This window comes from Pteronotus mesoamericanus, unplaced genomic scaffold (assembly GCF_021234165.1).
Source record: "Pteronotus mesoamericanus isolate MK-2021 breed Mesoamerican mustached bat unplaced genomic scaffold, CSHL_Meso_final scaffold_651, whole genome shotgun sequence".
In the NCBI taxonomy this organism is placed as follows: Eukaryota; Metazoa; Chordata; class Mammalia; order Chiroptera; family Mormoopidae; genus Pteronotus; species Pteronotus mesoamericanus.
Genome location: NW_026555325.1, coordinates 15,173,291 through 15,245,379, shown reverse-complemented (window position 1 = coordinate 15,245,379; position 72,089 = coordinate 15,173,291). Strand labels below are relative to the sequence as shown.

General features: G+C 39.1%; 2 protein-coding genes and 1 pseudogene across 5 annotated transcripts; all 3 read left to right on the top strand.

Moving 5' to 3' along the window:
* The first annotated feature begins 12,323 nt into the window (after positions 1-12,323).
* LOC129061690 (ragulator complex protein LAMTOR3-like) lies at positions 12,324-12,697 on the top strand (annotated as a pseudogene).
* Positions 12,698-27,171: 14,474 nt separating this feature from the next.
* Positions 27,172-40,324, top strand: NMI (N-myc and STAT interactor). 4 transcript variants are annotated; one of them, XM_054562388.1, is made up of 9 exons: positions 27,172-27,225; positions 28,216-28,379; positions 30,188-30,277; positions 31,048-31,143; positions 33,473-33,635; positions 36,068-36,174; positions 36,262-36,448; positions 38,219-38,325; positions 39,084-40,324. In XM_054562388.1, the coding sequence occupies exons 3-9, from the start codon at positions 30,194-30,196 to the stop codon at positions 39,267-39,269; spliced, it is 930 nt and encodes a 309-aa protein (XP_054418363.1). In that variant the 5' UTR covers positions 27,172-27,225; positions 28,216-28,379; positions 30,188-30,193; the 3' UTR covers positions 39,270-40,324. The 4 variants fall into 4 exon arrangements, with proteins under 4 accessions (XP_054418363.1, XP_054418362.1, XP_054418361.1 ...); XM_054562387.1 differs by having other exon boundaries at positions 28,216-28,389; XM_054562386.1 differs by having other exon boundaries at positions 28,216-29,029.
* A 9,741-nt stretch (positions 40,325-50,065) lies between these two features.
* On the top strand, positions 50,066-59,728 carry RBM43 (RNA binding motif protein 43). Its single transcript, XM_054562712.1, has 4 exons — positions 50,066-50,119; positions 54,368-54,569; positions 57,773-57,861; positions 58,651-59,728. Exons 1-4 carry the CDS (start codon positions 50,117-50,119, stop codon positions 59,407-59,409), a joined length of 1,053 nt encoding a protein of 350 aa, XP_054418687.1. The 5' UTR covers positions 50,066-50,116; the 3' UTR covers positions 59,410-59,728.
* The last annotated feature ends 12,361 nt before the right edge of the window (positions 59,729-72,089 follow it).

The following is a 72,089-nucleotide window of genomic DNA, read 5'->3' as shown; positions in this document are numbered from 1 at the left end:
GGGGAGTTGGGGAGAATGTTTCGTGGCCTCCTTCTCACCAACTCTACTAAAGGACACAGGTCTTGTCTTGTGGCACTCTCAAGCAGGTCCCATCTGGGTGTGGGTAACTCGTTTCTCCCTTTGTGCCTCAGTGGTAATGATGCTCTACTGAAACCTTTACAACCAGCCCCTTTATTAAAAGACCTCCATTACTCCCTTCGCCCCCAGAGCACACCATCTTTTTCCTGCCAGTATTCTGGCTGATGCGCTGGATTGATAATTTATAGAATTCTCAGTTATAAATGTCCTCAGAATTTTAATGACATTTCTTCATTGCTTCAAGTTTCCAGTGTTGCTGTTGAAAAGTCTGATGATATTTCGATTCCTGAATTTCTGTCTCTCCATCTGCAGAATCTTGTTAAATTTTCTTTTTGTCCCTGGTGTTGTGAAGCTTCACAAAGCTGCTTATTTTTGAAAGACTTTTTCCACCATTGTGTTGCACAGTGGGTTCTTAGAATCTGGAAGTTTATGTCCTGGGGAACTGGGAATTTTTCTTGATTATTTTGCTTTTGATTTTCTTCTCCATGTTTCCCAAGTTCTCTCTATTTCTAGCATTCATATTACTGTATATTAGATATTAGAACTTCTTGTCTTACTCTCTAGTTTTTCTGCTCTTGTCTCTTGTCTGTTTCACTTCTGTGGTTTTTTTTGTTTACTTTCTGAGAAACTTACTTAACACCTCTGCTGAGTTTTTCCATTTCTGCCATCTTTTTTTTTTTTTTTTTTTTTTTTACTTCCAAAATCACTTTTCTTCTCTTGGAATGAACCATTTAGAAGTAGATATTTATATTTCATGGATCTACCTATCTTCTTTTGATTGTATGAGGACACTGGTTATATTGGATTTTGATGTTTTTCTTTTCCCTGCTCGGTCTTTTTATACCAAGTTTCTTTTGTTCATTGGTTTTCATCACTGTTTTTCGTGTTAAATGCTTTTGCAATTTCTGGTAACCCTTGAGAGTTTGCTCATATTTAAGAACTGGAAGTGAAAATTTGAATGGAAATCCTGAGCGCATGGGTGAGTCCTGTTGGCTGTGGTCTCCATTCCTGGGGGATCTGACTGGGCGTTGTTGTTGGGGAATCCTCAGTGCCAGTGTCATGAGGTCTGAGCTCTTCAGCTGGACCTGTTCCCTTGGGAAGTACAGCTTGGCTGCCCTACTGGAAGTTGTGTGGGGGAAGAACGCCAAGTCCTTATCATTCTTTGTGAAAATGTCCACTATTCCCCCTGTTTGTGGCACACCACCTCCGCTCTCTACTGTAAGCGATTTTGTCCTGTCCAGAGGTCCTCTATTTTGCCCCTTCAAAGGAGGAAACCCTTCAGTCTTCCATAGAGGGAGGAGAAGACCCGTGGCTAAACTGACCAGAGTGCAACATGGACCTGAGAATTATGGTGATTCCTCTGCACACTTTCAACCCACCCTTACATTTTTACCACTTCTACAAGTATATGGCACTGTCAATTCCTGAGCTTTTCCCCCCTTTTTTTCTACACTGCAGCAGTTAGTTCTCAGATTCCCTCACTCATAGGATAGGACTTAGGCTTCTTGTCCTGCTAATGTAGCTGCCACCCTCACATCTGCTCTCTAGCTTACAAAATCTTCATGTTAGTTAAAGATCTTTTAAAATTCACGCGTCCCCCTTTATCTGAGGGGTATATGTTCCAAGACCCAGTGGATAGTACTGAACCTTATATATACTATGTTTTTTTTCCCTATACATACATAACTGTAATAAAATTTAATTTATAAATTAAATACTGTAAGTGATTAACAACAATAACAAATAATAAGATAAAACAGTTACAAGAACATACTCTAATAGAAGTTATGTGAGTGGCTTCAGGGCCGTTATTAAATAAAAGAAGGGCTACTTGAATACAAACACTGTAATGCCGCAACAGTCACTCTGGCTGCTAAGGGACTAAGGGGCAGGTGGGTACACAGCATGAGCACAGTAGACAAAGGGAAGATTCATGTCTCACACGGAACTGAGTGGAACGGCACAAGATTTTATCATGCTACGCAGAATGGCACATGATCTAAAACGAATAAATTGTTCATTTCTGAAATATTCCACTTAATATTTTCAGACCACCACTTACCATGGGTATCTGGAGGCACAGAAAGCAAAACCGTGGATAAGAGGAGAATACTATATAGCCATTTAGTATCATTGTACTGTGATTTCAGGCAGCATAGAACATTAATGCATTTGTTACATCCATCATCTTTACCTATTTAAAGCCGATTATAACTTCTTGTAGCTAAAAAAAAGATCGATAACAGCCCGCTCTTTGCCTTCTATATACTTTAAAGCATTCTTTTCTCCAATATTCTATTGTTTATTGGTTGCTAATGAAACAAGAATGCTTTATAATTGTTGAGACTGGTAAGATATATTATTTTTACAGAAAACAGAGTGATCTTGTGAAAAAGCGAGAATGACTTAAATACTGTGCTCTGATATCACTGTTAGAGCACCATATTAACAAGTTAATGATAAATTCATCATCGGGTTGCATAATTTTGTCCTAGGTCATGGCCACCCTGCAAACTATGACTTTTTTTTGGTACTCTCACTGAGAAGATTTGAGAAATCTCCTAACACATGTATTTTTAGTGTGAGATAGTAGCCACTTTGGCCTTGACAGATTCAAGGGACATATGAGTTGGGACCCTCCTGTGGGACAGTCTGGCCTGTACTTTATCTCGCGAGGTTGTGGTAACAGATGGGAGACAGATTTAACACAGTGTCAGAGGCCTTGTTGTCTTGTGGGGTGATTGTTGCTGGGGTTTCTGTTGCTCAGCCTGGTCCTACGGGCCTCCCTGAGATCACTCTGATTTCTTAAGCCTGGCCATCTGGCCTCTCATCAATTCAGTCAGCTCTCATGACCTTTGAACACATTTCTCTTTTGCTTAAGTTAGCCACTTGCAAACAGGAGCTTTGACTGATTAACATGCCAACCATAGGAAGGCAATTTGTTAAGTGCCACAGGACGCTGGGAGGCTTGGATGAATGGACACAAATTCAAGGCACCAGAAAATAAATTCAAAATACTTGCCCCATTAGGAATTGATTACCAGTATCACCGACGTATGAAAACATAGGTGGACTTTTCAATTTCTGCTGTGTGCAGTCTGAGAGTAGGTCAACGTTCCCTTCATTGTCTCTGAAACCTCATTCTTGTTTTATTGGGAGCCAAAGGGAATGACTCCCTAATTAGCACCAGATCTGTCTTTGTCTAAAACACCAAGGGAAATTTTTAGTAATACTTGGAAGCAATCCCTGAAAACAGTACAAATCTAAGAATATGATAAATTAGATGAGAGATTAAATTGATTTTTGGCTGTCAGTATTGTATCACTCCTTTACACTCAGTTAAATCAGATAGGTTTGGTTTGACTTACGGTGAGAGTTACTTGATGTTGGCAGCAATTTCATCTAACACACATGCAAAATAGTATATCTTAAAATATTATGAGTATTAAATCCCGGGGGGAAATGGGGACAACTATAACTGAACAATAAAAATATTATAAGTACTAAAGAAATACATAAAACCAGTTGATAGTAAAAATAATTTCAAACAATAAAAAATATATAAAGTGAAACCTGAAAGGCCGATTCTCTAATCATCATTATCTCCCATCTACCCCAATCCCATTCCCTCCCCATAAACAACCTCTGTTAATAGTTAGATGTATGTGTTCTTCCTGTTTATTCCTACATATCTCTACACACATTCACAGATCTGTATTTTTACATATTTATAGCTTTGTTATACATGTTACTCCATGACGTACATTTTCATTTACCCAACATATCTTCGAAATCTTTTCATTTTATACATAGAGATTGTCTTCATTTTTTTAAACCTACATAGTATTATATAATATGGTTAAACACAACTTGGTGAGTCCCATTTTTATCTTCTTAGCCTGTCTGGATTTTTTTGTATTACAAAAAATGTTAACATGATATCTTGTATTCTCTATTCCTATATACATTTAAGTATTCTGCATGATAAATTATTCCTAGAAGCAGTATTGTCAATGGCTATGCGTGTTTAACATTTTGACAGATCTTGCCCCCAAAAGTCTCCTATGACTTCAATTTGTATTTCTATACTTACTAGAAAGTTTGAGCATCTTTTATGTCTTTGTTGTGAAGTTACTTATTTATACTATTTGTTCACTTCCCTAATGGGTTGGGTATCTCTTTCTTATTGGTTTGATTGAATGATGCATTCATAGTAAACCACTTTTATGCTATGTAGCAGAGGTCTATAAATAGTATCGGCTCTTTGCCCCCTTTTGCCTTACTTGAAGCAATATAAAAGCCTAGTGGCTTACCAAACTTTTTCAACCTTAGTGCCAAGGAATCAATCAGTGTCAGCCATACACATCACTTGTAGTTGTGGGCCAGGTCCCCAGCAGGGGCACATGTGGGAAGCAACTGGTTGATGTTTCTCTCACACATTGGTGTTTCTAGCCCTCTCTTTCTCCCTCCCTTCCCCCGTCTCTTAAAATAAATACATAAAACATTTTTTTAAAAAGTCAAATAATAACAAGTGCTGATAAGCATGTGGAGATATTGGAAACTTCATGCACTGCTGGTAGGAGTGTCAAATGGTACTCCGCTTCAGAAAAGAGTCTGGAAGTTCCTCAAACAACGAAACATGTTTACTACATATATGACCCATCAATTTCACTCCCAGATGTTTCTAAATGAACACATATGCTCACACAAAAACTTATACATGAATATTCATAATAACAAACAACCCAAATGTCCATCGGCTGATGAATGGATCAACAAAATATGGAATATTTTAATAGAATATTCTAATATTCTAATATGCTAATAGAATATTATTCAGCCATAAAAAGGAATAAACTACTGGCACATGTTAGCACATTAATAAACTCTGAAAACATTATGCTCAGTGAAAAAAGCTAGTTACAAAGAGCATCTATTATATGATTACGTTTACATAAAATGTCCAGAATGGGCAAATATATAAAGACAGAAATTAGATACATTAGATTAGTGGTTGTTTAGAATTGGAGGGTTGAGGGGAGTGAGGAGTGATATCTCTGGGTATGGGATATCTTCCTGAGGTGATGAAAATGTTTTAAAATTAATTGTAATGATGATTGCACATCTTTGTGAATATACTGAAAACAATTGAATCGTACACTTTATTTTTTTTAAAGATTTATTTATCTTTAGAGAGAGGTAAAGGAAGGGAGAAAGAGAGGGAGAGAAACATCAGTGTGTGGTTGCCTCTCACGCGCCCCCCATCCCAACCGGGGACCTGGCCTGCAACCCGGACCTGTGCCCTGACTGGGAATTGAACCGACCAGCAACCCTTTGGTTCACAGGCCAGCACTCAATCCACTGAGCCACACCATCTAGGACTGATGAATGAACTTCAAATGGATGAATTATAGTTCAGTAAAACTATCACAAAATATACCTAAACATGCAACCACTGTTTGACTTCCAAATTGTACTCTGGTATTGATCTTAAAAACTTGTACACAAATATTTGTTGCAGCTTTATTTGTAATATTCAAAAATCAGAAACACCCCTGATGTTCTTCACAGTGTGCATCATTAAATAAACAATAGCCACACTTTGGAATATAAATAAGAATGAAAAAGAATGAATTATTGATACATGAATCTCGAGGGAATTATGCTGAGTGAATAAAGCTAATCCCAAAGTTCACATAATATATTATTTCAATTATAAAATATTCTATAAGGACAACATTATAGAAGTGGGGAACAGATCCCTGGTTGCCAGGCATCCCGAATGGAGTTGGGGGAAGCAGAGGGAGGTGGGTATGAGTGTAAAAGGGCAGCAAGAGGGATCTTCATGGTGAAGGAACTGTATCCATGTCAGTATCCTGGCTGCAATACTGAACTACAGTTTTACAAGATGTTACCACTGAAAGGAACTGGATACAGGTCACATGGGATCTTTCTGTATTGTGTGAATTTATAATTGTATCAAAATTAAAAGTTTAAGTTAAGAAACACACTGGGCACAATGAGGGCAGAAATTTTGTTCAAAATTTAATAGGAAAATAAATTAATGAAACAATTATGGTAGATATCTTCAAGTCAACTTTATATTCAGAAATGTTCCTTCTCAGAAAAAAGAAAATTCGTCTCAACACCCTTTACTTTTTCAGTTTAATTTTTTACTTTTATACGAGTTTTTAAAGTCAGACTGTCCCATTAAGACTTAAAATATAGCAACGTCACGTCTAACCTCTCTTTAATCTGTCCCCATTGCCTACTTCCAGAGTCAATTATTCAGTAGTTTCTTAGATATTTACCTCTGTATTTCTTAAGTTTTCACTTACAATTATTCATTGATTTTCTACTAAGAAAGATAAAGATTTTGCTCTTATCTCTTTTCTACCATCTCTACACTTCCTTGTCCCCATTCCCTCAATAAAGTTATATCAGAGTCACTGATATAAAGTTAAGTTAAGTAAGTTAACATAAAGTTAAGTTAAGTTAAGTAAGTTAACATAAAGTTAAGTTAAGTTAAGTTAACATAAAGTTAAGTAAGTCACTTAAATACTTAAGTGCTTACATTATTTAGAGTATGCACATACTTCTCTTAGCTGAGCCAGGTAGTACGCTGTGGTTAAATATCCATTCTTGTACAAGTCTTTGGTTTTCTCTCACAACAATAGCCTCTTTTTTTTTTTTTTAGTTGCTTAAGTGTTCTCTGTATCTATTGTTAGTTCATTTCTAAACTTCCCACAGAATTATGAAACTGCTTTCAATATAAGCAAACAATTCAACTAAACTACCCCTTTAAACTTGCTGGGAGATATCCCTCCCAAAGGCCTTGCAGAGGAGGGAGGGACAGACACCTGGCTGTGGAGGGCGGGGAGGAGATGCCGGGGTTGAGCTGTTTTCTTGAAGGCCATCAACCAGTCCTCTTGTTTTTTGCCTCATCTGCTTCCCACATGCAGAGACAGCTTGCTGCTCTAATTCTAGCCTTTCCGCGGTTTGGCAGTCTAATCAATATGTTTCTTGGCATCCTCCACCCTCGCCCCTATTATAAACATTTTATTTTAATTTCTTTTAGTCTGCTAAATCAGTTATTGTAAGTCTGTTTTATTGACTCTCGTAGTTGCTATTATCTCTTCTCCCATTCTTTCTGTGCTTGTGAATTTTTGAGTTTTTCTTTTAAAAAGTTCTTTGCCATGATTTCAGTGAGATTTGGGGTAATGACAATGCGGGTAAATAGGTGTGTTACCTTGCCATCCTTGAATGGCAGGCCAAATTTTGTGCATTCTAATATAAATACAAGTGGTGAGTACTTCCAAATGATCAAGCTTATGGAGCATCTATATTCTTAGGGCATTAAAAGATAACTGTGGTACTTATTGTCTGCTAAGTGTTTTCCACTGATATCTGGTGATAAAATATAAAGAACTGATGTACGCTAATTCTGCTATCTGGACAATGGGGATGAAGAATGTACCGAAGAGATGGCAGAGCAGTGAGATAAAAATTTTGGACCCTTGAACACTGTGGAGCTGCTGCATCCTTCTGCTTGGAAAACTATGTGGGAGAGAAATTAACTTCAACTTCTATTTTGCACAAACTTCTCTTACTACTTTTTTATTTACTTGGTTGGTTTATTGCGACTAAACGAGTCTATTACATAATAAACAATATTTTTTGTTAAGGAAGTCAAGGATGTGAGAACAGTCATAAACGCTACGGGTGAAAAACAAAAAAGAAAGAGATGAACACTTTTTTCCTATGAGTGCTTTTATATTTCATTAAAACAAAACATCATTCCTTTAAGATTTCGAGTACAAAAATTCACATTACCTTTTGGAACCCTTTCTAAAAAGGTCTTCTGTGTACTATGTAACTTCAATTTTTTTAAAATATGAAAAATTTGCAGAAAAATAGTATCACATTCTGCTTGGTTATGAGGGACTTGGCCTGTGAAGGCCCCTGATTCACCGCGGATGAAGAAAGCTGTTCCAGACACCGTTTGCTTGTCAAGGAAAGGGGAAGGCAATTCTCTCTCACGGAGAATGTCCTGAGCCACTGTGCTCAATGGCTTTTATTGAGAGGGTTACAAGAGGGGGACAGGTAGCAGGAATGACCAGGTAATCTAATCACATCAGTAATTTAAGCATACAGAGAATAGGTGATGTTTAAAGAAGACAATGGCAGGAACACACTGAATTACTCGGGTCCAAGATGAGTAAACATTATGGCGCCAGCTGCCATTTGGGTCAGGGTCCAGGAACTTTATAAATTTCCTTCCCAGCCTTGAGCTTGTTACCTGGTATAAGATTAACAGAGCTTGAGGGAGAAACGAAGCATGCCTCAAGGAGTGTAATTTACTTCTAGGCCTGATTTTCCCCTGGGGGCCCTCAGAGTTGTTATCAGGTCCTGCTTATCAATTGCATTACCAGTGTCTGGCCAAGTTTTATGGGTCTCAGCTTGTGTGGGACTACAGTCCCCAGTACCACTCAAAGCAACCCCCTACACTTGGTAGTTGGCTAATCTTAGGTTTATTTTATTTCATTATTTTAGGAAACATTAATGATGTTTTTATTAAATATCTTATTTATTTATTTGTAGAGATGGAGAAGGGAGGGAGAGAGAAAAGGAGAGACACATTGGTTGCCTCTTGCACACCCCCAACTGGGGACCTGGCCCTGACTGGGAAGCAAACTGGCAACCTTTTGGTTCACAGGCTGGCACTCAATCCACTGAGCCACACCAGCCTGAGGGGTTTATTTTTATTATTAGTGACAAATAGAACTCTTTCTTCTATTTCTACATTTTAGTCAGACATGATATAATGCAAACTGATTATATTTTAAAGTAGCTTTTCTCTGGTGATTCAGCATCTTTGTCACTTATTGCTCCCATGTCTAGGTTCTTGGGTTGGAATAAGATGATGTTAAACTGATATGTTCTATTTAACATTGACTAAAAGAGTTCTTCTGAATGTTGGTATTACAACTTTTGTTTTTAAGAAATAGGACTGAGTTCCTTTTGAATGGTTTATTTGTATTTTTTTAAAGCAGGTATAATTTACATAAAATGTACAGACTTTACAATATGTGTTCTAGTCAATGAGTTTAAAAATTTTTTAAATTTATTGATGTTAGAGAGAGAGGAAGGGAATGTGTGTGTAAGAAAGAGAGAGACATCAATTTGTTGTTCTACTGATTTCTTCACTTGTTGGTTGACTCTTACATGTGCCTTGACTGGGACTTGAACCTGAATGCACAAAGCAAGCCCCATTTGCTACCGTGACCCCATTTGCCTAGCAGGCCTATGACCTTGTTAAACATGACTGCCATTTTTACTCTTCTGAGTTCCTGTCCCTAGGACGGGAAGTTACTGGAAAGCAAGAACAGAACTAACCACTCCCTATAGCCACAGGCAGAAGATAACACTGGAACAAACTACAGCCTCCTGTTACAACCCCCAACAGTCTGGGGCCATACAACAGCAAGCCCTCTACCCTTTTAAATCTGATTACAATCCGATAAAAGCTCCCAGCCCGGACCCTTCAGTGCTGGTGTATCTCTCCACACCAAGCCCCTCTCCCTTCTTGGAGAGTGAATAAAAAGTTTACTCTCTACACTGTCTTCTCTTCGTGAATTCTTTTACAGCCTCTGTCACCAACCACCCTATCAGAACCTGCAACCTTAACTTATCCAGATGATACTCAAAACCAACTGAGCTACCTGGCCAGGGCTTCCTTTTTTTCTTTTTTTTTAACCTGATTTGAGAAAGAGAGAAAGGGAAAGGCAGAGAGAGAGAGAGAGACAGAGAGAGAGAGAGAGAGAGAGAGAGAACATTTAATGAGTTTTTACAAAATAAGACATAGAAGACTTCCAGCATCTGCGAACTTTTCTTCATGGGCCTTTCTATGCAATACACTTCAAACATTCATAGCTAAGCATTTTTCTGACCCCTGTCATCACGGATTTTTTTTCACCTGCTTTGGACTTCATATAAATAGAATCATACAGTGTGTATTCTTTTGCAGCTACTTTCCTTTGTTCAACATAATTGAGTAAAATAGGCCATTGCTACATCTTGTTATGATGCATAATTTTGTGCCAGGAAAATGGATGCTCTGTAACTAATTTCTGTGTCAGTCTCATGTGATGCTTCTTCTCATTAACTAATTTCTGTGTCAGCCTCTTGTGGTGCATCCGATTGGCATAGTTTACCCACATATCGACATCTAGCAGCAAGGAAACTGGGAATTATGTCTTTGGATTCTTCATTAAGATGAAAGATTTCTACCATGGGTAACTATCAAAACATGAAGAATTTATTCAAAAGATCCTGATTAGTCGCACATGGCAGATGTCTGCTACCTACCAAATCTTTCAGTATATCCTAAAAACATTTTATAATGGTTAGTTGTGGTGTTGTGGAGAATAAAGAGAAAGTGGGAGTGAGGCTCATCACACATTTACCTGATGCTCAAGCAGAGGGAATCACATACTACTGAAAGCCTATATCTAAGAAGCCCAGAAACTAGCAGCAGCAAAGTGACTAGTCTCTACAGCGTTGACCTGTGTGCAACCTTGAGCAGCAGAGATTGCATGTGATTCCACTGTCAATGTAAGAAACATTCAAACCTGTAGAGAATTTTGGGTGAGTTTATTTCAGCCAAACTGACAACTGCTAGGAAGCAATGTCTCAAAGAATTGAGAAATGCTCTGAAGAATGACAGTTTAACACCTTATTTTATACACTAGAATCTAAGCAGGAGCCATAAGGGGGTCACATGAAGTCCATTGGTGGTTGATTAGGGGAGACAGAAGAAAACAAAGCTGGGGGACCTCTGGGACTGGACAAAAGGTAAAATGATAGACATACACTTCTTTTACATAGGTGGGTAAGGAATAGTTAACAATCAACGATTAACATAACAATAAGAGTGAGGGGATTTGTGCTCTCAGCTTATGCCCAAGGGGTTTGGGGAAAAGGGAAATTACCTTGACATTGGAAAGGCATGTTATCATAGATGCAAAACAACAATGAACAGGTTCAATTAAAGTAAAGGTTGACCTTTGTTGGGGAAAAACACTGGCCTAGGATCTGACTACCCCATTAACTGCTTTTAGTTAATAAGTTTTAATTTCAGACCATGCTATGTGGTTACTTTAGGTCTCTGAGTTTGTAAGGCTGCTTTCAGGCCTCCCCTGAGCTTGCCAGGTTAATATGTGGCCCCTTTTCTTCCACACCATTCTAGAGAAAAGTCATCAGTGTTAAAATAATTTCCATAAAGAACACAGTCATAACTTTCAATGAGCACATATCAAAGAAATTATTCAACACATTCATTTATTGAAGAAATATTGAATAGTAATATTTAATTAAGTAATAATTAGAAAATACAGACAGAGGTAGAAAATACACAACACCCATGACTACTTTAAAAAAACTTATATATTTAGATAGGGACTTTTTTCTATGTATATTGTGGGGTTCCAGAATGAATCAGTGTTACGCAGATTATTTTGAGGAAAGGCAGCTTTAGCCTTAGGCTCAAGAGATATTTCTGCCCACCCCCTCCCAACTACCTAGAAGAGTTTGCATTAGGGGCCTTGAACAGAGTAAGCAATTATCAGAGATAACCTCTTTGACCTATCTACAGGGTGGGGCAAACTTATTTACTAAGCCTATGTTCTTCTTAACATCCGGCAAGGACCCTTTGATGCCCCCAAGGCACCTTATACCTCAACCCCTGGCCCACGATGTCATACATATCTCAGTCCCCTTTTCTTTCTCTGAACCTCTCCCGCCTGTAGGGGTCTCTGACTCTTATGCATCTGGGGTTCCATTCATATGCATTATATTTGGTTATTTTCTCTTGCTATTCTGTCCCGTTTCTATCTAATTGTCACAGAAGCCAGAAGAACCTTGAGGGCAGAGAAAAGTTTGTTCTTCCCCTACAATATATGTACACATATATACATATACATATATTTATATTTAGGAAGGAACAAAAATGGGTTCAATGTAGACCTAATGTTTTGCAATTGGATTTAAATATTGTTTTAAAATATAATTAATACAATTCATGTGATGGCAGCTTTCCAAGAGACCTGTCTTTGAAGCTGTGCCTGAAGTGAGAGCAGACAATCACAAACACTGCTATCCAGAGAACCAGGCAGCCCAGAAAGCCAGGCAACTGGAGTTACTTTGCCACATATGGATAGCGAACCTGCGGGACAATGGAGTTCATCATGGTGGATGACCTAAAGCAATTCCTGTATAAAAAGTTACCAAGTGTTGAAGAGCTCTCCATGCTATTATTGTGTTAGACAGAGATGGAGAACCAGTTATGAAAGTGGCCTGTGATAATCCGCTCCAGACCATGCTTTGAGACCTCTTTTCTTATCTACTTTTGCCCTTGCAACAGACCAAGGGAGCAAACTTGGACTTCCAAAAAATAAAAGTATCATCTGTTACTATAATACCTATCAGGTGGTTCAATTTAATTGTTTGCCTTTGGTGGTGAGTTTTATAGCCAGCAGCAATGCCTATACAGGACATCAGCCTAGAAAAGAAACTAGCTCCATTGTTCTAAGAATTGAGACAAGTTGTAGAAGTTTCTTAATCTGACAGTGGTTCTGATGTCTACCTTATCTTCATTATAACAAACACAATAACAATCTAGCAGTCTTGAGACCACAACAATACTCATATCCATGTACTCAAGAAATGGCCCTTTTTTAACCTTACACTAAAGAAAGAATTTATTGATACAATTTATGGACAGATGGATTGTTATCTCTTGTGTAGGTCTTATTTACTTAGATCTGGGGATACCACAGAAAGGCCTCAGTCTATCGCAGCTCCCATGGAGCTAGACCAGCTACCAAACCTGCATGAGGTTCTATTCGGTGGGTCAGAATCAAAGTGTTACTTTAATCCGCCTGAATCATGCAGTAATCCTCTTGTACATTCTGCCAGGCTTGCAGAATGAAGCAGATCCTTCTTATTGTGAATAACAATGAGGGCATATTTTATCATATTGTTTTGTTTCTTTGCATTGAGTGTGGGGAAGAAAAAATGAATTAGTAAAAGTAATAAAAATCCATACAATCACTAACTTTCTTCTGTGTATATTATTTGCAGTATAGGTGAGTATCACTAGTTGATTTGATTCTCTTCAGAGAGTGCTGCTAAAAATGAAAATGAGGGTTTTCCCCCACTCTGCTTTCTATAACCAATCAGTGCTTTAATATTCATGCATTCTTTACAAAATTTAAATGTAGTTCATTATTGAACTCTGTTTCCAATATTGATATGTATATAAACAGGATGCTATGACCATGTTTTCGATAAATGCATATAAATAAAATAGTATTTAAAAATATATATAATTAATAATTGAGAAGAACTTAACTTTTAAATTAGAATGTGCTTCTTTTTCTTTTCTTTTCCTCTTTTCCCCGAGGGTAGTTTTTATGTAAAATTATTCTATGGGCCAAATTGAAAAAAAATGAGTGAAAGATCAACTAAGATGCTGGAACAACTTAAGGCCCAACTGTGTAGAGAGGATTCAGCTGACAGCTGGACTAGATGAACTCTGAATTTTCCAAAACCTCTAATGTAAGTGACTAATGTAAGGGGTTTTGGGAAATTATATTGGAAAGTCAGGTCTCACCCTTGCATTTATGTCTTGGGCCAAAGCCACATGTGTGTAAGTGTGTCAGAGGAAGCCCACAGGAGCAGGTTTGCGTAAAGAAGTGTACCAGGGTTACGAATCTTTTCTTCCTCTTTTTCTTTTTCTTCCTCTTCTCTCTTTTCCTCTTCCTCTTTACTTTCATGTTAAATGATAAGTTCTCTCAACTTTCTAATGTGACTCTTCCTTAAATGCCCATGTAAAATAATTTGGGTTCACTTCCCAGATGATAAGGGGAAGTTCAATCTCTCTCACACACACATCCATCTTCTCTTTTCCTATCAACCTAAAAAGAGTAAATCTTCGTTAAACAGTGACTAATTTTATGTTCATCATTTTACAATGTTATACAAAGATTCACATGCAAATAGGACTCATCCACATTGTTGCCTATGTCAGAATTTATTTCTGCTTTCAAGTTAAATATAATAATATTCTATTGTATACAAATTCTGCATTTGGTTTATCCATTCATCTCACTAAGATTTTTTTGAATGACATTCCTGTAACCCTGTTAAGGCTTCATCCTGCTTTTTGGGCCTGGACAGTTACCAATGTTCTCCTTGAATATTTCCTAACATTTCCAGATTTTATTTGACAGCCTAGAATTCTTTGAGGGTTTTTTTAAAATCCATTTTTTAAAATTCTCAGTCATAGCTACTGTTCCCCCAGGGAGCAAGGTATCTAGGACCAAGGCTTTGGTGTAAATGGAAAAAGAATGAGGGCAAAGCCATAAGTTGGTTCATAGTGACTTATTCAACAAATACAAGGGTGGCAAAAGTAGGCTAACCATTGTATTGTCTTAACAATACAATAATTAATAAATATAAGAAGAAAGTTTTGCATGCTCACAACTGTAAACCTACTTTTGCCCTCCCCTGTAGTCACAGGCTACTCCTGTAGAGAATGTACCGCCTTCGTTGTTATGGTAGCCACTCTTCCCACAATGGCCAGATGTCCATTTGGTGGAGAGAGTAGACATAACTGCCAAAACAGTGGGCTTGATACTGCTTAAGCTCTTTGCCCAATAACCAAGGTAGATACATTATTGGAGGGAAGTTGTGCTTTTCACTCACACACAGGGGTTGCCACAAATCAAGAAATAGCAGAAGATAGCCACCCACCATCCAACCCTTCTAACCCAACTCCCTGCTTCTGGCGGCTTGGTTGTGAGACTACGTTGTAAGTCAGTTGCATAAGAGGACCAGGGGACTGGCTTCTCCTAATGTTCTTTCCCTGCACCGTGTGAGCTCCCCTGAATCTCACATTATTGTCATGTTATTTTCCACTAGGATCTATCCATGTAGGGGACAGAATGACAGAGAGAATGAATATTTTCCTTTCAGGCACTTTCATTCGTTATCACACTTCTCAAAGCAGATGAAATAAATAAGGCTGCTGCTAAGTCACAGACTCCTCAGTTGCATAACCTCTCTCCTACATGTTCCAGAGAACTGATGTAATTTCTCCAAATATTTCTTGGAAACAGTGACTTTTTTGTGTCTCTCAGTAATATTGTTTTGGTCTAAGGCCAAAAATAAAATAAAATAAAATAAAATAAAATAAAATAAAATAAAATAAAATAAAATAAAATAATAGGTTGGCACTAATTTCAATTAGCATTATTTAACTACATTTTTCCTTATTATTTTCTCCTGGGATTCTCTTCATGTCCATTTCTAATGTCTTTGTCCTAGTAGTGTGCTCCAAGAAGTAGTTTCAGACAATAGAAACCAATCCAAAAGTTAGTAGCATATAAAAGATTTTTGCTTTTCTTAAGAAGTGAAGCAAATCAGTATGACGTATGAAAAAGTGCTATTTTTCTCAACTTTTATGTCTCCACCATAGTAAGGAGCTTCCATTGTAATTAAGTTCTCCTCTATCTCCCAGAAAGAAGTTTATTACAGGAATGCAGGTTAACTGCCTCAGGGAGTTGATGGAAGTCCCATCTCTTTGAGTCATGGTGCTAGACTCCGTGAGAGCCAATTCCACACTGAGTTTTAGTGACGATAATCTCACTATTTTATATGTCATGTCTACATTTTGATTACACATGAAGGTTGCTTTCCCTGATGAACAAAATTCCCTCTGAGACAATATTGATCTTGCATTTTCATATGCCTGTCCACTCCCAGTTAGACGTGAATCATACTCTTCACAATTAGGTATATGGTTCTTGTTAAATAGATCAACCAGTCAGTGATGGTCCTACTCCAGATAGTAACTGGTCCTTGTTATTTGACATCTATGAGTACGGCCAGTAATGAATGGACTTTCACTGAATCCTTTACTCAGCAGTACAACATTTCCAGAGGAGACTGGACCATTACCTTAAGCATATGGGTTCTACAGTTCTTTTGTCTTCCAGATAGAGGCAAGGAGATAGGTACTTAGATATTATAATTCAAGGGATGAAAAGGAATGAGCCCTCCTAAAGTACCTTACTCAGTGGAATACCTAGGTAACATCAAAATTTGTCTTTAGTAGTTGGCTGTGGGGTTCTCGTGTGGCCTAAACCACTTGTCCTTTACTGAGATGCTACAAAGTCTTATTAAAAATGTTTGTATCTCCCATAAAGTCCTACTATACTCAGGCTTACCTGGAGATTTGGGTTGATGGGCTTCTTATTGTTTATCAGATCAAGAGTGTTGCCTTGGCTGTAGCTCAGTGGATTGAACACTGGCCTGTGGATTGAAGCATTGCTGGTTTTTCATGGTCAGGGCACATGTTCAGATTGTGGGCCAAGTTCCCAGTTGCGGGTGTGTGTGAGAGGCAACTGATGTTTCACACATCAATGTTTCTCTCCTCTTCTTCCTTCTTTCCTCTCTCTCTAAAAATAAATAAATAAAATCTTGAGGGGAACAAAGAGAGTGCTGTTAAAAAAGAGAGTGCTGATAAAAAAAAGAGTGCTGAAGCTTTGAAAGCTTCAAGTTCTAGGCCCGCTCATGGTCATCATCAACCAACTTTACTTGGATTGCACATCACACAAAATGTGCTGTAAATTTAAGCAAGTGATGTTAGATGGGAACATTGAATTTCACTATCTGCTGTTTCCTTTGTGTCATTAATAAATGTACCCATAAGATGCAACAATGTAAAACTTAATTCTTTAGATTAGTGTTCTAGTTTGATAAAATTTCATTTAAATAATGGTACTTAACTGAGGTTCTTTTAGACCCCCAGATATCTATGAATGGCTTAGGGATAAGTGAAATGCCTGAATTGATATGCACAATTTTGTGTAGCTATGTTTATTTCTGGGAAGGAGATTCCAAGCTCTTAACAGAGTCTAAAAGAGAGATGTCACTCCTTCACTCTCTGAGTGATTTGAAATGACTATATTATGGTGTATATAGTTTCCAGTTATTTGATCAACCAATTTCCATTAATTTATTCATTAATAAATATAGGATGCATTTATTCATTAACAAATACAAGGGAAATGACTGCCTAAGAAAGACACTATATTTGACATTTAGGGAGAGACAAAGATACAATACAACTCTTGTTTTGGAAAAGATTACCATCTTCTTGGGATGGATTCCACAATCGTCCTTCAGAAAAAATAATTAACAATGCAAGGCTGTAAATGTGCCTAGGAAGTGGTGTGGGCACTGGTTCTTAGGTTATTGGATAAGGAGTTCAAGTTGAATGTGGAGCTGCATCAGCAAAGCCTGCTGTTGGTGTTCAGCCCGTATGCCCTGGGTGTTCATATTGAATGTTAAATAATGAAATACTTTTGTACCAATTGGTTGCAGTCTTTCCCTACACCTATTCTGGAGCCTCCACTGCTCTGGCCATGCCTGTATCTCCACCAGGAATTTCCAGCACTCACTGATACCCTCCCTCCACCACCTTCCTAGGATCCAGTAACTGTGGGTTAATGCCTGGCCCAGAAAGGATTCTCTAGGATACCGCTCCAGCATTGTGGCTGGAACCTTCCTGATGATTCATATTTTGAATATCACTACTGCATTTAAAGTGCAATATGTGTTTGTTGGAAGTTCACTTGTACAACTGTATGATAGAAATAATAGAAAGGAGAGGAAAGGAAAATGATGAGAGTCAGAAGAAGCCCATTTCATTGATAAGACTTCTGGTGTGGGATAGCTGACTAACTTAGTTGGATACAAAGAAGGGGTGTAATGGATAATAAAATTTAAAAGATAAGTTGTAGCCAGCCTGTTGTAGAAATAGTTGAGGATTGGGAGCATGGTAAGGGTAGGCCTTGCAGTTTGAAGTTTGGGCTGTATATAATCTTAGATGTCTTCCTTAAGTACTTAAGATGTGAAATGATGTGATGGATGTGGCACTTTTATAAAAATAATCTGGCAAAGGTGTGTAGGATGAAAGGACAGAGGGAATCATTAGCAGGGTAAATTCTAGATGTTAATTAGCCATCATGAAAAGTCCAGAGGAAAGGTGTGGAGAATAGGACCAATAAAATGGTATTGGCCTGGTCAAGATAGCATAAAGAATATAAGACAAAGTGGTGGGGGTTACTCATGCCAACCTGTAGGGGGCCACTTTGAATGGTATCGGGAACTGTAGCCCCTGCATACCCTGAGACCTGGGAAAGGACCCATAAGCCCTGGCCAGAATGCCGGTAAAGCTGGAGGCATGCAAGACCTGATGGTGACTCCAAGGGCCTCTGGGGAAATAAGATGTAAAAGTAAATTACACTCCTTGGAGCATATATTGTTTCTCCCTCAAGCTCTGTTAATAATATACTAGATAACGAGCTCAAGGCTGGGAAAGAAACTTACAAAACTCCTGGACACTGACTCAGAACCCATCTGGTGCCATAATGTTTGCTCAGTCCTGACCTGAAGCAGTTTGATGTGTTCCTGCCATTTTTATCTTTAAACAATATGTATTCTCTGTAAACTTAACCTGCTGATGCAAATAGATTACCTATACATTCCTGCTGCTTATCCCTGCCTGTAACCCTCTCAATAAAAGCCATTGAGCTCAGGGGCTCGGGGCATTCTCTATGAGAGAGAATCTTCTTCCCCTTTTCTTGACAGTACTTGGTGCCTGGAATGACTCGTTAGTTTGTCTGCAGTGAATTGGAGGACTCTGTAGGACAGAGTTCCCCACACCAACCAAGATGGCTGCCAACCAGCCATTACCTTTGTTTCAAGAGGGAAACTACCTTGTTGGGAACAGTCTTGCCTGGTTTCAGGGACTGTAGTCTCACCAACAGGTGAGAGGGCCCCAAGGCTGGAGCTGAGTAAGGAGGCCTTGGGAAAATAAGCCACTGAGGAGACAAAACCTGTCCCCCTGGCAGAGGCACAGCCCCTGCTTGGTCCTGGAGGATGGCTGGTTAGTCAATGACGGTTAAGACCCCTAGATGACAGGGGCAACCTAAGACAGGCACATTCACATAGGGTCCATCAGGGAAGGACTTGGGGGACAAGGAGAAGGGGCAAAAGACTCTCATCCCTTGGCTTTGTCATTGCTGGAGTCCTCATTCTATCTGAAAGAAGTATCCTTATCTCTTGGCTACTCTGTTCCGCCCACCTGGCTCAAGCTTGAAATAATACTAAAGGCAGGTACAGCCCTAAACTGGATCAGGTGGTTCCCGGAGACAATTAGACCTGGAGAAGGAATGCATTAAATCCTATGAAATTTATTTTGCTAAGAATGCCCTGGAGTTAATGAGTACTGATGTTTGGGTTGAGCATAGAATGTGATCAGTTTCCCAGGTTTCGGGCTGAATGGGTACCACCCTCTCTACCAGACCCTGACCTGAGGCAAATCTCTTCTTCCTTCAATTGTTATCTATGATCTCTATTTGTTTTCAATAAACATAGCCTTTTGACATTGATTGATGAGCTTTGCATTCAGGCTGTACACCCTTGCACATACCATTCTTAATAAAAGCCACTTCAAGAGAAGGCCTCAGGGCATTCTCCACTAGAGGGAATAGCCATGTTCTTTTCCTGGCAGACCAAGAAGTGTCTGGAACGATTTGTTTTATTTTCCTCCATCCATGACAACCTGGGAGGACTCTGTGCGGGACACGGTAGCCCCCTCATTACCTAAGTCAGATTAGAAACATCTCGCAAGTAATACAACTAAGGTATCAGCACATGTGGTCAAAACAGCCATATCTGCAGAGCAGGACCACCCATAGATTAGGCTCCTGGGCAAATTTTCCACTTGCCAATAGGGATGCCAAGACACTAATCAAGGGACCTAAGAGGGTGGAGTATACCATCCTCAAGGGTATAATGGAAGCAGGCTCCAGACTACTGCTAGGACAGCTGGGCTCACACACCAGAGTGCTTCTCCATGCCACACTGATCTCCTTTGGCATTGGCCACTGGAGGTTGCCCTGCTGGACTGAGTACTTCGTCTGCTCTGCTGGCCACCTGGCTCCAGACATCCTTCCTTGCAAGACGCTGATGCTCCCTTGCTCACCATGCTGTCTTCTGGACCTACAGACTAAGACTCTGGACTCAGGTTCTTTATCCCCAAATTCTGTTGTGTGATGTTATTACTGATTGTTTCTGAGTGATTAGTGTTGTTATTAGGTTAGTATAGATTGAATTAAATCTGCATTAATAAAAGTTGAGTGAAGCTGCATTAATAAAGTCTGAGGGAATAGCATAGTCATCTGTGTTGGCTCCCTGTTATGTCTCAGTGCTGGTGTCATCTGTAAGACTGGTGGTTGTACAGGCAGCTTAGCACTTTTGGTTCTTCAGGTCCAGATCAAACATCTGAGTGGGGACTAAAGGACTTATAGGAAAGCCTATTAGGTCTGTCTAGAAGATATCCAGGCATGTAATATGAAAAATAGAGACATTTATTAAAGAAGATACAAGATACAAGAAACATTGTACATAGGACAACGACACCTCAGTCCCCTTCAAAGTAGGCACCTTGGGACCTCACACAGTTCTCCCAATCACGATCAGCTGCCCTGTAGTATTTTCCTGAATCTCATTGATGGTCCAAAACCTTCTCTTCCCTTTCAAAGGTGATTTTAGTTTTAGGAAGAGCCAAAACTCACAGGGCACCAAATCTGGGCTGTAGGGGGTGTTGAGTCACCTGGGAGATTTGATGTTTTACCAAAGATCCTGCATGAGACATGATGCCTGAGCAGGCATGTTGTAATGAAGCTGCCAATCACCAGTTGCCCATAGCTGTGGCCTTCTGAATCACCCCAATAGTTTCTGCAGAGGAATGTTCAAGCATAATGCAAAATTGGATGCAGATTCATTACTTCCTCAGTCATTTTGAATGTGATGGCTACACAATATACATGTTCACTCAACAGCATCTACTGCCCCCAATGACTAGTACAGTGAAGTCGTCATTGTTCACACATGTGCATTCCAGTCTACTCTCCTTGATGTCAGGTTACAGTAATGTCATGCAAACCACTCTTGTTGTATTAACAATGGCTGAACTTTTTCCAGACAGACCTTGTATATTGTGAACATATACTTGTGACAAAAGGAAACCATCAACTATGAATTTTAATGCAAGAGGGTGGGGAGGAAAAGAGACACTGACTATGACACATGAATAAAACTGGGGAGAATGCTTGAAATGGAGCCTTAAGAAAGTTGGGCCATCTGGTCACATTGTCCATAGGAGGGAAGCAGAATATGTCAGTGGCCACAGGAGCAAGCTTTATGGAAAGCAGGGAAAATTGTGTTATTGCTTGGGACAACTTCAGAGTAGTATGATGGAGACTAGATCACAAAAATGCCACTAAACTGACCTGTCCCTTTTATGTAAAGCTCATAAAATAATATGACAAAAATAGTTGATAGAGAGACTATGAATGAATCTTGGACTTATTGTTTGACTGGCTTATTCTTACTTGTTCTGTCTAATACTAGACTAGTGACCAAGCAAGTCTTGGCAACCCAGAACCACCCCCTAACAGGCACTGAACAGTTCCAGGGCATACCAGAAGGCATTGTACAGTGCATATCCAGTGTGGTTATAAGAAATTGCTTTGGTGATTTCCATGACATTTTTAACTTCTATTTAAATTATCTAGTTATTTTCTCCTATCTTAAGTTACCTCTGAAAATCAGCTCATCTAATTGGAGCTTAAAACCAGAAGACAATATTCACATTAGTAATATTATTTCATTTTGCATTTACTGTTCAAAAAGCATTTTTATGTACATTAGTTCATTCTCACAAAACAACTTATTGTTATTAAGTAAACATTATCATCTTCATTTTACATTTGAGGAAACTGAGCTTCAGAAAGTTAAAGGGAAGTATGATCAGAACTCACCTTTTTTGTGCACCTATTATGTGCCAGAAGTGTTCCATATTCCCAAGTTCACATTGCTAGTATGGGTCAGAGCAGACTTAGCTCAGATATCATGATTATTTTAAGGTATTGTAGTTTCCAAGACAAGCCAACCTACCAGCCATTGTTCACCCACTTGAGAAAACTTTGCTTTGAGTATTGGTACCAAGATTAGAGTTTTTATTCTTCAAGGGGTTGAAAAACAGCTGAGGTCATCCTCTCAAAAGGCAATAATGTGTCCAGTCCAATTCATAAAGTCGCCAAGTAATAAGATCTGAAGGACATTTTTTTGTTTTATTTTTATTGGGGACAAAGCCTATTTTTATTTATAATTTCTTTGGAGGAGTTTAAGCACTGAGAGGGATAAATTACCTTTGGCTTTATGTATCCAACATCATCAAACTGCCCCATGCAGATATTATGTTTATTAAAATGAGCACTGTGTGTGAGATCATCCTAATCTGGTTACATTGTACACTAGGGCAAACTATTTAAAATAAACTGAAATGAATAATTAATGAAAGAGAAAAGAATATTCCTTTCAAGCTTCCCAGATATACTAGTCTTGTTTTTTCTTTTTCTGGCTTTGCCTTACTCCCCCTTTCTACTTTGTTTTACGTCATTTTGACCTATTCTCACCCTCACGTTTTATTCCTTCCTTTCCATTTCAGAGTTGCTGTAATAGTAGCCTAGCTGCACACAAGGGACAATTGTTCTCTGTTGGAGATGGCATGGAGGACAGCAACAACGGTTGCTCTTTCTACCGTGGCATCTAGACAGGCCTTGCCTTCTATCCTGGGACACATCCACTAAATTGGTGAAGAGGAAAAGGGCCCCATGCTCCCTGATTGATCCAGGACACAGAGAGCCATGCAGTGCACAGTACTTTTCCATTGGAATGACCATTTCTGGTCACTCTCTACTCTTTTAGTGAACTGGTCAGTCTATAGCCTTGCTACTAAAAGTTTAGTCAAGGACCAGCACCCTAAGCATCGTTTAGCTATGTTTGAAATGCAGAAGCTCCACCCTAACCCTGTGGAATCAGGATCTGCATGTTTAGAAGACCCCTATCTGATTCATGGGGACTTCAACGTCTGACAAGTACTGGTCTACAGGCTGTCTTTTGTCCACAAACACATTTTCTCTCTTTTTAACTGTGGCACACGGTGTGAGGGAAAAGAGAAGTCGTGTACTATACTGAGATAAATCTTAGAAGAAATTATGTCCCTACATAGAACTAGGTTCCCTAAGACTAATTAGTAAACAAACTTGATTTCGAAAAACAGGTGGAGCTTTTTTGCCTGATATGTTTTTAATCTTCTGAGATCAGTGAACTTCCTTGTTGCAATGATTTGACACCACTTGCAGAGTATTATTCAAACCAGGGAAATAATTAGAAACAACTTACTCAAGCACCAACCCAAATCTTTCTTCTTGGCAATTTCTGGAACTCCTTAAGCAGTCCCTTAGGTAAAGATAAATCACAAATTTTCAAATAAAAAAACAGAGATAGTCAAGTAAATACATTTCTTCTAGGGTTGGCCAAAAAGTTTGTTTGTTTGTTTTCCCCATAAGATGGCTCTAGGAGAGCTTAGTTGTCATTAACTTCATTTGAAACAATTTTGTTTGATTGTGACAGCTGTCAGTCACGTCGATGTGCATTAAAAAAATTATCAAAATTGGTGAATTTTTGTAGGCCATTTAAATATTGAAGATGGAAGAAATATGCAACATTTTTTGACATATTATGCTTTATTATTTCAGGAGAGGTAAAAATGCAAATGAATGCATAAAAAGATTTGTGCAGTGTATGGAGAAGTTTCGGTGACTGATCGAACGTATCAAAAGTGGTTTGCAAAATTTTGTGCTGGAGATTTCTCCCTGGATGATGCTCCATGGTCAGGTAGACCAGTTGAAGTTGAGAGTGATCAAATCGAGACATTAATTGAGAACAACAACGTTATGCTACACAAGAGATAGCTGACAAACTCAAAATATCCAAATCAATAAAGTTATTGGTGAAGATGAAAAATGTGTTTTTTATTTTATGGAAAAACTGAACAGGCTTCTTGGCCAACCCAACAATATTTCTTTAGTTGTTTTGAGTATGTTTATGCATGCTCTCTTAAGAGCTGAGTTCCCTGGAAGTTACATTGATTTTTTTGGATTCTTTGACTGATTTTTTCTTATTTGGGATTTTGACGATAATACAATCAGAATTTAATATTTTGATTTTTCCAACATCCCAAGACCACATTCTCTTTAAGCATTCCAAGAAAAGAATTTCAAGGTTCTTTGAGGTTTTTCCCTCCTGTGATTTTAAGTTCAAACCAAACAATTGGGTTTATCCTATCATCACTTTATCTAAGAAAGCTCTACCAGAAGCAGTATTTGGTTCACTTTTTTTTTTTTTTAGCCCATCTCCTCTAACTTTGAGTCAGCTCAATCTTCACCTTTTCTGTGGAATCTTTTCCTGATTTCCTGAGGAGGGGGTGGACAACTCTTCCCTTTGCGTTTTGCTCCTACTGGTATCCCACCTCTTCACAGCATATGTATGTAACACTGATGTGTATGCGGGCATGTGAATTTATAGGGAGCTCACTGCCATCTGGTGGAGGAGATGAAGATGTAGCATAGATCCATTTCATATAATGGCACTGTATATTTACATGAAATGTCCACAGCATTTCACGTGCAACATAATATTTATTGAGTGTGTGATAAACATTTCTTAAATAATGACTTTTATATTAGGAAACAGTACAATATAGTGTAGGGTAGGAAAAAGTTTTCTTCTATATCCTTAGGGCCCTGGCTGGGTCTGAAAATTAAACTGAAAATTAAACTGACAGACAGATTAATAGGAGAAAAGTGTACAAATTTATTTAATATAGGTTTTATGTGACATAGGAGCCTTCATGAGGAAATGAAGAGCCAAAGAGACAGTTAGACCTGAGTATTTTCTGCTAGGTTTGATGAAGAGTGGACAGGTGTGGAGAAATATACAGTAAGGAGTATGAGCTGAGTGTAGCAAAGTGGAGAAACTTAGCAAGGTCTGTTTCTTCGCATTCTTCTCCGTGTCCATTTGTCTTTGGAGGTGAAACTGCTCCTTTCCTTCCGGTGGAGGGAGGGCACCTCTTGCAGAAGGGTTTTATGACATATATCATAGGAGAAGGGTAGAGGTTGGGGGAAAGGTCAGAATGGCATTCTTCTCCTGTTTTCTCAAACTCCTTAAGCTTAACATATTCAAGATGCTAAGGTGCCATATTTTGGGGTAATATGCCCTGAACTCCATCATTAGTAAGGATTACTCAAATGCCCCGTGAGAAACTCTTCAATATTTTAATAGCTGCTCTATGGAAAAAGGATTTAATGGTCAAATTAATTTGCATAAAGTTAATATTACAATGTATTTTAAGTTCTTCCTGCAATACTTCTCAAAACTCGTAATGGGCTGATGAGCATTTGTGAACTCTCCAGAAGTGAATCCAGTGTGCAGCATTTCCTAATTTTACTGGCTGTACAATTCCTTCCTCTCTACGCACCACCCGACACAATCTGGAGACACTGATTTCATGGTTGAGGGTAAAGTCTGATATCAATGTCATTACATGTTAATTGCCTGATTTAGGGTCATCTCTTTAAACCTCAGTGTCCTCTTATGCAAAATGTGGATAAACTCGTATCTCTTATAGTTGTTGGCACAATAAAAGGTTTATAGAATTCCCAGGAGTTCAGTAGATGCTAGCAATTAGGATTGTTAATGATAGTATGTCCAGGAGCTGACTACTCATCTTTAGATTTCCAGCGCTTTGACGTATACTGGATCTGAAGCTGAGTTGATCTTAGGCTGTTACACACAGCTCAGCTTTAGCATGCAGGTGGGCAAATGGCTTCCCTACTACCTTTATCCTTTGCCCTTTAACAGGTTATGAGTCAGAATTAGATCAGTCCTGTTCTGGGCATGGTCCTGCTGCTTACAATCTTCAAAAATGAGACAAAAAAAAGAAATGAGGTCGAACTAGATAAACTCGAGCTCATGCTCTCTGAAATTCTAAGGTAGAATGGAAGTAATTCTCGACATGTGTTGTGTGTGTGTGTGTGTGTGTGTGTGTGTGTGTGTGTGTGTTTCCTAACTGGGTGGATAAGCATGAAAGTCCTTATCACACACCCGTTAATTTTTTTTCCACTTAGAAAACCCACTTTAATTCCCATCAACTTTTTTGATATGAAGGAATTTGACTTCTGTTAATCTGTTATTTTAGGTCACTATATTGGTTATTATATATGATTACATAGCATTATATACTGGAATTTATGCCTGAAAATCATTTTGATACATTCTCCCCCTCCACAGCGCCACCCACCCATCTGTTTATGAGCAAGGGCAGCCGTGGGGTGGTTCCCTATGTAGGATTAAGAAACACTGAAGTTCTTGAAATAAGCCAGCTGTTTTTATTTTCAAAAAGGAAAATCACACCTAGAGAAGAATTTATTTACAAGCTTCACAACAAAACAAAAGATTAAGACTTCCCAGGAACACTGGTCAGGGAAAACATCCAAACTCCACAGCTTTCCCAACTCCTGTGCCTAGAGGACATTACAGAAGACGCAGAAAAACTGATCTTGTGCTGGTTGTAAAACTTTGTAGATTAAGATGATAATGATCAACGATTTACAATAATTACAATAAAAGTTGCAATATGAAGAGAGACTCCTGCCTTGACTTGGTGTGTCAATCGACTAATACACAAGAGTGTTTTAAAAAAGGTATTCTTTAATTAGTGTTAATGGAGACTTCAGGAATATTTTTGGGAGCGATTTCTTCAAAACAGAAACAAAACAACGACGTTTCTAAAACCGAAAGTGAAAACTGTTATAACTTGCTAGTGATCACGCCTTAGACACAGTAAATTCGGTGTTCCGGACAGCCTTAGAGGAAAACCACCATTTGAGCAGACTCGTTCTTTTTTTAAGAAGCCAAACCGTTAATCTGAGCGACACGCACTCGCGGTCTAAGGCAGCGCCAACCTCGGGGACGCGGGCCCCTCCGCCCTGCGCCCCGCGGTTCTGCAGACTCCCGTGCCGGCTTCCGTCGCGCGGCGCCGCACGAGGTTTCCGGGAAGGGGGGGCTCTTTGGACCTAGGGCGCGACGCTCGGCCGGCGGAGGCAGGTGAGTGGGCGCCCCGTTCCCCGACTGCCATCCCTGCGCCTAGTAGTCTCGGGCTGGAGGCTCTGATTGCGGAGGGAGGCGAGTGCCGCGAGGCCGGGGACAGCAGGCGCGAGGAGCGACGGTCCGAGGGCGCCCCCGCGGGGACTCTGCGGCCCCCGCCCTCCTGCGCCCCGCCGCGCCCCCGTGTCCTCTTCCCCTGCTGCCCTGAGCTGCCCGCTTCCGGGGCCTCTGCGGCGCGGTGCCATCGAGGGGGCGCCCCTGCCCCCGGGCCCACTTTGCCTTCTCTTTGCCTTCCTGGTCGCTGACCCCGTCTCCTTAGTTTGTTTTGCTTCTTTCCGGAAATTGAAACTTAAAATGGTTTGTGTTTCCCCACTGTTCCTGTGGTGTTTCTCCGGATAGTTCTTAGAAAAACTGATTCCTTAGGGAGGTTTACTCTGGCAGGCGCAGGGTTTGGCAGTCGTGCCTCCCTTTTCAGAATATGCAGGGGTGTTCCTGAGAGAGTTCTATCTAAAGGAGGATATGATGTTTCCCTGTTTGCATAACACACATAAGTATTTCTAAAATTGTATTTTATTTCCATTAGCAGGTATCCCTCTTATACCTTTTCCCACCATACACATGTTTTTAAAAAGCTATTTATATGTATCACCACTTTACTAACCCCCACTTTCTTCCTTTCCTGCCCTCATTCTTTTTGCTACCGGGCATGCATTTGGGAACATTCGATTCCCTCTGGCCGCCACTCCACTGATACGAGGGTATTAGGGGAACAGGGAGTAGGGGGGAGAAGGCGATTTGTGTTGCTTTTTCATTTGCCTGAGTAACAAATTACCAAGGATTTAGCATCTTAAAAGCCACACATTTATGATCTGTCGGTTCGAAGCCCAAACTGGCCTCACTGGGCTAAGATCAGTGTGTCTGTAGGGCTGCCTTCCTTTCTGTAGGCTGCGGGGATAAACCTGTTTTCTTGCCTTTTTCTTCTTTTTCCAGTTTCCCATCTTCCTTGGCTCAGTGGTGCCCTGTCTCCATCTTCAGAGCTAAGTCACCTGTCCCTGACGGTCCTGCTGTTGTCACATCTCATCCTGACTCCGCTCCACCGAAAATTCAGGACGATATCCATAGTTTAAAGACAGCCGACCAGCAACCTTACTTCGGTCTACAACCGTAATTCTCCTTAGCAATAACCTAACGTAGTCACAGATTCTGGGGATTAGGAGGTGGACACCTTGAAGGGGGCAATCCATCTGAATGCACAAAAGGAAGGCTGTACAGTACGTCTGCTCATGCAAAGACAGCATTCAGATACTAAATATGCCATAAGAAGCTCTGGGGATAGAATGTAGTGGACCATTTATATGAGTTAAATATATTGATAGCCTTTGATTACAAGTTTTTAAGAATATTGATTTTAAAAGGCATTTCAATAATGTTACAGTTTCTGCTTTCTGGAAGTGTAATAAGAGAATTTCATATGCCTGGGATTCCTGGGCAGAACAAATATGTGGATCAAGATCCTGCATAATTCTATAAATTTTGAGTGTTTTCAGTGTGTAAACTTGCATTGCGCGTTGGTGGGTACAAGAAGGAGTGGACATGGTCCCTGGTCTCAAGGTCATGACCATCTATCTATCTAGTCAGGTACACAAATGACACAGGTACACAAACAATTAAAACTCCCCAAAAGAGGGAGACACACCATCCTTTTGGAGGATCAGAAAAGGCCTCAAGAACTTGTGGGGAAATTTGGGATAGACGTTGAAGAACAGTTTGAACTCATTTCAGACTTACAGACGACAAGTGGCAAGTACAGTACAATTTTTTGTCTGAATTATTTGAGAATGTTTCCAACTTCATTACCCATTACTCTGGAATTCTTGAATATGTCTTTCCTACAAAAAGGTGTTCTCTACATAACCACAATACAATGATCACAATCAGGGCATTAATGTTGAACATTACAGCCATCTAATTCTTGGATCCATTTCTCAGGTGGCCAGTTGTCCCATTAATATCCTGTATAGCAAAGAGACTCAGTTCAGAATAATATGTAGCATTTAGTTGTGATGCCTTTTTAGTTTCCTTCTGTCTGGCACAATTTCTCAGTCTTTCCTTGGCTTTTATGAGCTTGACACTTTTGAATTTATGTAATGATCCTTCATGCTTAGATTCAGATCGAGTGTCTTTGGCAGCAGTATCAAAGAGGCTGTGCTGTGTTCTCGGTGCGCCCATTCAGACGGCACACGATTTGACTTATCTCATTACTGACTTTGATTATTTCATTATGGCGGTGTCTGCCTGGCTTCGCCACTGTCAAGTCACTCTTTTCCCCTTTGAAGTTAATAAGTATTTTGTGGGGAAGTATTTTGCAACTTACAAAATGGTCATTTGCTCCCCCCAATTTTAATTTATTTACTTACATGAGTATGGATGCATAGTTTTTTTGTTTGTTTGTTTTTTTACTGTATTCTGGATTTAATCATTACTGTCATTATTTACTTTTTACGCTTAATTTTCTCACACATTTGGTCAGTGAGAACTTCCTCAGGCAGGATCCTTTGTCCTCATCGTTTGCTGAGCACTTCCTTGCTTTCAGTCACCAAAAGCTGCTCTCTTGTGCTTCTCCTGTCTCCATCCTAGAAATGGCGAAAAGACCACAACAGTCTTTTAAAATGGAACATGACATTATGATTGAGCTGTTAACTGCAGAGGAATGTTAATACATATTCTATTGCTGCGTTGAAAAGCAAAGGATTTGTAGAACCTTTTTATCTATTGATAGCTGTAAAGTTATTTGAAATATAGACTTTATTCAGATGGCTATAAGCCACATGATAATACAGACTTTGATGATAGGAGAAAAAGTATAGATAAGAACAGATGTGTCTTCTGTAAAAGTGTCAAAGTTTTCTTATTGAGTTTGTGTGTATACTCTTTATAAAATATTAAAAATTTCTCATATTAGGGAATCATGGCAGCTGATGAAAACAACAAAAAACAAGTTCTCAAGGAGGATTTGCTAGATGAAGAACTTGTGAAAGACAAACAAACTCAGGTAAAAAGGAAAAGTTACTGGGTATTATTAAAAATTAATTTATATACATTAGTTTTGCGGTGAAGCATGTTTCATATGTCTTTACTTACCATTACCTTGACTTTGGGAGTATATTAAGGTTTTCAAAATATCTTTACTTTCATTATTCAAACCTTACAAGAAAAATCATATTTCTATTTTTCCTTTTACAGAGCCTACAACATTACTGCTTTTTCACTCTCTCCCTTAGTTCTTCGATTTACGCCTAAAAGTTATGAGCTTAGTTAACAATGATCTGATCAGACTCAAGAGGGAAGGGAAGGCTCAGGTAGCTTAAACTATTTACCCGAGGCCTTATGTCTGACATGTGAAGGCAGCAAAAAAATCAGCGTATTTAAGAAATTGCCCAGAGTAACATATGTGCAATTTAAAAATCATATCGTAGTCACCAATAGCTAGGAAAGGAGTTGATAGAGCACTTGACTTAGACTCAGATCTGGGTCTCGATCCTTGCTCTACTATGAACATTTCTGAGTGAAAATTTCTATGTGAAAGGCAGTTTCCTTGTTTGTAAAATGGATATATGAATATTTGGGAGTGGTATGAGATGATGTAAAATATTTAACAAATTTATTGATTCACGTGATTGTGTTTATTCTGAAACTGTCTAATGTTTTTCTTCACTTTGTTCAGGGTGAGAGAAGTTTAGCTTCTTTAATTCCTTTAGAAAAATGAGGTCAGTAGCTGTTTAAATTTTTGATGCTATTTGATTTTTAAAAATTTCTTTTTAGGAATTAATTGATGAGATGTTAAAGGAGAATAATTACTTAAAGACAGAGATCCAAAAGCTTAAAGATGAGTTACAGGAGACCATCGGAAACTCTCAGGTACCTTTTTTTTATTTTATGTATCACATTTTTTAATGACCTCATTTTTCAGAAAAGTTTATTATATAAAGTTATCTTTTAAAACATTATGGTCATCCATGGCACCACTCTTTGTAATAGTCCCAAAGTGAAAACAACCCAGTGTCCCTCCGTAATAGAGTGAATGAATAAGTTGGGGTGTACTCACACAATGATATACTACACAGCAATGAGAATGAACAGATTACAGCTACACATGGATGAACTTCATGAACACACAAAAAGATAAAAGAGGGCATACCGTATGCTCCCATTTAAATATAGCACAAAAACAGGATATTAGAAGTTAGCATGGTAGGAACTACCAGGTAAGAACTAGAAGGGAACCCAAGAGGCCTGTGGGATGTTGGTTGTGCTTGTTTTTGATCTGGGTGCTGGTCACACTTGTGTGAGCACTTTGTGAAATTTCATCTGGCTGTACACTTATGATGATGCACTTTTTGTATTTATGTATACATTAATGAAATTTTCAAAAACAAAAAAGCAATAGTCATTATCAATCACTTTTGGACCAAATTCTTGGTTTTGGTATTTGATTTTTTCGCTCTCCTCATCCAGGGTGCTACAGTATTTTAAATGAGCTGTACAGTTAAAAAAAAAAAAAAGGATGTATGTCTTCACCATTAGTCTCTCCTAAATTTTCCTGTATTTGAATTAGACATAAATTTCGCCCCTTTTTCCCATCACAGCAACTCATAATTGTTTCTTTATATGATTTAAATGGTTAAAACATTGTCACTTTTTGTTCCTGAAAGGGAGTATAGGATATTGAATATCAGGAAGTGAGGCTTCCTGTGTTTATGGGACTTAGAGAAGACTGTTAAGATTCTGGTTACCTCAGACTGGAGCCAGAATCATTTACTCTTAGACCTCAAAGGGCCTTGAGAAAACAGCCAGCTCAGTTGATCCACTTTACAGAAGACTGAAGTGGACCAGAGGGCATAAGTGAATTGCTTTCTGCCACACTGTGCTCAGGACTAGAATCACTCTTACTCTCACTCCAAAAACTCCAGACTTTTCTGGGTATAGACACACCTCAGAGATACTGCGAGTTCAGTTCCAGAGCACCGCAGTAAAGCGAATATTGCAATATACATGAATCATGCGAATTTTTTGTTTCTCAGTGCATATAATAGTTATGTTTACACTATACTGTAGTCTGTTATTAAGTGTGCAATAGCATTATGCCTAAAAAACAATGTAATACCTTAATTAAAGAATACGTTATTGCTGAAAAATGTTAACCATCATCTGAGTCATCGCGAATCATAATCTTTTCGCTGGTGGAGGGTCTTACCTGCAGTTTGTAAAGTACACAGTACCTGTGAACTGCAATAAAGCAATGCACAATAAAACAAGGTCTGTCGGTATACTGCATTATCTCCATATTAATGAGAAACACCGTGCCTTTTCTCAGACATTACCGATTGTTTTGAAATTGAAATTATGGTAATCAGAAATTCTACTCAAGTCACACGTAGATATATAATGAAGATAAGATTAGATCAAATGACTCAATGAATATTACTACTTTCTTCATGATAACAACTTTTATTTCAGCGTGTAAATAACCATTGGAAATAGACGTCAAACTCATTTGTGCATTTATGTGTAGCTGTATAGGTCTGTTGATTCCAATCATTTTGAGCAGCTAAGTATAACCACTTAACTTTATCCTCCAGATTATCTTGGTGATAGGGTCCCTTCACATTTTTATAAACCCAAGTTGTGGTAATTGTTCAAAAGTTGATAGGCAGATGTAGGAAAGAGAGGAATTCAATTTGATAAATTTTAAATTATGTAATTCAGGAGTCTATCTTTTTGTATGAAATTGTCTGGGTTTGCTATCAGATTAACTGTAGTGTACTCCTGACTCCATTTCATATCTCTTTGCAGTAAGAGTAAACGTTCTGTCTAATGACTCCTTGTAAGCTAGCCTATTATTGGCACAGTTGTTTAAAAGGTATTTATCTATAGGAATGATGTAGTCTTTAGAATCAAACACCATACTATGTCGACCCGTTTAAATATTGATCAGGAAAAGTGAGTGATTATATTCTTATAATTCCATCTATGAAATAAGACTAAAAGATCAGTACCCGATTACATTACTAAGAACTTACCAGGGCAGGAGCAATTACTAAAGTTATTAAATAAGACCACACTCAGTATTTTGTGGGGCTCTGAGTCAGTGGAGAATGAATGATGGGATGATCAGGTCACATTATCACTGGAAGGATTTCAGTTTTTTCTTGTCTTGATTTTAATCAAACATTTCTGTTTGGATTAGATCAAAGAGGACATTCCAGAAACAAAGATGAAATTCACATCTTTAGAGAATCCTGAGAATGAGAGCCAGTTTTTAAATATCTCCTGTTCATTTCAAGTGAGCTCACCAATTCCTTATGAGCTACACAAAGGAGAAGCGCTCATCACCTTCGAAGAAGAAGAGGGTATGACGTGTTCAACAATATGACCTAGTTAACTTTGGAAAGCACCTGCGCTTACAAAGAGCTTTCATAGATCTTTGGCTTTTGTTTTACAATTTTTATACATACTATTTCATCTCATCCTCATAGTGAAACTCTGAGGCGGGTATGATTATCCCCATTTCACAGATGAGAAAACTGAGATGGTAAGTGACTTGAATAGGATCACTCATTCAGAAAGCAGTGCCTCAGAGACTCAAGCCCAAGGGTCGTGATGTACAATACCAGCATATTTCTATTCTACCCGCTATCTCCAAATGATCATACTAGAAATAATATTTTAAGGATGCACAGCTCAGCACAGTTCTCACAGACATTATCTCATTTTATACTCTTGTGAGTCTCTGAAAGCAATAATATAGGAGAGTTACTGTTTATATTTTCTAGCCAAGAAGACAGATTCTCAGGTGTTTAAGAGATTTACCAAAGGGCACAGGACCAATGGGTGGACAGGGCCCAGGAGTCAGAGATGTGGGATGGGACCCGACGTTTGCTAAGTCTGCCATGCTGGGGGCGCCTTACTGAGGAGAATCTGGCTTTGAGTTCTATCTTTGCCCCTTTCTACAAGTGTGATTTGAGTTGGGTTCTTTATAAATCTCAGATTTTTATGACAGGCTTTCTGGTCATACCTGCCTCATGGGATTGCTTTGAATGTTAAATGAGAAATGCTGATAACATACCCAGCACAGTGTCTGACACATTATAAACAGTAGATGTTAGCTGTCATTATTGCCCCGTTAGGAATTTTCCGAGTAAGGAAAGATCAAAGAAGACAAGGAACTTGCTCAAGGTCCATACAAGCTAACAAATTGCAGAGCTGAGATGCAAACCCTGGGTACCCATCTACTTTCTCCTGAACCAACATTTTTCTGAGCAGCCACCTTATGTCAAGTTTTGGGTCTCCACAAGCCCTTCAAGTACTCAGATGCTGAGAATGTATTACTGTAACTCATGTCTTTTGATTCCTGGTCCATCACTATAGCCTGAAAATAAGTGTTAGAAGGAAAGGGATTCAAGGGGTCAAAAGGTACAACCTTACAGATATAAAAGAAAGAACTCATGAAAAGGAAGAATACACAGCGTGACAACTATGGTCAGCAATATTCTATTGCATATTTGAAAGTTTCCAAGAGAGTAAATATTAAAAGTTCTCACCAGCAAAAAATTTTTTTGTAACTTTTTATGGTGGCGATGGTAACTAGACTTAGGGTGATCAATTTGCAGTATGAACAAATAGAGAATACAATGTTGTACACTTGGAACTAATATAATGTTCTATGTCAGTTTTACCGCAGCTGAAAAAAATCAATGGCTCCCTAGCAGGTCTGTGCCTATCCGTAGGGTTGATTCACCCTGGGTCACCCCATACAGCTGAGGGTGGAGGCGGAGGCCTAGAGCCATGCTGGCAGTTAGACATGGTTATTGGGATTAACGGGGAAGACTGAAGTGAGGATTTGGGAGGCAAGGGATTCTACACGGGAATTTCCTGGGAATGCTGCAAATCTTCCACTGTAGGCTTGGCTCTCCGGTCCTGCTCTCCTGGGACAGCTTTGGGTTTATACAATTATTAGGATTTGGCTTTCGATGGTCAGCGTCACAGAAGTTGAAACACAAATGATTACTCTCAGCTGAGTCAGACCACCAGATGTTGGAGGTTTGGGTGTAGGGAGTGGAAGGGAAGGAGTATTCTCTAAGCATTACTTCACTGATACTTTCTGTTACTGTTGCCTGTTGTCATTACCAAAAAAAGTCAAAATTCAAGTTATAAAGTCATATGGTACGATGATTGTGAATTCCCCCATGACAACGCCCTGTCTTCTAACCCAGTTTCTCTCTTCCCACAGCTGTGGTGTGCTGGTTGATTGTCACATGTACGCTTTATAAGACCAAAAATGGGCATTTCTTATCTTCATAACAAATCAGAGCAAGCAGCTCCAAATATTAAAAACTGAAGTGTTATAATCTCTTACAACATAACCTATAAAGGTTTTCCTAACTTACTCAACCTGGAAGAAATTTCTAGCTGTGCTTTAATGTTCTAAGGGATTTCTCTGGTAATTCTGTCAACAGTGGAAAGGGAGGGTGTGTGACGGTACTGAAATGATATGAAATGATGTGTGCACTTCTGAAGAATTTATCAGCCTTATCTCTTAAGAGATAAATCTAGAACTTGATGAAAATTTCTACACTGTAATTTTTGCTGACGTATTTTGACATTAATATATCCTACTTGGATGGCAAGACCATTATCACTTGGAAATGCTAAGAAAAGTTGAAAAATTAGATCCTTTAAAATAAAAAAAAATTTGAAAATATTTAGGATAATTTGTTCTTAGGCCAGAAGGGCAAAATATATTGAAATATTGGAAATTAATACTTTCCATATTATTTTTCAGTTGCCCAAAATGTGATCAGAATGGGAAAACACCATGTGCAGATAAAGGATATAGATGTGAAGGTTATGGCCAAGCCAGTTCCATTAAAACCAGGAGTCAGATTCCAGGTAACATGGTGATTAAAGGTCTTCAGAGTTCTGTTAAACACGGACACTGTTCTCATCCATATCTCTGAATATGAAATGATTTCCCAGATTCATGTAGAAGTGTCTAAAGTGAAGATCAGCGTTACTGACATTCCTGGTGCATTGCCTGAAAATCAGATGAGAGACAAGCTAGAGCTGAGCTTTTGTAAGTCCCGGTACGGAGGCGGAGAAGTGGAATGTGTGGAGTACAATAAGCAGGCCGGAAGTGCTGTCATCACGTTTGTGGAAAGTGGAGGTATTCCCACATTTAAAATGTTAAAAAAAAATACCCTACCATTTAAGTCATGTTCTGCAATTTCTAAAAATATTCCTTTTCTACTTCCTTTATTTATAATTTATTAGACATCATAATAGGGGATTTTTAAAAGCCTTATAAAATAGTCGAGTCCTGAAAATCATTTTCATGAATGTTACTGAGAATGGTAATATTACAAGTAATGAGAACATGCATTTTAGTGCATCTTCATCATGTGCTAGGCATGGAGCCAGGTGTTCTGTACATTTGTGTCCTTTGATCTTCAGCGCAGCTCTGGAGGTAGATGATATACTCATTTTATTGATGAGCAAACTGAGGCCTCGGGAGGTGAGGAACTAACCAGAGATCATGCAGTGAGTGGTGGCAGATAAATTTACATTTATATATATTAAATAAATATATATATTAAAATGTCTTATCCCACCTATTAGGACTGATGGGGGTCTCTTAGGCAGAGAAAATCGATAACAGGGAAGACAAGGGGACTTCCTGGAAAAGAACAGACTAGACATCTGTCCCGTTTTTTTAGGTAGAAATGAACTTTTACCAAATTATCTTAGGAGGGCCTACATTTTTAGGATAAAAAGTAGAAGATTCCACAACTGCTTCTGTTAATATGTTCAAGTGATTCTCAATGTAAAAATCTGTTGCTGTAGTTCTTAGGGCTTCTCTGGGGTTTGCAAGTTTGCAGTTAGAACGCATTGACTGATGAGGGTTTTTTAATAACAAAATAATCCATGCTTTCTAAAGAAAATTGAAATAATAGAGAAGAGCAACTAATTCAGCAAAAATTGAGACATTTCCTTACCTTTCTCCTACTATGTAGTTAGTTATGGTTAGATCTTTCTGGAATTGTTGGATCCTGTAGTAATTCTGTGTTATGTTTTGAGAAACTGCCATACTGTTATCCACTGTGGCCTCACCTTTTTACATTCCCACCAGCAATGCACTGCGGTTTCAGTTTCTCCACATCCCTGCCAGTAAGTGTCTGCACTCTTAACCACTGGACAGACTGCTGATCCAAGGTGGACTGGGGAGAGGAGAGAAAAAAAAAACTGACTGGATATTCTTCAGAACTGTTTCTATTAAATAATTTTATACTATCTTCACACATAACCCTTTTCCCTTCTAGGAGGAAAATGCTGCTAAACATAAATCTGATCATTCTTTGTTCTGGAGAAGACTGATGAATTTTTATTATTTGCCTTTACTTTTTCTAGACAACATTCAACACTTCCTCCATCCCTTTGGTTAAAATCATTGTATCAGCTTACTGAATATCTTGTATTAGTTACAGAATAACTAACACATACATAAACACAGATGCTATAGTAATATAGTAGTTTACTATATATGAGTATACACATATATAGCAAAAAATAAAATATATAGTATTCTAATGGTTTTTCTTCATACTTCTTTAGAAACTGGGAAACAGTCTTCTTAGGATGGGTGGGGTTTTTTTTTGCAGATGATAAGTGCATGTTATGTAGCTGACTCAAGTGGGTCTGTTTGAGAATGTAGGAATCCTCTGCGCTTTGATTGACTACAGTCAGTAGTTCAAGAGAAAAGGACCTATTTAAACCTGATTATTGTGCTGTGAAATCTTTAAAGCGGATGACAATTTCTTAAAAATTAATCACTCAATTTACTGTTTGTTGTAATATTGTTCTGTTGGAAGGAAATTTTAACTTAGGTTAAAATGTTTAGGACATAAATGAAATAATTTTTTAAAAAATTTACTCCTAGTTGCTGACAAGATTTTGAAAAACAAAGACTATCCTCTTTATATAAATCAAGACTGCCATAGAGTTGCTGTTTCTCCTTACATGGAAACACACTTGAAAAAGTTCCAGGTAAAGCCATCTCTTTTCTTTCATTTTGGGAACTTTCTGCTTCACTCCACCCCACAAAAAAATAAAGAAAAAGTTTTTTGAGTCTGTTACTGTTTGAATCTTATTTTTGAGGAATATCAAAGTTGTTTCTTTGTATCTGCTTGGTACAGAATGAGTTTTGTCTTTAAAAAGAATATTTTAATGCAAAACTGTACCTGATTTAATTTGTTATACATTCTTTTAAACTAAAATTACTCAGATAACAGCATAATCTTTGTTTTTGTATGTAGATACATAGCTACATTTCTCTTGTGTGTCTACTGTCATTGGGTTTTAAAAATAATTTTTCCTGCCCATTTACTCAGAACTCACTATGTTTACCCCAAATTGGCTCCCTTGTTCTGTTCCTACTCAGGTCATAAATGGCGCCTCCATCTACCCGGTGCACCATCCTGAAAGCTAGAACTCATGCTTAACGCGTTGTTTCACTTCAGCTCAGACGTTCATTTGGTCACACGGTCTTGTCACCTTCACCCCTGACTACCGCTTTAACTGGTCTTGCTCTCAGTAGAGCTGCCCTCCTTTCCTCTGTTTAATGTCACCAGAGTTGTCTTTCTGAAACTCAGGTCTGACTCCAATATGCTGTTCCTTGAAAAATTTTCCTGAGGCTCCTTGTCTTACCTAAGATAACTCCAAAATATTAAACAGAGCTTATTAAAGTTTTACAATTCAAAGCTCTTAGAAAATATTCTATTTATCTTTTTTACTTTACTTTTTAGGTATTTTCAGGAATATCTAAGAGGACGGTGCTTCTGACGGGAATGGAAGACCTTGACATGATGGATGAGGAGAATGTAGAGGATTTAGTTGGCATTCACTTTCAGCGGGAGAAGAATGGAGGTGGAGAAGTAGATACTATCAAATGTTCTCTCCATCAACCCTACATAGTATACTTTCAAGAATAGGCTCATGGAGTCATATGACAATTAGAGCTTCTGAGCCCAAATTATCATCGGCATTAGGCAAAAATGGGTATCTTTCTCCTTAAAAAAAAAGAAAACTAATTCTCAGTGTCCATATATTTTTAGAGGCAAATACATTTGTATGGTTCTGAATGTTTCTTTGTTTCCAGCTGTGCTGCATATTTAGAAATGCAATAAGCTCACTATATTAAAAACAGTCTTGTTCATAAATTACATGGATTGGTGCCATGCCTGTTGAAATCAACCGTAAATGATACAGTTGTCTTCCTGCCATGTTGGCTCCTTCCGTCATAATGCTATGGGCCAATTCTGGTTTGGCCCCGGGTCCACCAGTATGCACATTTGACTTTGCAAGTTTCCCAAAAGAATTCTTACATTCAGCAGTTTGTAATTTCTGTAGACTGTACTGAATTTTCACGGGACTTCAAGAGTTATCACTTCCCATTTTCCGAAGAATTTCCACAGCTCCAAAGCTATTTCTCAGAGCCAAGTGGAGTTGTTTTCTTGAACTTTCCTTTACCCAGAGTGTCAAAGGCCCTTTATTCCTTCTAAGACATCTTCTCTCCAAATTGAACTTGTGAAGACCAGAATTTTCTTTCTTTTACACTTACAGTAGGAAAAATAGGTTTAAGGGATTGACAGCCTTGGAATAAAGAGAGAGGTAAATGCAAAGCTACTGGCTCATCATTCATGCTTGATGCTGGGCAACGTCTGAAGGTAAAAACACAGTACCTGCCTTTTAGCAGCTAAACTTTAGTTGGAGAGAGACCCAGTTTATTAGCATTCCACTGTGTTAACGTGAAGAAACTTTAAATGGTCAAATTCAAGGTTCCTATTCAGAGAGGGTAAAATTCTATTTGACAGAGAACTTTTGTACATGTTTTTGTCTTAATAAGGCATGTTTCATGAAGAGCCAACAGCAGAATTAAATTCGTATTAAAACGCTGGTAGAAATGAAATGCTTTTAGGAAAGATCCTAAACCTAAACCTGTTAAATGCTGCTTGCCATCTAAAATAAACGAAGAAAAGCTAAAAAAGTGCTTTGTTTTTCTTCTGATATTTTATTTTTAGGTTTTAAAGTTGTTATGCTATTATCAGAAGTAGTCATTACTCTCACATTTCTTTTGGAAGGAGAGATGGAGCCTAAAAACTGAGCATTTCTATGTCTTCATATTCATTGTTTTAGGAAAAAAAAAATCTCTCATTGTGTCAGTTGCAGAAATCTCTCATTGTGTCATTGTGTCACTTACTTTGGAAATAGTAAGATTATTTCAGCTTCCTCTATAAGAAGGAAAATTTTAAGGAGTTTATTTAATTTCAGTTGGTTCAGTCTCACTCACCCAAACAGTGTCCTTTTTACTGTGGGCAGACCGCCAATCAGAAAGGACTTCTTTCCTAATATTTAGTACAAGGTTTGAAACAATCACTTTTATTTCTTTTGGGGGCCTTCTCCAGGCAGTAAAGTAGATAATTTTATTCAATTCCAAATTTCCACACTGGCTTTTGATAAATGTCACTCATTTCAGAAAATTACACTCTTCCTCTTTTATTATACCACCCATGTGTGACATGGCTGGATTTCAGAACCAAGCATTGGCTTTCCTGCTTATTTCTAGAGTTTTAAAGATTTTACAGCAGGAGAGTTGTCTTTGAGAATTTACTGAAAGATATTAAATTAACTGTTTAACATACTGTATTTTAAGTTTGGAAAACTTAAATTGGATGTCCAGGATGAACTAGCTCTCCTCCGTGTGAGGAAAACTATTGTTAATACATAAGTCAGGAAAGATAGATCTGTGGAATTACAAGTCCTTGCTTTTTGCAGATTTATCTGTCAAAGCAGGCTAGGTTATGCCGTAATAACAAACCACCTCCCAAATCTCCGTGACCTAACAAAATAAATTTGATTCTCATTCATGTTGAATGTCCAGCACAGGTTGGTAGGGGACTCTTGTTTGTCCTAATCACTCAAGGCTCCATCTCAAATCATCTTCCAGAATCATGGAGATGAGGAAAAGTGACATCTGGACAATCTTGCACCAAGAATTTACTGTTGTGACTCAGGAGTGTCCTGTGTCATTTTCTCTCACATGCCATTGGCCAGAAATAATCACAGGGCCTCACCAAAACCTTGTAAAAATGAGGAAAGCCAGAGATCATTGAGCCAGAATAATGAACAGTGCAGCCTGCCCTGTCCTGGTCATCAGTATTTGGATCACTCTTCTTCACATTCAAAATACGCTCACTCGCCCCATCCCCAAGGGAGGAAAACAAAATATTCCCTCCAAAATTGCAGCCCACTCAAAATACATGAACTCTAGGTGATACGTGGTAGTTTCTCTGTCAGGTCTGAATGTTACTCCTTATCTACAGATCCCCCATACACAGTGGTGGAACTGTAACAAAACTGCAACACACTCTTGCATCTGGAAAGGGACAGAATAGGACAAATAGCAGTTACTGAGTCAAAGTCATTCTGAAATTTCATTGAGTAGACATGGACTCCATGTACCCTGGATGTGGAATTTTGGTTAGGCCATGATTCTACTCCCTGAAAGTCCTCTTGCTCATTGTTGTCATAGCTCCTGGACAATTCTTTTCCCATTACTTTGCTTGGACATATCTAGAATGGACATTCAAAATATATCCTTCCTGGAGGTGTAAAGCTTCCTCACTAAGTACTCACTCATTATACTTCCTATGATCAATGTTTGTGACCAAAGTTTTTGAAGTTTTGCCCAGTCGGTCTCTTTACTCCACCTGGTGGATAGTTAGCTGGCATAATTCAAAAAAATAGACTTCTTACCTATTTTTTTTGCAATTTAAAAAAGTTATTTATTTATTTATTTCTGTGAGAGAGAGAGAGAATGAGTTGTTTCACTCATTGATGCAGTTACTGGTTGATTCTTTTTTTTAAATCATATTTTATTGATTATGCTATTACAGTTGTCCCAATTTTTCCCTTTACTGCCCCCACCCAACATCTCCCCCACTCCCTTAGGTAATCCCCACATCATTGTTCATGTCTATGAGTCATGCGTGTACTCCATTTCCTGTACTGTACTTTACACCCCCATGGCTATTCTGTGACTACCTATTTGTACTTCTTAATCCCCTCACCTCTTCATCCATTCCCCCAAACTCTCCTACCATCTGGCAACCATCAAAACACCATCGGTATCCATGATCCTGTCTCTGTTCTTATGTGCTCAGTTTGTTTTCTAGATTCAATTATTGATAGATATTTATTTATTGCCATTTTATTGCTCATAGCTTTGATCTTTTTTTAAATCAGTCCCTTTATCATTTTCATATAACAATGGTTTGGTGATCATGAAGTCCTTTAGTTTTTTCTTGTCTGGGAAGTTCTGACAAGCCATTCATATGGAAAAGCCACTGTTAACAGCTTGGGTGGGCTCATATATTGGGTGGGGCAGATCCTCAGGGAATCATCAGGGCAGGGCAAACAGTTTTAGCCAGGTTGACGGAACCTCAGATATGGTACCACCTGCCAGCTCTGTGGCTCTGTTGGGGGGTTGGGTAGAAAAGGAACAATGGCCTTTGCCAGCCATTCTGTCTGGGAGAAAGCTATCCCCCCCAGCTCTCTCTCTGATGCCAGATACTTCAGTTCCCCCCATTATGCCACTGGTGCCCTTAAAGCTGTTACCCCAGTGCTGGAGCTCAGAGGGAGCGAGTCTGTGTAAGTTCATGGTGTGGGTTCTTTAAGAGGAACTGTTTGAGAACCCAGAAGTTTCTTCCACCTATCAATCTCTACTGACTTTTGCAGCCAGAAGTTATAGGGACTTATCTTCCTGGCACTGGAACCCTGGGCTGGGGGTCCTGATGTGGGGCTGGGACCCCTCACTCCTGAGATACCCCTCCTGAATTTTTATCCACCACACGTGGGTGTGGGACCAGCCCGTTCCATGTCTCCGCGTTTCCTACCAGTCTGGATGGATGTGGTTTCTTTACTCCGTAGTTGTCAGATTCCCATTCAGCTTTATTTCTGATGGTTCTGAGTCATGGTTGTTCTATAGTTTAGTTGTAATTTTGATGTGGTTTTGTGAGAATGCAAGCCATGTTTACCACAAGACCACTGACTGATTCTTGTATGTGCCCTGATTGGGATTGGAATTGTACTGGCAATCTTTTGGTTAACAGGGTGAATCTCCAACCAACTGAGCCACACTGGTCAGCGCCTGGACTTACTTTTTAAAGTTACTATAATTCTCTGTTTTCTTGGCCCCATTCTTCTCTTCCTCTCTTCACTGAATTGTGGGTATTTTGAGTTTAGCCACTTTTAATTGCTTTTTCCTGATCCAGTTTATCAAATTGCACAGTTTAATTGGTGTTTTTGCTTTGACATAACTTAATCTGTTTAGAGATTTAAACCTTGATTTAAGCATTGATTTGATCCTTGCCAGAAGGTGGCCTTTGTTACTAAGGGTCTTCTCAGTTTTATCATTTGAGAATGAGAAATATTGTTACTTCACCCCTACAAGTTCCTATATTTCTGGACTTTATTTCCTTTCATTTCTGCTTTCAAAATGGCCAACTAAAAACTCCCTTCTTTCTTATAGTACCTTGTCAAAAGCTCCCCAGAATAGCAGACATATGCTACTGTAACTTAACAGGAACTTCATTTCTTTAACATGACTTTTTCCTTAATTCAAGCTCCTGTTGTCCAGCCTCAATAGCACTACCACTCACTTGCACCCTTTCAACCAGATCCTTTCCCCTTTTGACGTGCTTCCTGTTCACTCCCCTAATCATTAAGCCCTTAGGACATCAGGTTGTAGTCAGCATCAAACTGTCTTTGAATGAAGCCTCAGGACAGAGTTTTGGTCAAAGTAAAAATAGCATCTTGACCTCAGGTGTGTTTCAGCCCCAAGCCCATGAAAGCAGAGGACCCTACAACCACACCCTCATAAAATCAGAAAGAGCTCTACCAAGACTGACACCTGGACCTGATACAATTGTTATGGGAGAATTACAGATCAGCAATCCTATTAACATGCAGGTGAAGTTTATTAGTGCTCAGTTCTAATGGGAGAGTAAAAGCAGGTGTGGCAAGAACAGAGCGGCCAGAGGCCAGGTGGCCACCACCCCGGGTGGCTAGAGAGAGTGGCCAGAGGCCACACGACCAGGGAACCTCCCCACCATGTGGCAAGAGAGTGAGTCCTTTGCTCTAAGGACTTATATATTGGTGGGCTGGGGGTGAGGAAGTTTATGTATTGATTGACAGGTAAAGGTGGTGCCAGCTTTCCCCTGGGGAGATGTGACTATCCAAAGGCAGGTATGTGTGGGGGTCTGTTAGCCAGAATCCTTATCTTGCTCCAGACTCCATTTGTTCATTTTGTATATGCAACAGGAGGCAGGCAGTTAACCAAAGTTGTTTTATGGGCTTTTTCTTTGGGCACTGTAGTCTCATCCCCTTCCTGTTTCCACACTGGGGGATGAATACATAGTCTCAAGATTTTCCTTTTCCCAACTAATGGAGATAATACACACAGATTTTCAAGGGCTCCCAGGCCCCCCGCCGCTCCTGTACTAACATAGCTTTGCTTGTGTTGTTCGGAATGCCTGGCAACCTTATCAGACCGGGCTCAGGACTGATGGGTCAATGGGTGAGACACGTCTTCCTTTGCTTCTAGCCTCCTGTAATAAGTTCTTTGTTAGATTGAAATAGCGAGGGCCCTGTCTTTATTTCCCCTCTGGCCACTCATTCCTAGCTGCCAAGTAACACAATAAACAACTATTCCCTATCCTGGCCCTGACCAGTCGGTAGAGCCCACAACCCCAATTCCCTTAGTCACCATGACTAATGATTTTTCCCCTTTATATTCCCTAGAGGCCATCAAGGGCGGGTCCTAGGCAAGCTCACTTGTGTCTCTGGGCTTGACATCATAGCCTTAAATACACCTTTACCTTCTTTGCTGCAAGCTCCTGTTGGTGTTTTAGTGGGCTTTCATGTGCGTAGACTAACAAACACCTTTAGTCTGGTAATACTACTACTTTTGTTGTTCACATACTTTACAAAAAAACAAAAACAAAATTGAAAAACCCTCACAAACTAATTAGGTACATTATCTGCCTTCCAAGCTATCATGTGAGTTTACCAAATATTCTTCCAATACATAATATGGATCACTATCTTTATAACCTCTGGTAATCATTTTCTAATTACCTCCTACTTGGTTCCTAAGCCAAGGCCATGCAGTATTTTACTTGTGTTGCGGGTTGTCTCCACTCCCATCCTTTGGCTATAACAATACTCCCATTCAGAATACCAACTTATGTATCAATCAGAATAGACCATGTGATGTTAATGTGATGAATTATTTCTAAATTTCAGAGATCCCAAACAACAGAAGTTTACTCCTTGCTCATGCTACATGTCCATGATAGGCAACAAAAAGTGCTCATGGTCGACACGCAGGGACCCAAGCTAAGAGCAGCGCCATCTTTGTTGTGGGACACCATGCTGTGGGGAAAGAACTTTGAAGGGTTTTGATCTGACAATCAAATTGTTGGTCCAGAAATGTCCTTTCCATTCATAAGTCAACTAGAACTAAGTATATGGCTCTGCCCAAAAATGAAGGAACTTGGATGTTGAATCATACAATATGCTTGGGAGGCAGAAAGCCAAAACTGTATAGTGAATAGCATTATGATATCCAGTTGATATTCAAAAAGAAAAGATGCTTATTCTTGAAAAATACACAAAGTATAATGAAGACAATAAAAATCACCAAAAATCTCCCCTCGGAGATAATGGTAAAGCATTTTTATGTCCTCCCTTCCAATCTATTTTTTTCTTTTGCATTATTAATCTTGTGATTATGCCCTATGTTATTATTTCCCTATTGTAGGCCATTAAGGTTATTTCCAATTTTTTCACATTTATAAGTGCTATGATATTCATAAACACTTGTGTTATCTTAGTGTACACATCTTTTTCTGCAGTTCTGACCTTATTTCAGCTAAGTTGACAGGTTAAAGGATATCAGTTCTTTTAAGGATCTTAATACCTGTGGCTGCAATTGCTTTCTAGAAAGGTAGAAATTGGTCTGTACTTTTATTGAGTCCAATAAAGGGCTATGTCATTTCTCCCTTTTAGCACCGGTAATACTCCTTTAAAAATTTTTCTTTTTATCCTAGTTTAAGGAATATTCACAATGTATTCCACATCTTATGAAAAAAATCAATCTCAAGATACAGGTAATGGGTTTTGTTTTGTTATTTTTTGTATCACAAATTTAAAACATTCAGGAAAATGTCAACCAATTTGATTTTACTTAAGCCGCGAGACAAAGACAAACAACTACAGTGAGACTGGAGGCCTTGTAACTGGGGCTATCAAAGATTAAAATGGTTTCTTTTTTTGGATGCAGTTTCAGTAATAAGCTGCTAGAATCATTTTGGCCACATTTGGAGTCACGTTCTCTCAAGGATAGTTTGGCACTGTAGGGGAGGAAAAAGTTTTCCTTAACCCTTTTAGAATCTGTGGCTGGATCTGGAAATTAAACTGACAAAAAGAGATTAACAGGAGAAAGTCTATAAATTTATTTGAGATAAATTTTATGTGACACCAGAGCCTACATCAGGAAATGAAAACCCAAATAAATGGTTAAACCTGAGTGTTTTTATGCGAGGGTTGATGAAGAGTGTAAAGTCACAGAAAGCGAAAAATGGTAAGACAGGGCATGAAAGGATGGTCAGCGAGGGGAAGCTTAGCAAGGCTTGCTCTTTCAGATCGCTCTCTGGGTCCCTCAGTGATTGGAGGCAGAGATCCTCCTTCCCTCAGGGTAAAGGGAGGGCGCCTCTCACAGGAGGGTTTTATCACCTATTTCAGGGGAAGTATAGAAAGTCCTTCTTGCACATGACATTCCTCATATTCCTTTAGTTTTAAAGATTCAATATGCCAAGTTATCATATTTTGGGGTAGCATGTCCCTGTCAGCACATGTAAGTTGGAAGAATTGGCACACACAAGGCGAAGGGTTGCTCTATCCCCAGTTCCATGGCCCTGATGGGTAGACCTGCATTCTCTGCTAATGCTTGGACTCTCATTGTTCCCTACAAAGGATCCCTACTTGGACTGTGGTGCTCATGTCCACCTACAGTTAATCTTTGTTCCCACCTGCAGCCCAAGCCACCACTTTTGTACGTTCTTTTCTTCATATACATGAATTTTCTGGTTAAATGGAATTGTACAATACATAGGCCGCTAGGTCTGGTTTCTTTCACTGAGCATGTTTTGAACTTCATCCTCATTGTAGCATGTATAATATTTCAGTTCCTTTTATTGCTGAATAGTATTACATTGCATATGCTATATACGTATACGGCATTTGGTGTATCCTTTAAGCAATTGATGGCCATTTGGGTTATTTTCACTTCTTGGCTATTATGTGTAATGTTATGAGTATTTGCATGTCAGTCTTTGTTTGGACATGTTTTCATTTCTATTGATTAGTAATCTTAGAGTGAATTTCTTGGTCATATGGTCAATTTATCCTTCAGGTTTTAAGAAACTAATGAAATGTTTAAAAGGCAACCGTAACATTTTACTTTCCCACCATGTATGAGAGTTTCATTTCTCCATATTCTTGACATTTGTTATCTGTCTTTCTGATTACAGCTATTTTAATTTGGAGTGGTTTTAGTTTATATTTCTTTAAGGACTAGCGATGCTGAGCATATTGTCATGTGCATGTTATCCATTAATGTATCTTCTTTAATTAAATGTCTATTTAGTTTTTGTCCATTTATAATTGTATTGTCTTATTTTTGAATTGTAAGAGCTATTTGCACAGTCTGGATACAATACCTTATCAGATATGTGATTTGCAAATATTTTTATGGTGTTCTTTCATGGTAGTGTGATATTGGGTTGACCAAAAATCTATTGTTTTTTTTTCCTGTAAAATAAAAGACACATATTTCATTTTCCCCAATAACTTTATTGATTTGGATATTTTGAGCATGTAAACTCTCTCTCGCATGGTTATCAATTGATGTCTCGATTTGATTGCTCTCATCTTCAACTGGTTCACCCAACTGTGGAGCATCATCCACTGTGAGCACCATCCAGCAAGAAATCTCCAGCAACTTGGCAAACCACTTTTGACACGTTCCATCAGTCACAGCACCTTCTCCATACACTTCGCAAACTTTTTTGTTTTGCTTTTCAGTTGTGCTTTTACCTTTCTTGAAATAATAAAGCATAGTATGCCAAAAATGCTGCTTATTTTCTTCCGTCTTCAATATTAAAATGGCTATACAGAAATTCACCAATTTTGATTTTTATTTTTTAATGCATCGCTACATGACAGCTGTAACAATACAATCTAACAAACTTGTTTCAAATGAACTTAAAGGCAACTAAGCACTACTAGAGCCATCTTATGGAAAAAAACAAGTGAACTATTTGTCCAACCCAATATATTAGTAAGATTATGCTAGGTAATATTGTTGAAAAAAAATTTGGTGGCTTAAAACTTCAGTTTTATTTCTCATTCATGTAAATTTTGTTATGGATCCAGGTAACTCGCAAGTGCAATTGTGTTCTCTATGTTGGCTCAGGGAAACACATTCTCTTCAATACATGAGCGCCAAGACAAAGAAGAGAGCCTTTGAGACCCTTGGGGCTGGCAGTGAAATGCTTCCACCCAAATATATGAGATGAGTCTGTTCTCATTTTTTCATTGGCTGCCTAAATCATATGATCATGCCTAACCTCAAACAATGAGTGAGTAAAGGTTTTCCTGCAATGTGCTGGAATGGAGAACAGCGAATACTGGCGAGCAGTATTAATGGCTACCATGGGGAGAGACAAGCAAGATCCCAGTTTTTAAAATAAATATTATGTGCATTACAAGCAATGCACAACTAGAATGTCTGTACCATATCTTAGTTCCACTTGTGCACTATAACTTCAGTGCCGTTCTGGAAGTGGAATTTCTAATCTAAGAATATGAGCATTTTTACACTTTTATTTTTCATTTTACACTTTGAAAGGGGCCAAAATCCTAGAAATGTTTGCACCTATCTAGGCTTGCAGTGACATTGGTACTGCCTAACACTTTGGCTACCACCAGGTATTAGCACACTTCATTTTGTGCCAATCTAATCGTGGATAAAAGGGATCTCATGATTTCAATTTGTATTTCTTTACTTAGGAGTGAAATTGAGCTTCTTCCTAGTTGCCAACGATTTGCCTTTTTCTTCATGCTTTTTTCTTTGACTTTGAAGCTGTGTATGTAGATTCTCTGGGTCCTCCCAGGTGCCAGACTCGAGTCTGAGCCTGGCGTGGTAAGGATGGTGAGCTCTCTGCTGACAGGGACCCTGCACTTTCTCATCCAGCGCCCTGTGCACCTGGCTGTGGCCCGCGACTGGCCCTGGGCTGGGCAGGCGACAAAGAGGAGGCACAGTGTGGTGTGGTGAGAAGACTGCTGGGGACAGAATGAGGGCGTAGGAAGGAGGATGAGATTCCATTGAGCACAGGACAGGTCCTGGAGAATCCCCGAATTCCCGTCGGGGAATCCTGCCTTCATTCTTGCACATTTTCAACAGGTGGGACACTATCGAGCGCATCCGGGGTCCGAGCTCCCGCCCCGAGGCGGGGAGGTCGCCGGCCAGCAGAGTGGGGTTGAAGGGCCGCCAATATCTTGCAGGTCTCCAAGCGAGTGGGGGAAAAACAAAACAAAACAAAACAAAACAGAAAAATCGAAACCAAAACCTGCCTGCTGGTCCCGCCCCGCCGTCCGCGCTCCCCTAGATTGTTGTCGGTCCTGCCAACAGCCGAGGGCGCGTCTCTCCTCTGCCATGGCAAGTTGCTTTTGCTTATGCAGGGCAGGGTCATCCTGTTCTTTCGCTACAGCCCCCTAGAAGGACGCAGAGCCGGGTGGGGGCGGGCGAGGGTGCGGGGCTGACCTGGACAGCGTTGCGGAGGGGCCTGGGGGCGGGGGCAGAGCCGCCTGCTGCGGAGGAACACCCTCCAGCAAACGTCTCCCTGCCTTTCTGCACCGGCCCGTGTGGCACCTCCACGTGCCTGAAATTCACAGCGGGCTGTGTGGGAAGCGCAGCTCCAAAGGGACGGGACCCCGGGAGCAGATCCCGCTCTCAGTGCCCCGTCGGCCAGGGACACAGCTGTTCAGTCAAGGAGTCGCGATGCAGTCTGTGCTAGGGCTTAACCGTCGTCCCCTGCCCGCCCGCGCCCCGCTCCCCTCCCCCAGCCTCGGTGAACAGGAGTGGAAGTTAACCAGAAATGGCAGCCACAGTTTCCTTTTGAAAAGGGCCAGCAAGGATTCGAGGCAAGGATGCTAGTTGAGAAGGCATCCAGATTGATGCCTCTTCTGAATTACAGAGAATGTGGGGATTTTCTCTTGTGGCCTTAGTGCTTTCTCTAAACAAGGGCTCTGTGTTTTCACCCTCTGTGCTAGCTATCAAGAAGAGTCAGCAAATTCAAGAGTTAGCCTTCGCTTTGCCTTGGCCATCAAGCGTTTGAAAGCAGTGGCAGGGCCCCGGAAATGGCAAAGCAGGGTGAGATGCAAGTGAGGTTTTGTTTAACGGGTGGCAGTAAAAGGCAATTTCAGTGAAAACGAACAACTGATTTTAAGAAATATAAACAAAAGCAGTGAACTGATACAATTATTTTTCCTCAATGCTTTGCTTACAACAGTAAACTCAGTTTTTCTTTACACCGTTTTGCTTTTGCTGTGAACTATTCCTTTGCTGTTTAAAAAAAAATTGTCTTTATTGATTTTATTTTATTTTAAATAAGATTAAGTTAAAAATTCTATTTATTGACTTTAGAGATGGGCTGGGGGGCGGGAGGGGAGAGAGAGAGGGGGAGAGAGAGAGAGAGAGAAACATGGATTTGTTGTTCCACTTACTTATAGATGCATTGGGTGTTCTTGGATGTACCCTGACCAATGCACAGCCATTGCTATTGGATGATGCTGTAACCAACTGAGCTACCCCATCAGGGTGCATTTTTAATCGTATTTGATCATTAATTAAAATTCAACCTCAATTTTTAGGCCTCTCTTTTTAGTCCTTACCCTAGGATATGTTTTTTATAAAATATTTTATTTATTTATTTTTAGAGCGAGGGGAAGGGAAGGAGAGAGAGAGGGAGGGAAACATCCATGCTGGCCTCAGGAACACCTCCAACTGAGGACCTGCCCTGCAACACAGGGACGTTCCCTGACCAGAATCAAATCGGGAGCTTTCAGTTCACAGGCCAGTGCTTAATCAACTGAGCCACACCAGCCCGGGTTATTTTTTCTTTTTAAATTGATTTTTAGAGAAAGAGAAAGGTGCGGGGGACGGGGCGGGGATGGGGGGGCGGGCGGCGAACATCAATGTGAGAGAGAAACATCAATTGGTTTTCCCCAACACGTGCCCTGCCTGGGGATCAAACTTGCAGCCAAGGTGGCCTCCCTTTCATGAAGTTTCTTTGACTGCATAAGCAGAATTGATCTTGCTTCCTAATCCTTTATGTCACTTATTGTATATTTTCGCATCTTTATTGTGAATGATTTTGTATCCTCAAATTGTTGGACATTGGTGTTTCCTCTTGTAGTGAAATACATCTCCCTCTTTTTGTGCCTACCAAGGTCTGTTGAAATAATTTATGCAAGCGTCTGTCTCTCTCTCATCCATGAGGTAGAGGTCCTTTTATTAATTTATTTTTTAATTAAAGTTTTTTTATATTGGTATATATTGGTAATCCGAAGGCCTAGCCAAGTGCTCCAGACATAATACATGCTCAGTAAATTTTTATGGTGGAACTAAAATTCAGGGCAAGGGGTATGCTTTATTTCTTTGCATGTGTAATGGTATCTAGCATATTGCCAAACATAGAATGCATGCTTAATTATTTGTTAATTAATTGACAAGATACTATATATATTCTAAGAAATTCGGTTGTGCACTCACTGACAGGTACGTCATTCCCACCTTCTTTTAACAGCTACCAGCTGAAACTCCAAAGAGATGCTGAGGGAGTGCATATCTGGGAGACAGTTATTATTGACTTTAGTCATTTACTAGTGAATTTCTACTATGATAAATGAAAATTTCGCTCAAGTAACCTCTGACCTTTCCCACCTTCCAAGTTTGAATGTTTTAATATTATTTTAAATTCTGCTCTGGATTGTTTTTGTCAATTGCATGATATACTTAAAATTTCCGTAGTATTGCATGATTTTGTAGTGTTAAGATAGACTTATTTCTCCTTTTTTTTTCAGCTTCTGTTAGTCTTTGTTCTGCATGTTTCTATTTTATTCTGTAATCATATTCAAGTCTTTGGCATTTTGAAGACGTAACAGAATTAGTCTAAAAGTTAAAAACCAATAGGAGTGTTTATTATGCAAACAGTAAATACTGTGTATAGCAGGGTGATATAGGATTCTGTGTATACTTTTTCTCTTTTTCGTCCAATGTCATATATATTTTTCCTTTTCCCACTTACATGAAAATGTTCCTAGTAGCTGTGTCAAATGGATTCTCTCTCTCTCTCTCTTTGCTGTTCCATAATTTACTTCGAATCACGGACACTTTAGTTTGCTTGTGGTCTTCAGGCTTGGGCCCCTTCCAATGTCAGAAAGTGGGGAGGACTTGCTCTGTGGTGCCAGCATTTTAGCAGCAGGTCAGATTCTCTGTAGTATGTTCACTCAGTTTGTTTTTTTTTAAAGCAAAATAATCCTCAAGTTTTCTTCCCCAAGGTTGTTGCCCAGCTGCCTGCATTGTAGTGTGTGTGTGTACACATCTGGTGTAGAGAATGTGGGGAGACAACTGGAACAAGTGTATTAGGTGATAGCCTTTCAACTAATCTTTCCACTTTTTTCTTTTTCATTTCTGAGGTTATGCCATGAAGTTCGTCACCTTTCTACTGCAACCCCTTTTTCTTATTCAAGGTTAGCTCCTTCCCTCTGCCTTATCCTCCCACACACTTCTGTGTATTTTCAGTCTTCCAGAAATTTGTTGAAATATCCCCTGTGCTTATTGCTCCCCTTAACTGGGTTTGTTTGTCTGTCTGTTTGTTTATTTATTTAGTTCTTACTTTAGTTTTAATGTGCTCTTGGGATGGACAGGACACTATGTACTTAGGCTATCTTCTTGACCTGGGGGTCAGAAGTAGTTTGACTTTCCCCAATAAAGTCCTACTCTGAGTACAGAGTTCTTTCAGCTGAGAGCCCAAAACATCTTTGTGATCTGTTAACCCTTACTGGGGCCCATGAGACATCCTCTCCGTCCTGGATGTATGTTAGGATAGATTATGTCTGAGCTCTGGTACTACTATCAGGCTAGACTATCTGTAAGCATTGGGGGAAGCTTATGGGTCCACTTCCCTAAATAGAGTAGGGGACAAATTAAGACATTTAAATATAAGCCCCTTAACTGGATAATACAAGAAGTTCAAAGAGAGTGAGCCCAGGGAAGGGCCTACCTGTAGGTGGTATTTTGTGCTCAGCATGGTGGCAGGGTCTGCAATAGGATATACTCCTAGTGGTTCAGTTCCATCTCAGGTATATGCTTGAAAGCAGGATTTACTGCACTGCAGCCCTAAAACTATTGCCAGGGTGGTTTTTTTTTTTTATGGAGACTTTTTCCTGATTCTGATAAAAAAATAGGGCATGTATTTCTTATTGGCTTATATACTCTGGACTCTACAATCAAGAAAACATACAGCCATCCCCATCTACCATATTGTGTGGTTAGCTGGGCTTTTTAAAAAATTTAAATTTTAATTCAAATGCATATTCCTTGATCTTTGTGACTTCCATTACTTTTAGGCCTTTATAAAATCAGACAAACATTAACTAATATTTTTCATACATGATAAAAAGTATTCACTTTTTGTATTTACTTCTCAAATTCATAAGAGTTTATGATGGTATATGGTGTGAGGCAAGGATATATCTTATCTAACTATCTATCTAAAAGTATGTTATCATCTACACTGGTACCTTTATTGAATAAAATAGCTTCTCCTGCTCATATGTGATGTTGCCTATATTAAATAGAATCTTACATATTTTAAAGAACATCCTACTATTTCTTTTACAGGCATCAGTTTTGAAGGAATCCAAAGGTGAAAGAACGATTGTAGTTGCTGGTCTTCCAGTTGGCCATTTTGATGATCAAATTCTGACCATATTAGTGAAGAGTCACTTCCAAGATAGTAAGAATAAGGGCGGAGTTGTCGAAGATGTGAGGTATCCAACAAGAACCAGGGGAGTTGCATATGTAACATTCGAAGAAAAAAAAGGTATTTCCAAGTCAAATTTTTGTAGTCTTAAAAACATTTCCATAATGAAATTGAAAATTGAGTTTAATTAAAATGAATCATGAGGTTGGTACAGTTTAAAGTTGCTTTAAAAAAATTATTCTATTCTGAATTTAAAGTGGCAGAGCATTGTATGAACTAGAATATATGTGAAAATGGCTCATGATAAAGTTGCTAGTAACTGGCAGATTCTTGAAGACTTCTTTCTAAATTTTGAATTGTCTATGTATTAGGATAAATGTGATACTTTTTGTGATATTGTAGCAAATTTGTAAATTATGGGAAATAAACAAAACCCCACAAAAATGATCTCTAATCTCACAAACAAGATAACTACTTTGGGAATTTTCAGGTGGCTTCAGCAGTGTGATTGTACCGTTATCTTCTCTTTGTTCAAGCCAACAAATGGATAATCTAACACATATTTGTTTTATTACTGGTAAAGTCAGATTGGAGAATTATGGCTTGAATCTGAGATCAGGTTGAGCCACTATGTTTCCCACTTCCGTCTCTGACGTAGGTGAGGAAGTTGGGTCTGCAGATCGTATTTCTCCCTCCTGCTTCATGGAATGGGGAAGCCTTTACAGCTCAGTGACTGAAGAATAAATTGCCAGAGAAAGATGAGTCTCTATTCCAACTTCGTGGACGTGAAAGTAACATATGGCATAGGAGGAGAAGAGACATTGCTCTGCTTGAAGGAAGACAGGGTCCAGAGATAGATCCAAGAGACTATTGATTATCAGTGCCTTTATCTGTAACCATTAGTTAAGTCATTCTCATAAGGGATGGTGGAAAGGACCTTTTATTATTTCTTATCATAAGGGGATTGTAGTGTTTTGGAAGTTAATATTTTATATGTTGAATTGGTAACCCAGAAAGAGAAAGAAAAGAGTGGGTTTATTTACTTATTCATTCATATGTGTTTATTGAATACCTATTATTTGCCAGGCACCATTGCAGGTCCTGAGGATATAGCAGTGAATGAAATAGGCAAAATGTTTTCTTTCATGAGGCATATGTCTGTGGGGGTGGACAGATCATATACAAACAGAATGTATATATAATATCTTAGGTGATTTATTTATATGTATTTTATATACTTATATTTACTTATGTTTATGCTCACTTATTTTTTATGAACAATAATGCACTTTTAAAAAAATTAAACTTATTTGTGTAATATTGGTTAATGACATTATGTAAATTTCAGCTATATAACTTTATAATACAGCACCTCTATACTGTACCATGTGCTCATCACCCAAAGTCCAGTCTCCTTCCATCATTTTGTATTTGCCCCCTTTACCCTCACCCCTCTGCTAGCATCCGTCTTGTTGTCTGTACCTATGAGTTTTTGTTTGTTTGTTTGTTTCATTTGTTTATTGCTTTTTGTTTTATATACCACATATGAGTGAAATCATTTGGTTCTTGTCCTTTTCCATTTGACTTATTTCACTTAGTATGATACATTCAAGGTCTGTTCATGTTGTGCAACGTCACTAGCTATTAGGGAAATGCAAAACAAACCACAATGAGATACCACTTCACACCTGTTACATGGCTATTATCAATAAGACAAGAAATAACAAGTGTTGGAGAGGATATGGAGAAAAAGGGAACCCTTGTACAATGCTGGTGGGAATATAAAAGGGTGCAGCCATTGTGGAAAACAGTACTGAGGTTGCTCAAAAAATTAAGAATAGAGTTACCTATAACTCAGCAATCCCTCTTCTTGGTGTCTCCCTGAAAATTTTGAAAACAATTGTTTTTAAAGATATGTGTACCCTTATGTTCATTGCAGCATTTTCACGGTACCTAAGACTGGGAAACAACCCAAGTGTTCTTTGACAAATGATTAGATAAAGAAAATGTAGTATATATATACAATAGAATCCTACTCAGTCATGAAAAAGATGGAATGTTGCTGTTTGTTTGTATTTATATATACTAATATATAATGTGAGTGCTATGAAAAAATATAAAGAAGAATAAAGGGGGAGAATATGATGGAGGGTGTTAATTTAGAGAGAGTGGGTAGGGAAATAAATCTGTTTAGGTGGCATTTGAGCAGAGACCTGAAGAAGTAAGAGAATGACTCATGCAGATAAAGAGGAAGGCAGGACATTCTTGGCCAAGGGAAAGATTGGGAAAAATTCTCTGAAGGGGCAGCATGCTGGTCATCTTGAGGAACAGCAAGGAGCCCTGTGTGGCTGGAGTGGAATGAGTGAGGGGGAGAGTAATAAGAGATGTGGTTAGATGGGTAGCCGGGCACCAATTTATGTTAAGTAGCCTGTAGGACCAGGCAAGGTGTCTGGATTTTATTTATCCTGGGTGAAAGGGAAAGCCAGTGAAGCATTTTGAGCAGAGGACAGACAAGACGTCACTTTTTTCTTGGATGGTCAGTCTATCAGCCACATGGAGAATAGAAGCTACTGGTCATGGCTGGTTTTGATTAATGTGGTAGCGGGTCAGGCGATTAAGAACTAGTGGGTGTTCAGGATTTGCTATTGATTAAGCGTCATTTTCTGAGATGTGAAACATGGGAGGAAGAGTACTTTTAGACAAAAATATTTATCCAGAGTTGAAGTTTGGTCATTGAGATGCCTATTAGAATAATGAAGTAGAGATTTCCATAGACAGAAGGGAAAAAGGTCCAGGCTGAGATATAATCTTGAAAGTAGTATATGCAGGGATAGTATCTAAAGCCATGGATCACCCAGGGGGTGGGTGCAAGTTAACAAAGAGGTATGAGACCTGAGGTGTAGGTAAGCCAACATCTAGAGAGTGGGAAGAGAAGGAGAATTAGCAAAGGAGACTGAGCATGTCAGCCAGTGAACGAGAGGAAAACCAGGACAGTGTGGTATCCTAGATTTAAGATGGTGAAGTCTCCTCATGGCCATAATTAACAGAGTGGGACACTGGTTAACTTTTAGGTGTTTGTTTTCTACTTATGTGTATACCTATGTGTGTTCCTGAAAGTATGAGTAGGATCATATGTATACATAAATGAATTTTAATGTATTAAAATAGAGGGGAAAACTACTTAAAAGCTGAATTTAGGGGAGAAATGTAGGAAAAAACTTAGGCATTCTAAATAATAGAGTTAAACATCTCTATTACTATTAATTAAAACAATTATTAGTGTATCAAGCCATAACACTTCTGCTGGCATTGTTTCCACTTAGTTGCAGAGAACGTCCTCAGGGAAAAGGAACACTATCTCGGAGAGAAGGGCGGACTCTTTCCACTAACAGTCTCTCATTTTAGTGAAAAGGTAAGTTTTGATGTCGAAGTCCTGCGGGGAGTCCTGGATCCCATTTCTTCTGTAGAGTGTTCCCTACCCAGGAAACTCTAAGCACTTTGACCCCATGACTTCCAGGAAAGAAAGCGCAAACTCCCTAACCCAAGTCAGTGGTAAAGGCCAAACCTGTGTCTTAACATTTTTTGGGTTACTGCCTGGTCTGTTGTTATGTTTCCATATGTCCCCGTTGATGCTTTTACAGTAGTAGTGAGTTTTTATGCTCTCATGGATCATGTCAGATATCTACCTAAAAACTTATTTTGGGAAAAAACGAAAGTCCAATTAGCATGAACATTAAAAAGAAGCTTTGAAGATGCAGGAAAGGCAGAAATCAGAGGAAAAAGTTAAAATTCAAAGCATTGGTTTGAAACTTTATTTGGTATGAAACCCAGGGTTCTGTGCAGCCATCTGAGGAACTTCGCTTTTGGAGGACTCTCTAGGGGGACAGGGGGACCACTTTCCACAGAGCTGAGCCAGAACAGTGTATATCTATGGATTCTGCTTAAGACCTTGTTTCCAAAAACGTTCTGCCTCTAAAACATATTTGACCACCTCTGTTTTGGGACTGGGAATCCCAGACTGAACATTGTGGGCTCTATGGGGTTGTGGGATCCTTTTGATGGCACAAGAAACCTGTCTGTGTTAGTCGGTTGGGGACTGGGTTAGGGCAGCTGCTGCAGAGACCGCGGCAGGAGAAGAGCGTGTTTAGGTGGCCTGCTCCACTGAACAGCGCTGTTTTAATGTCTCTCTTTTTAATTTTAGGTCTTCAGCTCTGTGAATGCCATACTTGATCTCTCCATTTTTCAGAGTCGAGACTATCTGCAAAGTCTGGTGAGGGACATGGAAAGGAAAAATCCAACTTTGTGCTTCAGGTCTTTGGAAGACAATGGAAGGGTCTCCGTTCAAGGATCATTTCCGGCTATCAAGAAGCTCAAAGAATCTTTGCTGTTACAAGCAAGTTCTCTTTTCGGAAAAAACAGGAGTTTAATCAGTGAGCAGGAAAAGAGGAGTAGACAAAGCCCCAGAAAGAGCCCACAGAGAAGTGGCAACTCTCTGGAGTCACTCGAGCCCTCAGGACCCGAGACTCCTAGTAGTGGGGAAATAGTTGTTCTCGACACAGATGTTTTTCTTTACCTGAAAAAGAAGAGAAGTTTTTATGAAAACATGTTGAAAAAATATCATGTTCTATGTCAGGAGAGAGTGAATGGTGAAATTACCACAATTTACATAAAAAATGCTCAAGTTGGTTCTCAGCCCAACTATGAAAAACTTGTGAAAGAGTATATTGAGAAATATGCACATGCTCTTCACTTTGAGCTTAAAAAAGAGACACTGGTTTTAGAAGGAAATGAAATGAGAGAGAAAAGAAATATTAAGTTGGCATGTGAACAACTAAGTTCAAGGTACCTTCTGGTTCTGATGAATTTTTATGAGACACACATTGACATTATAGGACCTTCTTCTGACATTTATTCATTTAAAAAAGAGGTCATGAAATTAATAAGGCAAACAGTTAGGTAATAGAATCTCAGCAATAGTGATGATGACTGTAGCTTTCCTTACTGAGCAGTGATGACTCTGTGCATAACACTACCTTTATTTACACACTTTATCTTATTTAATCTTTGAGACCATGCTTCATTGTAGGCATTGCTATCCTTATGTTATAGGGGAAGAAACCAGGATTTGGAGAGGTTAAAACGCTTGTCTGAGGTTACCTAGCTGGCAAGGAATGGGGCTGAGGTTAAACCCAGTTTATGTGACTACAAAGATGATCTCTAAGGTATAAAACTTTGAAAAAAAAAAGTACTAAACTTTGAAGAAATCTCACTTTCTCTGCAACCCTAATTTCTTAGAAGAAGAAGTAGCCTTAATTCTAATATGTGAGAAGTTTAGATGATGATTATTATGCTTTTGGCAAATCTTAGCATTTACAAAGTTTGCATTTATTCTAAATAGAATAAAAATGCTGGCAAAAGTCACTTAAGAAACTACTTGGGAAATACTTCTGATATAGATTAAATCATTATTTGACTAAATCCCATTGGTACAAGGCTACTGAACATATTGAACATTTTAATTTAGCCTAAGTTCTTACATAAAATGTTGGTTCTCCTGTTACAATTATGAAGACAGGGTAGTGGCTTTTTTCCCCTTTATTCCCCCTTTTATTTTATAATTGTATTGTTAAGTAACAACATTTAAGGAGTAAGATCATGGATGATGAGAATAATAACATAGTTACTGGAAACATTGGTGGGGGGAACATTTTGTAAAGTGTATGATTGTCTAACCACTATGCTGTTACACTTAAAACCAATACAAAATAACATTGAAAGTAAACTGTAATTGAAAAATTTTAAAAAGTCACAATTTTCACATATGCAACTAATAGAAAAATTGGCCTGGCCGGGTACTCAGTTTGTTAGAGCATCACCCCATATGCCATGGTTGTGGGTTTGATCCCTGGTCAGGCATGTACTATCAACCAATGAATGCATAAATAAATGGAACAACAAATCGATGTTTCTCTCTCTCCCTCTCTCCTTCCTCTTTCTCTCTAATCAATCAATAAAAAAATAAATCAAATGAAACATTTAGTAATACAAAAAGAATAACCAATGCTATCTGCCAGGCATAATTTTAAGGGCTTTTCCTATCTTTATTCATTCAGTTCTGATAGCAATCCTGTGCGGGAGGTGCTGTTTTAATGCCCTTTTCACAGGTGAGGAAACAAGTGCACTGATGTAATGTAACCTGTCCACGCTCTTAATTACTATGCTATGCTTCTCCCTTTTATAGACCTAGTCTCTTATAATTTGTCTTAAATGGTTGAGAAGTATTCCCTTAAAGATGACAGGATATGAAAATTTTTTAGTGAAGAAGGGAATCCAGGGCTTGTAAGTCACTAAACTGTCTAGGACTACCCTGAATTAACTTTGGATGAAGCCAGCTTTAGGTAGACAGGGCACTGCAGAGCTCCTCTTAGAATAATAAAATGTATACATCTTGCATAGCTCCAAATAGACAATCATGCGTATAATAATTGAAATTGTTTATATCAGTAGAAAAGATTAAGGACAATGTCTATATGCTTTCATTTTTCTCAGCCATCTAAATCCCAAATATGTAAGTAATTTTGATTTCTTTAAATATGACATTTCATTTCTGTATGAGTAAACACTTATCATGGGAAACTGCTGTTTGTATCAAGCAACCCAATAAAGTATCTTTAAGTTAAAAGGGTGTTTCATTCTTATTTTGCTTCAAAGAGTTTGTGTCAGCCTGGGTCCAATCAGGAGAGAGAAGGCACACAGTAATTTGAATAAGGAAAGTGTAATATAAAGGATTGTTAACTATACCAGGCTACTGGAATAATGAGGGATTGACTGTCAAGAAATAAAGAGAACTCTGAAAGATACAGGAATAAAAGATATAAGGAGCAGTGAGATAGAACATCCAAAGAAGAACTCCCCAGCCCCCTCCGCCCCCAGAACTGAGAGCCCGTCCTTGCTGGAGGACTTGCCCTAGGGGATCTTGCTGGAAACCCATCCTCTAGCGTGCTGGAAGAATCTCTCCACAGGAGTATTTCCCAGGGGCACTCCATTACAGAACGGCTGAAGGGGTTGCTGAGCGGGGGAAAGTGGCCGGTGGCTGGGTGCTGCTAGCCCCTGTGCAATGCAGGCTCCAAGGGCTGGGAGGTCCCCAATGCCAGGGCTGAACACTGGAGAGACTACCCGTGGTGCACGGGCCTGATGGTGGAGAAGCTGCCCAGGCTGCGGGAGCCGGGCACTGGGCACGAGGGAGCCTGCCTATTGAACACACTGAAGCAAGAACTAGACTCTTTTCTCCTGCAACGTCCCTCTGGTGCCCTCTACTGAGAAAGTTTAACATCCTGTCAGCTGCAAAAGAAATCTTGAAAGGGCTCAGATCTATTTTACAGAGTATGCACATAAGATGACTTTAAAGTTGAGTCAATATGTTAATAACTGGTATAGTTATCTTTGATACCTACCAAGCTGTTCATTATTGCTAGACATTTAATACCAAAAGGATATTTTCTTCAACAAAGAGCTGGATCAGAATACTGTCTCATTCCATGATCTGATACAAATTGAATACTAATTGATTTAAAGGTACAGGTACAGTATCTTCTGCTTGAGAAGATCATGTATTTCAGCTGTCCATTTTAGAATTTGTTTAACAGCACTCTTATAATACGCTAGTTATATAATCAATTTCCATCCTTTGTAAAAACTGACTTTTTTCCCAAAGTGGTAGTACTGAGTTTTATTAAGATTTATTTTTGAAGGTTACTGAGGCCCAGGCAGATGATGTGAGTCCTGCCTTGTTGTCAAGCCTAAACCCTGTTGTATGTCTGCCATTGAGAGAAAAGCTTATCTTTTAATTAGAAAGGCTGATAGTTTTCAAAGAAGCCGCAGATAGTGAAGGGAGCCATTATCAAGTTTAAAAAGATGCAGGAGAGTGAGATCGTGATGGGCAAAGGAGAAAAGTGGGAGAAAGGGCTCTGAGGCATTTGGGTAAGAAACTCAGGAGTTTTTGTTCAGCACCTCCTCTGGGACAACTGCTTTGCTGTGTTCTGGTGACAGCAGTGGGGCATAAGACAGAAATGTTTACCGACTCCTTAGAATTCTGGCAGGGAAGGCAGGCAAACCAGCCATTACTGTAGTGCTTGCTATACAAGTACTTGGCATAGTGTTGGGGAATCAATGCTTACCTAGTCATTTCCAAATTATTGGCATAATTCTCAAAGAAAAAGATAATGAGCATTTGTGCAAGTTTTATTTACCTTGTTATGAAGGAGTTAACTAGAAGAATGACAGAACTGGTTCAAAAAGAACATAAGAAATAGAATTAAAAAGGCACTAGGAAAAAGCGTGTTTGTAAAGATCGCTAACCTAGGATCAAAACTAATTAATGTCCTATAATGCTATGAAATTGTGACTTGGGGGATTATTTTTGCTGCTGGACAGAGAAAATAATCACAGTTTGTTGGTCTATTCTAGAAGTCAAATTTCTGATTTTACAGAGTTGTAAAATATCATTGCCCTAATCAATTGTGATATTAAGTGAAACCAAGTTACATTCCCCAGAAGAGATGACTCATAAGTGGGCTTATTGGAGAATGTTTAGTGTGGCATTAAAAGGTCTACATAATTATTTTGTACCTTGTTTCTGACTGTTGAGGAACTTTCTTTAACAAGTGTCAGAAACTTCCTAGGGGCTGAGAGCTGATGGACGACGGGTGTTAGCTCAGCGAAAGGATGAAGCAGGTGGGCAATTCTGCATCTTGCTTGGCAGATGAATGCGAAGTTTAAGGATGGCTGGATTTTGACAGCTTAACTTTTACAACTTTTATTTGACAGACAAGATTCCTCAATTTGTCAATAGAAGACTCATAGATACAGAGGTGTGGAGGGACGGAGACGTCTAATTTGCTTTGTGAGTTTCCCCTTGTAAACCATGTTAAGTGACATTGTGTAAAGCCTCCACAAAATAGTAATTTAAGGAACTTCACTATCCTGCCTGGATTTTATTACTTCAGAAACATTTCCTGGTATGAACACTGGCCAACTAAAATGAAAACTCTTTCACTTGCATGGGCTCTCCTCCATATTTTCCATTGGCCCTGTGTCTCCCTCTTTCACCGCTTTCAAACTGAATGATTCTACGAAAGTCCCTTTACTCCTCTGGCCTCAGAGTTCTTAGCTGTAACCTACTTCACAGGGTTATTGTGAGTTTTAGAAAGCACGTTAAGGAACAGATGTCCAAAAATAGTAGTTATTATTTGAAGAACTTAGTAATACCAATACCCCAAGAAGGCTCCCTCTGCTTGGAATGTCTCATCTCAGAGCTGGCACCAATTGTACTCAAGCTAGAAAACAAGGAGTCGCTCTGGACTTCTCCTTCTTTTTCTTTCCATTTGCACAGTCAGTATCTCAGATCAGGTATTGTCATTTCTACCTGATTTAGTGGGTTGAATAGTAACCCCGCCCAAAATTCACTTATTCCATAACTGTTAGCCACTACCTGAGTTGCTGCAATATTCTAACTGGCCTTCCTGGCTTGGCTCTACCCATCCCTATGCTCTCAATTCATCCTTTATACCACTACCAGATCCATCTCCCTAAAATAATTTGTGGTAATTGGGAGGCTTATACTATAAAGCTAGTGCTCTACCCTGAAATTTCATTGCAACATTTAATCTTACCTTCTCCTTTTATCCATTTACGGTATATATTATCTGGTAGGTACAGACTACTTAAGCTAATAAAAGATTAGTATTTTTTCATGTATTAACTTTATAATATTTTGTTTTTAAGTGTTTAATTTTCTGACGTGAATAAGTGTCCCCCACCTCCCCCCAAGCTTGTAAACATCATTTACTTATAGGCAGCTCTGTGTCAGAAGAACCCTGCCTATGTCGGCCATACAGCATAGACTTTAGCAACAATGCTTACTGGCTTGTGACTCTGTTCTTTCAGTTTCCACATCTATAAAATTGGAATAATAACTATGGCCTCATAAGCTTTTGTGATGATAAGATGAAGCCCTCAGCCCAGGGCTTGGCTCTGTGTAGCAAAAGGAAGTCCTTCTTACCATTCCCATCAACCACAGGAGAGAATGTGCCACAGTTCAGAGCAAATATGGTAACATAATTGGAAAAGTATTCCTTATATTTTCTTTGCTTCAGGTCTTTATCTACCACAGGAGGAATGGAGAGAGAGAGACAGAGAGAGAGAGAGAGAGAAACTGCTTGATGTTACAAAACATCTCTTGTAAAAGAGAATGCCCTCTGAAGTGGTCTCCCCATGTGTACAGAGGTACAACTAAAGCAGGGCTCATTGGGTCACAGCATTATTTTAGGAGGGAATATCAGAATAACATCTTGATATTTTTCATGCCTGGGGCAAGAGGCATTTGTTTCTGCCCAGGATGAAGACAATAGGTGACTCAACCTCTTGATCCCCTACGAGGTTTGAGCAGTGGCTTTATTGTGTTAACATTTGACTCTATGTATAGAGTTTCCTGCTTGCAGAACTTCTTGGATCAGTTTATATTAGATTCTTTTAATTTTCAAATTTCCCCCTTGATTTTTTTTTTTCTTTTTGCAGAGGCAAGGGGTGGGTCTATACTTCTGCAATTAGTGGTATGTCAGACCATGCCAAACAGTCAGGAAATTGCTTTAAACCTTTTTAACTGTTCTATTGTTTCACCACATTGGGGTATATAATACATTCCTTTTAAATATGTAAATGAATGACTCCAATCCTTATTTTTTCCCACTGTGAGAAGGCCTGACTTTCTTTTCTAGGCTTCTCTCTTTCTCAAATCCCAGGGATACTTACTCAGCACAAGGGAGGGACTTGAAGGACAGAAACCTGGTAAGCCTGCCCAGTTTGCTAGAGGAACCCATCCTGGTTCACAAGTTGTCTCTAATGGTCTGTCATTTCAGTGTGTCATCCTAAATAAAGAGATAACAGAAAGAAGCTCAAATTTCCAGAAGGTGAGTCTAGTTGGCAATAGCAGAGGAATTGCAATTTGAAAGTGCATGCTGCAGCAAGCTCAAGGCAAGTCCGTTGAGGGTTGGGGGCAGACTGTGTTTGTGACAAGGAGTGCAAAAGGGGGACGTCCTGACAGAGTTCCAGCTGTAAGTTCATTGGTTGGATGATGTGGAGGGATTCTTTGAGGATGTTCATTGGTCAGGAGCTACCTTGTTGGGTTTTCTGTAAATCAGGCATTTACTGGAAACCAGTCTTTCAATTCTTACATTCCGTTTTTCTGAGGGCGCAGCATGAGATTCACCATTTCATAGCCTTGGTTCCATTTCACTTTGAAATCCTTTCACAAGTGTGGTCCTTGTCCTCAAGACAATCTAGACGTGTGAGCATCTTTGATCTGATGGTGTTTTCTGAGGACTCTGCCCAGAGTTTCATTCAGCAGTACTTTGTGCTGAGGTAGGCCAGCTCCCAGTGACAAACGTCTTTAGGGACAGAGCGCTCTCCTCTTACTTAGACAGTCGGTTGTCATTACTCATGGATTCTCTCTTTGTGGGTTCCCCTACTTGATAACTTTTATTTGTAACCCTCATGTTCAGAAATGCACAAAAGTAAAAAAAGAAATTGAATCTCCCGACTATGCAGTCACAGCCAAAGTATAACAAGGTGAAGCTTTGCCTTCTTATGTTAGCTGCAAACAATGTCCTTTTGGTGGAATTTAGTGCCATGTTTCTCACATTTCTGTCCTTCTTTCAGGCTGACTTTGCCGTATAAGATGGCCCCCACGTGTAGTGGTGAAGTACTGTCTAGTGTTCCCAAGTGAGAGGTGGCTGTGATGTGTTATACTGAGAAAATACTTGCGGTGACACACTTCATTCAAGCGCCAGCTGTTGCACATTGTAATGCTGTTGGACATGAGCTCATTGTTAAGGAATCAGCAACACATATTAAACAAGGCATCATTAAGCAGAAATACACCTAATACAAGAATATGTATCAATGGATTGACAAAAATATTGTGACCAGAGGGAAGCTAACCTCTAGGAGCAATGGCTCAGTATTGTTAGCTAATTCAGTGTTCGTGGCCACGTTATAGGACAAAGCGACTGTGAGTAATGACAATTGACTGTATATATAGTCATTTCTCTTAAGTGTCCATTGTCAGAGAGAATGAGTCAGAAATCATCCCTCTGTAAGACCTTGTAGGAGAACCAGACTCTCCCAGGTTCCAAAGGGTCAGCCTGTCCCACCGGGCTGGTACAGAACGGGGTCTCTTTCTCCTCACTGCCTCTAGCTGGGGCGGGGTGGTGACGGCGTGTGACATAGATTGGGAGGGTAATCCAGAGCTGTGACCATCTAGGTGACCCTCACCTCTCTCAGGCAGCCTTCCACCAGTCCCACTCCTATGGTTTCACCTTTGGGCCCAGATATGAAGAAAATTCCTCATTCTGGCCTCAGAATGATTTGCCATGGGAAAATGTACTGTCTCTGCTCTCATTCCCCCAACAGGTAATTGCAAAAATAAAACACTCTGACACTAGTACATTTCTCAAGATCTGAGCTGTCTACTTGTAGCCAAGGTCACCCTTATAGATAGTGATGTAAATGCTAAAAACAGTTATCAGTGGGCCCTGTTTATACCATGCCTGCGTACAACCTGAGGCTTTATTGGAGAGACAAGAGTAAATCAGCACTGCCCACAGTCAAGTTAAGTTTGAGGTGGGCTGGAGATTGAATTCATGTTTAATCAAGACTATAATGGATATTGCTGTTGAACTTTAGCTTTCAAGGAAGGATTCAAAGTCGGCAATATTTTAAATTTGGCATTCTCTTGATCACAGTTGAAAAGTTTTCTCACGTGTAAGAGAACAGCAGTCTTGAATTGCGACCCTGAGAATTTCTAGATGAGGGACTTTGGGATGATCATCTGGTATTAAGGAGATGGGGTATAATTTATACCTTACTAGTTTTCACTTTAATTCAGCTTTACTTCTTTCAGGAGTGCACTTAAAAAAAATGGCTTGTGGCAGAGCAATGCCAATTTTAAACAAATAAAAATATCTTTATAGCTTAACATCTTAGTAGGAAAAGATGTATATTTATATACTCATATATGTGAAAACTATTCAAGGCAAACAAGTCTTGCTTGATTATGTGTATCTTCCCTTGCCCTTGCTTTCTCTTTTTTATATCAATTATAACACTTTATATAATCAATTATTACTTTCAAATATATTAATTTAGTACCTGTTGATTATATAATAGTATCTATGCCTCCCTTTTCTTGCCACTTGGTGCTATGTCTCAGTCTTAAGGATTGTTATAATCTGTGTGCATGTTTTTTCTTTTTTCATCTTATCTGTCCTGTTCTTTCTTTCATCCTATGCAATGACGAGAACCACAGCAAATTGCTTTTTGAGAAATTCCTGTCTCTTCCTTCCCCAATTATAGTTTGAAATGAAGGAATTATTAAGACAATTGGGGCATTTTGGGAACAGCAGTGGGACAGTCTGATGTAAACGATGGTAGTGTTACTTTAAATCACATTTTCTATGATAGAAAATATGAAGAATCGACTGTGACCCTGGCATTTAATAACTATCTGTTACTTCTCATTATTAAAAAGAAGAAAATAATCCCTTTCTCATAGTTGAGTAGTGTGATGTAAGAAATATGCAGCTACAAGGTCATAGAGCACGGAACTATTTACATCAAGATTATTTTTGCTCCCTAATTGGTTTGAGAATCAGAGACGGTTATAATTCAGAAAAGCACTAGAGGGAGCCAGATCCCTTCCTGAAGTGTTTTTCTTTGTCCTGGAGCTGGAGCTCCGCTCTCACCCACATTTAGATCAGTTTTGTCAACTTGTGAATTCAGTGCTCATCTCAGTCTGCAAACGTGATTACATGTATATTTTAAATTTAAAAATCACACAGATTTTAGAGAGTAAACTATTATGTATTAAAAGAGTCTTAAGAGATCTATTATCTAAATAGTATCGATAGACCTTATTTGGATCCTGATTCACACAAAACAGCCTTAAAAAGATATTTGTGGGACAGCTAGAGAAATTTGAACAGGCACTAAATGTTATGATTAGGGAACTATTGTTAATTTAATTTGATATGCTAATGGTATCATGGTAATGCTAAAAAATTCCTTTTAAATTCTATTAAAGATACATATGGAAGGATTTTTGTATGAAATTATTTGATGACTATAATTCATTATAAAATTTTCCACAATAAAGAAAATGTATGTGTGTATGATAATAGATGAGACAAGATTGACAACATCTTGCTTATTGCTGGAACTAGGTTTCATTATATTATTTTTTTACTTTGAAGAGTGTTTGAATATTTCCATTAAAAGGAAAAACACAAAAGCACAGGCATTGTTTTTTCACAATTTATATTTATGATCTAGTTTATGATTATTTATGGCTGATGTATATTTCTTAGGTTACAAACTCAGGTATACAAAAATATAATCACCTTTCCCTCTAAAGAGTAGCAGAATATGCCACTCCAAAATATGACTGTAGAAGTTTAAGACATTCCACCCTAAAATATGCAGCTTTGCTATATTGCTTATTTTGAGCTGTAGGCACTTGAAAAACATTGAATGCAGGGAAGAGCCTTCTCTGAGGTCCCCTTATCTGCCTACAGACAGAACCTCCAAAAGGAACTCTATTGTCATAAATCCCTTCCCAGGAGTTTTGTCAACCAGGGAAGATTGACTGTTGTCACAAGAGAGGAGATTAGAAGTAGACAGAAAATTTTCACAAACTATCAGATCTCCCAGTTCTTCAAAGGGCCCATTCATCTTTTTAAGAAATCATTTGCTCTTCCCTAAGAGGCCTACATCCTCTTCCTCTTTCCCTATTAGAGTGGTATTTAAGCCTGACTCCTAAGCTACCTTGAGGAATTACTAATTTTTCCCTGATTATCTCACATGTATACATGAGGTATTCATATTAATAAACTTCTGTTTGTCTTTTCTTGTTACAGGGGTCTTAACTAAGAACTCAGAAGGCTAGAGGGAAAATTTATTTTCCTCCCCTAACACCCTATAATTTAACTTATTTTTTGAATTCTTAATTCTATTGCATGTCAGAAATGAAATGTCATTTCAGAGTAATCTCACATTACATTCAAAAACTTAATTCAAGATGTTCGTTAACCCTGGACTTTTCCACTTCCATCTGAATAGCAGGGTCCAAATCCAGAAGAATTGCTGACTGAAAACTAGTGAGTGTGAGGTAGTGATGGTGAGGTTGGGGCTGGTGCTTGGTTGTCACCTCTGTAGTCAGACATATAGAAAGTCAGTCTCTCCTGTCAAATTGTTCTGCAGATGACAGCCATGTTGTCTGGCAATTATCTGCAAAGCCTCTCCAGATCTGCCTCTCCTTAGTGTTGCCGAACTTCTCTTAGAACATAGGAAACATCCAGACGTTTTCCTACCGGATTCTGGCTCGCTTGTCCTGCTTGCTTAGACAATTTAGCTTGACTTCTCTTTTACCATTCTTGTTATAAAAGGCCCTGCAAGACTTCTCTAGGACACTTGCTACTTCTACAGGCCCTAACTGGGAACAAAGGCATGGTGCTTTGTGCTTTCAAATTCCTTTACAAATCTGTAGGTGTTGGGACATACTCAGAAGAGAAGGACATACATGGCTACCTTTTTAAAAAATCCTCATCTTAGGATACATGTGTGTTTTTTAAAGATTTTATTTACTTATTTTTTAGAGAAGGAGAAAAAGGGAGAGAAACATCAATGCCCCAGAGAAACAGACACTGGTTGCACACACCACCAACTGGCCACCTGGCCGGCAACCCAGGTATGTGCCATGTGTGGGAATGGAACTGGAGATCCTTCGGTTTGCAGGCTGGTGCTCAATTTACCAAGCCACATCAGCCAGCCAGACCCTAACGGTATGTTTTTATTGATTGTTTTTAGAGAGAGAGGATGGGAGTGGGGAGAGAGAGAGAGAGGGAGAAATGCTGATATGAGACACATTGCTTGGTTGTCTCCTATATGTGCCCAGACTGGGACTTGAACCCTCTACATTTTGGTGCATAGGGCATGGCTCCAACTAACTGAGCAGCCCAGCCAGGGCAACAGGCCACCTTTATAAGGAAATATTGTGACATGATATCTAATATATCTCCCTGAAGCCTGTGGTGTCTATCTGGTCTCGTGGGTAGGCCTACCACATAATCCTCCACAATGATTGCTTATGGCATTAACATGCCCAGAGTCCTTCAGAGATCTGGATGCAGAGAGGGGTCAATGGTTAAGGAATTATGAAAAAATATTTTGATCAATTAATATAATAAAATGTTATCCCATTGAATAATTTTAATTTAAAACTTGCCACTTGCTTCTCATACAGAAATAAGCTAGGGAAACAGTAGGCAAATGGTGGTTAAGAATGTGGATTCTGGGCTTAGATAAACCAGTGTTCTAATCCTGTTTCTGTGTCTTTTTAGGAGGGATCAGGTACAAATTGGTTGAGGTTTTTAAACTTCCATTTTCTTTAATATAATGTAGAGTCAGTAATATCTAAAGTATTTGGAGGAGGGTAAATACAAATATATGTAGGAAGTGCACAAACAGAATTTGGCCCTCTGTGTAAAACCAATAAATGGCAACTATTTTTACTAAGAATAACAAAGGTAAAAAAGGCCCTATGTGCTATTTCTATATCTAGTGATTGGACCTTTCTCCTAGGTCTTCCTAAATTATTAGATCAGGTCTTACAGGACTGTAAGTGAACTGGGTGTGGTGCCAGGAAACAGACTACTACAATTTAGAGAAAAATCTCTAGTATCTACTCCTAAGTATGTAGAGCCTAATTCTCTTGGTATGTTAAAAAATAACTGCTTAGCTTTCATTCCCAGTGTGGCCCATCCTTTATGAACTGTCAGTGGAAAGGAAGCAGATGAAAGCAGGAATTCCAAGAGTATAATATCACCATGGCCTCGTGAAACAGGAGGGAAGAAACCAAACAATTTATAGTGGATAGGCTTCCAGATGTTTATTGCCAGGACCTTCTGCTCAGAGTGAAAAGAAAATCCAAACAAATGCCATGTTCTTTTCCTGCACTATAAGAAAAAGCAGTTATTTTACTCACGCTTTTTTTTTCTTTCTCTCTCCCTCCTTTCACCCCTCATTTGGTGGCTTTGGTATTCTGGAGAGGAGCAGAAGATAAATTGCTGCTCTGTTTCCCTGGGAGGCCTTGACAGTGATTCCTTGTTGAACTAGCTTCTGATTTCTCTTTGCTCTTGGACATTGAATTTCAACCCCTTTTGTAGATATGCCTAGCTTTTTAATTAAAAAAAAATTTTTTTTTAATCTTCACCAGAGGGCGTGCTTATTGATTTTGGACAGAGGGGAAGGGAGGGAGAGGGAGAGAAGGAGAGAAACATCGATGTGAGAAAGAGACATCGATTGGTTGCGTTTCGTGTGCACCCTGGATGGAACCTGCCATCTAGGCATGTGCGCTGACTGGGAATCAAACCTGTGACTTTTAGGTTTACAAGATGGTGCTCCAACAAAATGAGTCACACAGGCCAAGTCAAGATGTCTAGCTTTGTAATTAGCTTCCTTCTAGAGCCTCTATGGTATGGGTAAGGTGTCAAGAATTGGTTTAGGGTAAGAAAGTGCAGTCTCAGATAT

Excerpts from the sequence above, each read along its gene's own strand:
- NMI (XM_054562388.1), top strand. The coding sequence starts at position 30,194 with ATGGCAGCTGATGAAAACAACAAAAAACAAGTTCTCAAGGAGGATTTG. Across the intron at positions 33,636-36,067 it reads CACCTTCGAAGAAGAAGAGG|TTGCCCAAAATGTGATCAGA; the intron begins GTATGACGTGTT and ends ATTATTTTTCAG. Across the intron at positions 36,449-38,218 it reads CACGTTTGTGGAAAGTGGAG|TTGCTGACAAGATTTTGAAA; the intron begins GTATTCCCACAT and ends ATTTACTCCTAG.
- RBM43 (XM_054562712.1), top strand. Across the intron at positions 54,570-57,772 it reads AACATTCGAAGAAAAAAAAG|TTGCAGAGAACGTCCTCAGG; the intron begins GTATTTCCAAGT and ends GTTTCCACTTAG. Across the intron at positions 57,862-58,650 it reads TCTCTCATTTTAGTGAAAAG|GTCTTCAGCTCTGTGAATGC; the intron begins GTAAGTTTTGAT and ends TTTTAATTTTAG.